Here is a 54695-nt window from a genome sequence, read left to right as displayed (position 1 = left end):
ATGCGTACATGTTATAATTTTTAAATCATAACTTATTGTAAAAATAACTTTTAAAATTATGAAAAATACTATATTATTTATAAGAAGTGTTGGAGCTATTTATAAAGGTTATATATTATAATTTTATATTATATTTTACTTAATTTACGTATTATAAAAATGAATATAACCTAGCATAAGTCTTTTTCAAAATTAAATTTATGTAAGTTTTTTTTATGATTAAAGTTATAGATTATTTGGACTATGAACCCAAATATTATAAGGTAAATATTTTCTTGCACCATGTCGTGGTGTATGATATCATTTGAGAGAATGGTGTTAGACACAAACACCATAAATATCTTGTGAACTCTTTAATTTGAGACATTTAAGGCTTCAAAATATGATTGAGAAAACATTTTCTGTTCTAAAAAAGTATTTCTCATATTAACAACATACAAAAACAAGTTTGGATCATAGAAGCATGTTGCATATTTCTCAGTTTCAATCATAAGTGGAATTGAGATAATCTATACTTTAAAGACTACATGGAACAAAGAAATCTAAATAATCATAATGATGTAAATTCAAATTTAGATGATGATGAACTCGACTAAGGATCGTCAAATGATGATGAGGAGCATATGTTAAATATTAAATAGGAAATAATCCAATAAATATGCACTCGAATAATTAGATAAAATTGTATATAATATTTATTTATTTTTGTTATTTATATTAGTAATCGAATTACCACTATTTTTAGACTAACATAATACATATGATCATTTAATTTTAATTTTAATTTTTGTTACTTGTTTAGAAATTATTTTATCAAACTAAAACTTTTTATAATAATTAATATTCCTAAAATATAAAATACATAACTGTTAGGGCATTTTACCAAAAAAAACCCTTTTTTTAAAAGAAATTACCGAAATGGGCCCATTATTTAATTATTTACCGGAATGTTCTATTTTTCTGCAAATCGCGTCCACGTCAACAGCGATGTCGAAACAGCCAGAATCGCGTCCCACGCGCCGCAATTGTCGACGTGGACGCGATTTGACCCGCGCGTGAACAATGCTCCAACGATAAAAAATTTGACCGTTGCCCCCCCAACGGTAAAAAAAAACTATAAATACCCCCACCCTTTTTTTTTCACAAACTAATCCTCTCTCAAATTTCCTCTTAATTTCCTCTCAATTTCCTTCAAAAATTCTCTTAAGTTACTCTTAAGTTCCTCTTAAGTTTCTCTTAACTCCCTTTTTTTAAATCATTTTAAAAATATTTTTTAATTTTTTTTAAACCGTAAAAATTTGTACGATTTTAGCAATGGCCGGAGAATTGACTCGTCTTGATAAGCATCACATATCGGTGGAACAAATGAAAATGGTAAGTATTAAATTAAATTTTTAAATATTATTTAAGAATTTTTTATTTATGCATTTTTAGATAATTATTAATTTTTTATTTGTTATAAAAGTCTGTAGATCGGGTATTAGAATGCAATATCCGGAATATGCATGCTCCTCCATCACTGTTGGTAGAGAACTACCTGAGGGAAGCGGGTTTTTGGCACGTGGCGACGGTAGGCCGGGGATGCAAGGTGGATTCGAAACTAATCAGTGCGTTGATCGAGAAGTGGAGATCTGAGACGCACACATTCCATCTTCCATGTGGAGAGTGCACTATCACTCTAGAAGATGTCAGTCTGCAATTGGGATTGCCGGTGGACAGGAGCCCAGTCACCGGGTCTGCCCAATCTAGCGATTGGGAGGCGGTGTGCTATGAACATTTGGGCGCTATTCTGGAGAAAATGGAGGGAGGTAAGATCGAGATAGGCTGGTTACGTGACACATTCCCTAATTCGGATGAAGATTCAACCGAAATTGAAAGAATCCGATATGCTCGGGCATATATTCTTCAATTAATTTGAGGTTATCTGATGCCCGACACGTCACGGAGCCGCATACATCTAAGATGGCTGCTGAAACTCGTTGATTTTAGAGTAGCCGGTGAATTGAGTTGGGGGTCTGCCGTCTTGGCAACGTTATATCGGGAGATGTGCGGGGAGACGCGACCGAGGAGAGCAAAAACCGAAGGTTGCCTGTCACTACTGCAGTCGTGGGCACGATTTCGCTTTCCATTTCTATGTCCTCGAGTGGACCACCCATATACATTCCCACTCATAACGAGTTAAATTTTATATTAGATTTTAAAATTATTATGTAGATTTTTAAAAATAAAAGTATGCTAAAAAATTATTTAATTAAGTGGAATCATCCGGCAAGTCATGCTCGATTATCGTCCTCTCTTGAAGATATACGGCTTCTATTGGACCAACGGTCGGAAGCACAAGTAAGTTTTGAATAAAATAGATATTTTCATACATTCGCTAGTCGATTGATATTTAGTATTTAGTATTTAGTATTATGTATATAACTAATATTTCTATCATGTTCATATAGTTTTAATGGACACCATACGAGGATCCGTCAATTCGGGCAGTAATCCCGGAAGAGTTCTTACAAAATCCACAAGCTTGGCACGTGAAAGTCATGTTGATCAACTACGCAACCGTGGAGTCGCACCAGACAGATAGAGTGCTACAACAGTTTGGATGTAGACAACCGATTCTCGTGGATCCTGAGGTGTTTGACGATCAACACAAAGTTGACCTTCGGCAATTGAATACGGATTGGACGAGATACTGGTCCGAGTACATGGAAATGTGGGAAGATCGATATGAATATATACCTACTCGGGAACCAATCAGCGTTCCGGAGTTAGCGTGCATTCCAGAATACATGCCATGGTTTAGGATCCATGGCAAGCCGTATTTACTGATGCCAGATGAGAGGCAGCGGCAAATACGTGTCGAAAGGGAAATGCGCGGGCCTCTAAATCCAACACGACAAGACGACAAAGGTAGCATCTCAACGAGGCCCAGACATTCATCCGGCTCATCATCAGCGGCCATGCAATCACCAGGCCCAACGAGAGCACCGACACTGTCACCCGACGCAACAGTTCAACCTATAATACCCACGCAACCGCCTGTTCAGATGATGTCAGGTGCGTTTCCTAGCCCTTATATGTATCCTAACCCTTATATGTACCATTTTTCGAGTCCTATGGCAGGTTGGAGCCAAATGCCCCGTTCAGCTCCATTTCCTGATATGCCGAGTGGACTGCCGATGTATAGGCCAGCGACGCACGAGGGATCGCAAGAGGGGCTGTCGGGGAGCTCTCCTTTTTACCAATCCCCACCAACGTATGGGTTTCAAACACCATCGCCGTTCGTGATGCAAACACCTCCATATACACTATTCTTTGAAAGTGGATCATTGTCCCAAGTCCGACAACTAGATGCCGTACCGGAAGAACTGTAATCCTCGCGAGAACAACAACCGCCGCCGGAAGCTAGAGAAAGGAGGAATCCAAATACAGAACCATCGACTACCGCCATATGGCAATCGAATCCCCGAGCATAGACATTGATTGCAGATTTAAATTTATTTGTACAAATATTTTGAATATTTTGATATTATTTGATGTAATAAAATAGAAGTTTATTTGATCTAATAAAATAGAAATTTTGATATTATTTGAGAATTCTACTAACTTTTAATACCCTTAAATTAAAAACCCTAACCTAATTTAATTAAAACCTTAAACCCTAAACTTAAAAACCCTAACCCCTTAACTTAAAAACCCTAATCTAATTAACTTAAAAACCCTAACCTAATTAAATTAAAAACCCTAACCTAACTTAATTAAAACCCTAAACCCTAAACTTAAAAACCCTAACTTAATTTAATTAAAACCCTAAACCCTAAACTTAAAAACCCTAACCTAATTAGATTAAAAACCCTAACCTAATTTAATTAAAACCCTAAACCCTAAACTTAAAAACCCTAACCTAATTAACTTAAAACCCCTAACCTAATTAAATTAAAAACCCTAACCTAATTTAATTAAAAACCTTAAACCCTAAACTTAAAAACCCTAACCCTCTTAACTTAAAAACCCTAACCTAATTAACTTAAAACCCTAACCTAATTAAATTAAAAATCCTAACCTAATTTAATTAAAAATCCTAAACCCTAAACTTAAAAATCCTAACCTAATTTAATTAAAACCCTAAACTAAATTAATAATTTTACTTTCACATAATGTTAGATTTGGAAAAATGTTTTTCCTGGTACTAACAATTAATAATTTATATAATTTGATAAATTTACTAATCATTAATACAATTTATCAATTAATAATTTTACATTCACATAATGTTAGATTTGGAAAAATGTTTTGACCGGTAGTAACAATTAATAATTTTATATAATTTGATAATTTTACTAACCATTAATACAATTTATCAATTAATAATTTTACATTCACATAATGTTAGATTTGGAAAAATGTTTTGACTGGTACTAACAATTAATAATTTTATATAATTTGATAATTTTTACTAACCATTAATACAATTTATCAATTAATAATATCACAAACTTAATTTTTTTTACAATTACATTTAACTATTGCGGTTAGGGCATGATCGACTTGTATGGCTTGGATTCCTACACCATCCGTACAACTTCGTTTGACTGGCTGTTTCTCAGATATCCATATTGTTACGTATTCTAGTCGACCAAGGTCGACCCATTGGTTTGAGACGTAATTCTCTATCCGATAACAGCTTAAAAGGAGCAAGAGATACGGGCGGCCACTTACGTTCATCTGGGACCGGTGGGAAAACGTGTCTCCAGACGTTGTACATGTTTTCTAATTTGTACATTTCGTCCACATAACTCATCGGATCCAGACGGAGATTCTAACAAGTTGCAATAACATGCGCGCATGGATAACGAAGTGCATCAAACATCCCACAGTCACAAGTCCTATTTCGCAAGGGTACACGATATTGCCCGCCAACAACACCTTGGTGCAGTCTGTTAAACTCTGTCACGCGAAACCATAAATTGTCTCGATCGTGACACACAATGTGCATTGTGTTTTCCCTCGCCTTGGCCTTGTTAATTTATTGAACTATTTTACTGCACCATACATGTCCTCCCTGCATCTGGCCTGCATAACTTGCTGCTCATTTTGGAAATAGCGCCGCCAAACGAAAATATGTCTCTCGCATAACCGATGTTATCGGTAGATGGCGCGTTCCTTTAAGAACAGAATTGATGCATTCAACCAAGTTCAACGTCATATGGCCATATCGTAGGCCGCCGTCGTATGATTGTGCCCACTGTTCGAAACGTATGTTACAAAGGTAGTCCGCCCCTTCTCCGTTAATTGAACGTAAAATTGCCAACATCTCGTGAAAACAATCTTTATTTATTTCATACCCTGCCAATATAAGATCATAGTGAATAATTTATACCACTTCTACCAATAAAACTAATTCAAATTGACAAATGAAATAACACAGATATAGATTAAATACCCATGTTGGTCACTTGTCGTCGTTCGCTCTTAGATGGATATTGCCTGTAGTAGTTCGAAGCAACGTGTCTTAGGTAATATCTATGGTGTGTGCGTTTCCATAAACTTCCCTATCGATCAAATGCAGCTAGTATACCGGCGCTCTGATCTGAAATAACATAGATATCAGGTTGGGGGCACACATGCTTCCTTAACCTAGAGAGAAAGAAATTCCAATCATCAGACGACTCCCCCGGTGTTATTGCAAATGTAATTGGAAGAATTCTCCCATCGCCATCCTGTGCCACTGCAAGCAATAGCCGATGAGTATACCTACCGAACATAAATGTACCGTCAATTTGTACCAACGGCTTGCAGTATAGAAATGCATCTCAGCATTACTTAAAAGTCCAAAACAGGCGTTTGAACACTTGGCATCCACGTAGCAATCGGCCGTTGTAGTACGCATGTTCCGTTCCAAGGTCTGTGATGGCACCTGGGACGTATCTTTCTAGCACCTAACACCACTGCCATATTTCATTATATGAGGCGTCCCACCCACTATGCATCTTCTCCAACGCCTTTGGCTTAGCTATCCAAGCCTTGCGGTAAGAGGGCATGTACCCCATTTGGCTACGGATATTGGCAATTAACACCCAAGATCAAGTCCCGGATCTGCTTTCTGTGGGCGATTCAAGCTAGCTAACATAGCTGAATCCATCTTGGGATGATCTTGTGAAACACCTATAAACCGAGTACATTAAATAATGCAATATTGTATAATAAAAGTATTATTCAGAAACTGTCAATACTATACCTGCAGCACATGTATGTGGACCTTTATACTTTTTAATCTTCCACAACCCTGTCATTTTCTTTAAAGAGGCGTAGATTTTCCATGAACATGTGCCGTCTTGGACCGCACACTTCGCCTCAAACTTATCAGATTTGGATTTAACGACGTGGTAATTAACGCCGTTTTTGATGCTATGTTGTTTCAAAGCACCAATAAAACTATCCTTATTGGTAAACTGATTACCAACTTCAAATTCACCGAAATCTACCCCCGAACTTGTACTATCATGCAACCGGTGTGGTAGATCTGGAAACTCTAACGCATCATTTGCGGACAGATCGACATTATGCATGTGGGCTGGAGGTGAGTATGCTCTGAATCGTAGATTTTCTTCTTCATCTGAACTCCTTTCAGCATCTTCAGGTTCTGTTGGAATAGGCTCCAGTTCAGAAAATAAGCCAACTTCTGCACCATCCGGCCCGGGCTCTCTAGGTGGATCCACATCAGAGTCATTTTCTAACCCACAATCATTTGCAGCGTACGAGGTCCCCTCACCGGTTCACGTCGTAGGGAGTACGTCATCCCTTCTTCTGGGCATTTGATAACGTCCCCAATTGGATGTAGATTGCCACCTACTAGAACTTGATGCCGTTCCCCAGTACGTATTTCCAGCATCAAATGTCGAGCCATTGACGTACATGTCCCATCCACCGACAGAGTGTCTTGTAGGGGATGTGCATTCGACACCACTACCGAACATGGGTTGTTCCGTATTTTGTAACCCGTTAACCGAGTGTCGGCCAGGGGTCATGTATACATCTCGAACACCGGTCGCAAGTACATCAGTTGGCGATGTAAATTGTACATATAACTCAATATAATGTGCTCCACTAGCAAGATGAGTCTGCACCATTGCCTCCAAGCTACGAGCACCTTTTATGTCGAACGAGTCATATGTCACCGGATCCACAGAAGAACAAAATCGATGCGTGATAGACAAAACTTTCATTGGCGTCGTTCCGAAAATTTTACGCCTAATTCTTTTACGAAGTTCATCAAATCTATGTTCGTTAAAACCAACGACCGTATTCTCCGACAAAAAACAACACCATTCTCGGTGTGGCAAACCTCACCATCGTAGTAAATAACAACACTAATACGTTCACTCATATTTGAAACTCTAACCTTCTTAGCCTCTCTAAATTGTTTCTACTGTAACTTATGCATTCTGAGAACATTTTCTGCTTAATTTATAGCCTCAGCCCAAACATGCTACTGTAGCAAAAGCGCGTCCACGAGGGTGCGATTTTACAAATTTTTCTCAAATAGCATCCTGCTAGAAGCGATTTTATACTATTTGCTCAGAAACGTCAAAAAAAATTATTTCTTCCATGACCTACTGTAGCAAAAGCGCGTCCACGAGGCGCGATTTCACAAATTCTTCTCAAATAGCATCCTGTTAGAAGCGATTTTATACTATTTGATCAGAAACGTCAACTCGAAATTATTTATTCCAAGACCTAAAAACCCTAAAAAGCCTGAACCCTAAGCCCTAAAAGCCGAAAAAACCTAACGTGGAAAAAGCGAAAAAATCGCATCCCACGAAGCGCGTTATGTGGCTCAGGAAATCGCGTCCACGTCAGCGCGAGTTGTTGACGTGGACGCGATTTCCTGGTGCGTCCCCTGACATCGCGCTGATGTGGACGCGATTTGCCGGAAAATGGACCATTCCGATAAATAATTAAATAATGAGACCATTTTGATAATTTTTTAAAAAAAAGGCTTTTTTTGGTAACTGTTATACTACTAAATATAAAATTAGGCTCTATCAGCAAAACCAATGGAATCTGGCAAACGCACCATTCATAAACAAGAAATGGGCTGCTTTAAACACTTGTGCTATTGCTGCGTGGTGGGCTCCTTCATTTCCTTCAGGGAAGCATATCCAAATCAAATTGAAGACTTCTTTTTGGGCCATTAGCCACATTCAATTGCACCCCACAAGCTACAAACTTGCCAGACAAGCCTCCAATGTGATCTTTTGGCGCTCCTTCCATCTCCTTTCAAAATATTTCCTTTCCCTCCCTCACTTCTCTCTCCCTTCTATTTCCTTTCTCCTGTTCAGTGTTGAACCCTCTCCTTTTATCTGGGCTTTGGTACTTGGTATACTCGGCGACAAAATGGAGCAGCAGAGAAACCCAAAGATGGCTCAACAACAGCAGCAACAAGAGGAGCTTGACGAAATGCAGCACGGTCCCTTCCCTGTTGAGCAGCTTCAGGTCAAATAAGAATAATCTACTATATTTCGCTTTTTGTTCCATTGTATTCGAAAGTAAGACGCTTTTCTATGTGGGTTTTTTTCTAAGTTCCCGAAATGATGTTCCTTTTCCTGATTGGTCCTTTTTGAGAAGAAATCATAGTGAATTCTTTTTCTAGGATTCCAAAAACGAAAATGGGTTATATTTCCACCATGGGTTCTTTCCAATTTCGTTTTTTTTTTCTTTCCCTTTTACCTAATTAGATGAGATCGTAGTAGATGGGTTATATTTTCTCGATTGCTGATTAGGTGGGGAAGTTTTCTGTTAGGGTTTCTTGTCAACTTTGAACCATAGTAGATGGAGATTGTATTAACTGCTTTTTTGTTATACTGTAAGCCATTGAAAATATAAATTCTCTAGTATATCGGGCTTAAGTTATACTTTTGGATTTTGTTCTTATATATATTTTTATATTCAATTGAAGGCATCGGGCATTGCAGCCCTGGACGTAAAGAAGCTCAAGGATGCTGGTCTTTGTACGGTTGAATCTGTTGCTTATACCCCAAGGAAAGATCTTCTTCAGATCAAAGGAATCAGTGAAGCTAAAGTTGACAAGATTATGGAAGCCGGTATGCTGCTGTTTCCATAATTATGTTGTTCACTATAATCTTGTAAATTGATTTGAAATTAAAAGAAGTTTTTAAGTCTTCTCTGGTGCTTGACAGCTTCCAAATTGGTTCCCTTGGGCTTCACCAGTGCTAGCCAGCTCCATGCTCAAAGGTTGGAGATAATTCAGATAACATCTGGGTCAAGTGAACTTGATAAAATTTTGGAAGGTACATACGCTCTTATGTATCTTGACTTCGACTCTTTAACACTCAGTTAAAATTCACTATATGAACTGTAAATTAATTGTATGTATCATTACACGCTCACTTGGTTTTCTATATAACAGGTGGAATCGAGACTGGGTCCATTACCGAGATATATGGTGAGTTCCGTTCGGGAAAGACACAGCTTTGTCACACATTATGTGTGACATGCCAAGTAAGACCTCTTCTCTTCATTCACAGAGTTTTCTTGCAACTCATGTATATGTTGCACATACTTTTTCTGCCTAACATAATGGTAAGTGCATTTGGCCTGCTTCTAAATTTCTATGATATTTCAGCTTCCATTAGATCAAGGAGGTGGTGAGGGAAAAGCAATGTACATTGATGCTGAAGGGACATTCAGACCACAAAGACTATTACAGATAGCGGAGAGGTGATTCGTGGCTACTATGATAAGGACTGTACTGCCATGCTATGTGATAGCATTGATAGTTAACTCTGTTGTTGAATGTTGCAGGTTTGGACTGAATGGTGCTGATGTATTGGAGAACGTGGCCTATGCTAGAGCATATAACACTGACCATCAGTCTAGGCTTTTACTTGAAGCAGCTTCAATGATGGTGGAAACAAGGTATTGATAAAAAAAAGTTCCTTTGCTTGACCCTATCAAGAGGAATTATCTCTAATATAGTTGGGTAACATGGTTGATCATTTGATGGACTTCTTTTATAGGTTTGCGCTTATGATAGTTGATAGTGCTACTGCCCTCTATAGAACAGATTTTACTGGGAGGGGTGAACTCTCTGCCCGACAAATGCATCTTGCGAAGTTCCTCAGGAGCCTTCAGAAATTGGCAGATGAGGTTGGAGGCTTTTTTACATCTTTAGTTGCATTAAGCAATGAATTGCTTTCTTGCTTATGAGACTCTTACAGTTGTATTTTCACTTGTATTTATCATGTTTTTATGTGCATTTTGTGTGACTGTAGTTTGGCGTGGCTGTTGTAATTACGAACCAAGTAGTTGCTCAAGTGGATGGTTCAGCAATCTTCGCCGGTCCTCAAATTAAGCCTATTGGTGGTAACATCATGGCTCATGCTTCCACAACAAGGTTTGTTATTGAAACTGGAAGGCCTAGTTTTTCCCTTTTCTCCCAACTACTCTTCTTCGAAAGCTTCTACTAACTATAAGCTTGTCATTGACAATAGACTGGCTGTTCGGAAGGGAAGAGGGGAGGAACGTATTTGTAAAATAATAAGCTCACCTTGCTTGGCCGAGGCTGAAGCTCGATTTCAGATTTCTCCAGGAGGTGTAGCTGATGTTAAAGACTGAGCTGTTTCAGCTCAATGTTTTCCAAACAAGTAGCCGCAAAGCTTCCTTTAATTGATCAATCAATATGTTATTTTGTAGCCACCTGCTTCCGCTAATGAGCAAATCCCAAAACTCTGCTATTTTCTTTCTTTGCAATGAAGCTTGCCAAAAATTGGAAGCATCCGTTACAAAGTCTTGCCGCTCATTTCGTCTGTATATGGAACATGTTATTACTCCTATAAAAAATAAAACAGGAAACTGAACTGAAGTGTATATCAACCTTAAAAAACAAAATTTTCAAGTTTTAAGATTGAATTGGACATTTAGCCAACAACACAAAACTTGTAAAAAATTAGTTAAAAATCAATAAAACCATATTTTTGTAAATATACTTTTCTTAATTTTTATTTGACTTTTTAACAATAAATTGGGGGTATTTTCATCTTTGATTTTTGTAAATATAAACTTCTTGAAAATTTATTTTATTTATGAAATTTTCTTAGTTATTATTAATTAATGTTTTTAAAATGGTTAAATCAATTGAATTAACTAATTTGATTTTTAATTGCATACTATTTAGTTCCTTTTTTCCCTTATTGGTGTAAGAGATTAATTAAGACGTGAAAAAAAAAAAATAGAAAATGGAATACGACGTCGTTGAAGTGAAAACAGTACGTCTTGAAAGGTCATCAGCTTCACCACGTCAGACCACAACCGGGTTTAAAATGGCGTTAGATTCAATTAGTAGCGTCGTTTAATGAGCAAATAGCTAAAGGTCCGTCTGGTCCATCAGAACCAGACTCCCCAAAACAAAACAGAACACAAAAAAGAAAAAAAGAATGGCTACAAATCCAGCAGCAACACCTCCGAACCTCCCCAAATCTGGAGCCATTTCCAAAGGCTACAACTTCGCTTCTACTTGGGAACAGGTTCTCTTTCTTCTGTACTTACTCTTCCAACTCGTAATCGTTTGCCTTCAACTTTCCGATTTGAACCTCTCCTAATTTAGATCTGCTTTAATTGGATCTCAATGAACTTAAAAAACTTTCAACTCATTTCTCCTGAGTTTGATTTCTTTATCTTTAAATGTAGCAATCATAAGATCCGATCTCCTAACAGGAGCCGTAATTGTAACCGAAATGTTATCACATTATTTTTTTGGAGTAAAATGTCATTATATTATTAATAATTCGGAAGAGTTAAAAAATTTTTAGTTTGAAGATCGGATCTGTGTTGTGGAACTGAATGCGCTATTTTAGATTTTTTTTTTTTGCTTAATTTGATTTCTTTATTTTGGATTTGTGTGTAGAATGCGCCTCTGACGGAGCAGCAGCAAGGAGCAATACTGATGCTATCTCATGCAGTTGCGGAAAGGCCGTTTCCGGCAAATTTGGTGAGTAATTTTGTTGCTTGTTGCTTACTTTTTTTAATTGCATTTTGGATATTTTGGTGAAAGACGTTTGGAACGTGCTCTTGTAGGCTCAAGAGCGAACCTCTGGGCAAGATGCTGGCTTGTCTGTTTCTACAAAGGATAACAATTTTGGAGATTCTGGAGCTATTGAGGCAATTTTGGTTAATACAAATCAGGTAAATCAGATTTATTATGTGTCTTGTTTGAGTTGGAATCTAATCTTACGTGGATTGTTACATTAGTTTGTTGTTCTAATGTTCTAATTCTACTAGGGTTATGAAATTGATTAATTTTGATCCAAAGCATTTGCTTCTTTTTCCTATTCTGTACAGTTCTATAAATGGTTCACAGATCTTGAATCGGCCATGAGGTCCGAGGTTAGTAGTCATATCTTGTTGCAACATATACGTTCCTTGGACAATGTTGTTGAATATTTGTTTATTTTATCTAAATTGGTTCTCTTAGACTGAGGAGAAATATCAGCACTATGTTAATACTCTGACAGATCGCATACAGACTTGTGATGATATACTTCGACAAGTACGTTCATGATCTGTTTTATATCTCTGTGTATTCTATCATTTGCTTTGCTGGCTATTTATTAAGTTAGATCTATCTTTTCCTCATGATTTCTAAGCTAGAAGTATACTTCTGTGCAGGTGGATGAGACCTTAGATCTTTTTAATGAACTACAGATGCAACACCAAGCAGTAGCAACAAAAACTAAAACTCTTCATGATGCCTGTGATCGATTGGTATGATTTTTTTTGTATGGTTTGGAATTTGGTTCCATCTTTTTGTTTCTAGCTTTTCACTTTGGGCTTTATGTTTGTTGGCTGTAATCCACTTCTCTGTGGGATGGAAAATTTTGGTTTAAGTTAGTCGATTGATTGCATCACTAGCTTGTTCTTTATTGCAGGTAATGGAGAAGCAAAAGCTGATTGAGTTTGCTGAAGCACTTCGCAGTAAGCTCAAGTATTTTGATGAGTTGGAGAATGTAAGGTTTGAATGCTATCTTAACTAGAGATCGATTTACTTTGAATTTATATATTGCTTTTGTCTTGGTTTATGGCCTATTATCCTTTAGGATTTATGTTAATATATATAGGGTCATGTTGAATTGCTGTCAGTCCAATAAGTCCGAAATTCATGGTTTTTGTAATTTAACCTCTTGTGTACAGGTTACTTCTAACTTTTATTCTCCAAACATGAATGTTGGGAATGCAAACTTTCTCCCACTTCTTAAACGGCTTGATGAGTGCATATCGTAAGTTACATTTGAACTTAGTCCAACTTTGCAAACTAGTCAACAATTGTTTAATAATTGTCCCCTGATGAGCAAATTTAATAAAAGTTTCTTATCATATTGAATTTTTCGTCATTGTAGGTATGTTGAAAATAATCCACAATATGCAGAATCAAGTGTATATTTGCTAAAATTCCGTCAACTCCAGGTAAGGAGTTATGTTGACAATCTATGGATTGTTTTGCTAAGTGGATGAAATGCATGCGTATAAATAGACTTTTTTCTTTTACTAAAATATATAGAAACCTACTTTTACAGTCTCGAGCCCTGGGTCTGATCCGCTCCCATGTACTTTCTGTTCTCAAAAGGGCTTCTTCTCAGGTAAATTATCCACCTCTAGGTCAAATTTACGTGCATAAGTATGCTTTTATGGATGGATTAATGCCTCCCAAAATGGTTGTTCTTCTTTCATCAGGTTCAGACAGCAATTCAGAGCAGTGGTGGCAACAAAGCATCTCTTTCTGAGGGTGTTGAGGCATCTGTAATTTATATCCGATTCAAGGCAGCTGCTAGTGAGGTAATGATTTCCTTTTCTGGTCTGAAAGCTCTCACATGTGAAGAAATATGACTCTCTTTCAGCCGATATCATTAACAGTTTTAAGCATTTGCAGCTTAAGCCAGTATTAGAAGAAATTGAAAGCAGAGCATCAAGGAAAGAATATGTTCATATTCTTGCAGAATGCCATAAATTGTACTGTGAACAGCGCCTTTCTTTGGTGAGTGAATTTTATATTACTGCCACTTTTGTACACCACTTAATGTAGCATTCAAATAAATTCTTAATGTATCTGTGAATATATTCTTTTTCAGATAAAAGGCATAGCGCATCAGCGAATATCTGAATTTGCCAAGAAAGAGGGTTTGCCTTCGTTGACTAGATCAGGATGTGCTTACCTAATGCAGGTATCGTAAACTAACTGTCCTTAAGTTAGTACCTGAATACGATTATGGTTCTTGGAACTTCTGATCGACTGAAGCAAAACTTGCTACTTGAGTCATGCACTCTTTTCATGTTTTATATGTTTGGTGGCATTAGACACAGTAAAATCTAGCCTGAATCTTTAAGTTTTTACTTACGCTGGTGTTTGTAAATTGAAGAGACAAATACTTTCTTTATTAACTGGGGCCTACATGTTGCCATGACTGCAGGTCTGTCAACTTGAGCATCAACTCTTTGATCATTTTTTCCCTTCTTCTTCAGAGGACGTTTCAAGTTTGGCACCATTAATAGATCCTCTGTAAGTTCCTTGTTGCTAAATTGTAGAGCTTTCTTTCCTTGGTTCTATTTTCATTTTGTTTCCTTACTACACGGCTTTGTGATGCTTTATGGAAATCAATCCAAATAATATTACAGAGTTTGACTTAAGAATAAATCTTTTGCATGTGTTACTAAGTCGTATTTGATTGCAGGTCTACATACTTATATGATACATTGCGTCCAAGACTCATTCATGAAACAAATGTTGATTTTCTTTGTGAGCTGGTTGATATCCTCAAAGTTGAAGTCTTGGGAGAACAGCTTAGCCGAAGGAGTGAGTCATTGGCCGGATTACGCCCTACATTAGAAAGAATTTTGGCAGACATTCATGAACGCTTGACCTTTCGTGCTCGAACTCATATCCGTGATGAGGTCCGTTTATTGCTTACGTATCTATATGTCTCTTTGTGTGCATCTCATAAATCGATGGAAGCTACCAACTCTTTACCTTATTGAGCATAGTAGTCTTTCTGCTCCTTGATGTTTGTGGTAGTTGATTGGAAATGAAATCTTGGTTTGCCCATCTGGTAGATTCGTACTGAAAATCAAGTGATTGCCAGTGACTTCCCTCTGAGTTGTTGAAAGCACAAATTGCTTTAGTTGCCCATCATTTTAGATTGAAGGAGAAATTTGTTAAGAGTTGCATTCCATGCTTACAATGTTGGGAGTGATTATCTTGTGCTTTTCACTTGGAGTGTGCATGACTGGGAAAATGCCACACATCACAACACTGAACTTTCTCCCATATATGTTGATTTTAGTTGCATCATTGTCTTCTTTCTTACACAGATTGCAAATTATATACCATTTGATGAAGACCTGGATTACCCTGCAAAGCTGCAGCATACTGCAGATGTGAAGACAGAAACTGCTTCTGTAAGTTCACTATCACTCTTACCTTATCCCGGCTTAAAGATAATTGATTATGTGTCTTAAATATTCATATTTGTTTGAAAATTTTCAAATTGGCAAGCTAATTTCTCCTGCAAGTCAATGTTACTGATTCTAATTTAGACCCTTGTGTCTATGATCTTCGTAACTATAATCATAAAACCTAACTTGATTCCTTAAATTTGTGTTACTTCATTTGCTTCCTTTTCTGCTCAGACTTAAGTGTTTCGCTATATGTTTGTGTCTGTTTAATTTATGTTGTCACATTACCCAACACCCTAGCAATAATACATGGATTTGCAGCCCCATTGTTTCAATTCCTTGAATGAAAGAAGCATGTGTGATATGTACATGTGACATGTCTGGAGTGAGTGCTTTTCCTATAATATTGTAAGTTGTAACTTGAAATGGGAAAACTAGCATATTGGGTGTCTCATGCTGAATGGGAACAAATTCGTCATCCTGTTGCTGTTGTATTGGATCTGCATGTGTTGAGCAGGGATTTAAATTGCGGTCGCGGCCGCGTGTTTGGTCGCATTGCGTTTATCGCGGTTGTGGACATAACGGATGCTATTGCGGTCATTGCGGGTATCGTGGTCGTGAATTTTAAAAAAAATTCACACAACGTATTGTAAAATATAATAGCGGTTTCGGCAGTTGCGGTTTCGGACGGTGCCACTACCGCTATATAACGGCCTCTATTTCGGTAACAGACCGCTATTTAAATCCCTGGTGTTGAGTGTGGGTTGTTCTAGTTGGTTAGCAAACATGCATATCCAAAACCTACTTGCAGACTTGTAAGTGTAAGCATTTAGTGAAGTATGTAGTGTCTGCAGCTTTGACATATCTGGAGATTGATATTGGCCAGATTAGTATCACATTGATCATGTTTGCTTGAATTTAATTTTATGTTTTCCCCTTTGGGAAATGTAATTACATGAAATTAACACTTCTATCTGTGTTAATATTTTTTTCCTGCAGGCTGATGCAAATCCAGATGTGTTCAAAACTTGGTATCCACCATTAGAGAAAACTGTATCTATTCTTTCAAAATTGTATCGTTGTTTGGAATCAGAAGTCTTTACTGGCTTGGCGCAGGTGCCTTGAGTCTTTCAATAATCACCCTTGTTCAGTTTCTTATATCAATTAATACAGTTTTCCCTTTTGCATATTCTGTTAAAAACTTAATTTGTGCTGTTTTTCTCAGGAAGCTTTAGAAGTTTGTTCTGACTCTATCCAAGTAAGTGAGCTGGGTAACAGTTACTTTTCTAGGCCTTAAGTTCTTTGCTTTTATAAACATGTTCATGCTATAGAATGATGCATTCTATACGTGGATAAGCTTGGATTAAAAATTTTAACTCAATCACGTTATCCATTCTATGAAGAAGTTGACAGGCTTATTCATTCTTTACCATGTTGATGTGTTCTCAAATATGCGATGAGCTTGGTTGGATTTCTAACCGTTTTCATTTTTCCCTCTTTTAATCTTTCAATTTTACCTAGAAAGCAAGCAAACTAATTACAAAGAGATCAACACCAATGGAAGGACAGCTCTTCCTTATAAAGCATCTTCTGATATTAAGGGAACAGGTTATCTTTTTTGTTCCTCTCTTATTGTCTCTTCTTCTGGTCTTTCAATTGTTAGTTAATAGGATGAGTTTTTGGCCTTACAGATAGCACCATTTGACATAGAATTTTCCGTTACACACAAAGAACTTGATTTCTCTCATGTGCTGGTAAGTTTCTCCAAGTCTAAATTACTATTTAACTTAAATGCACTACTTGATGTTTACAATCTTCTCCAGCTCTTTAGCATTTTTAAGCTGAAGCTCCTTTTGAGTTTTAGAAGGTACTGGGAAGACAAATAAGAGCTATTATTCTACTTAAGATTTCTTTGATGTTTGGATGGTTAAATCTTCAGCTTTTATCCATCTTGAACAGGTCATTCATCTTTACCTTTCTTTGACATGCTTGTTTCAAAATTCCTTTGATAGGAGCATCTGCGACGGATACTTAGAGGTCAGGCTTCATTATTTGACTGGACTAGATCAACATCATTAGCAAGGACCTTATCTCCCCGTGTTTTGGAAAGTCAAGTAGATGCCAAGAAGGTTAGCATTTTACCTGTTGATAAATTTACTTACAGTCCTCAATGAGTTGAAGTGGAATGCACCAAAGTGCATGTTGTTGAAAATAATCTACAATCAAACACATCAATGTTCAGGGATTAGGAGGCAAGAAATTAAATACTTTGTGAAAGGTTTACTAAAATGAACAAATGAAATTATCTTTTGTCCCTGAACTATTAAGTATTGGCAAACTATTTATGTTTTGTCCTGCAAACTCCACTGCCCCTTCCCTCTTTTCTTTCCCTTTTAGTGATTGATACTGGGAAATCTACTTTGCCATCAATAGTATAACACATGTTATATGTTCATTAATGTTCAGGAGCTGGAGAAAAGTTTAAAAGCAACTTGCGAGGAGTTTATTATGGCAGTCACTAAGCAAATTGTGGATCCTATGCTGTCATTTGTTACCAAGGTCCATCTTTTCTCTTCTTGATTGATCTTTTAACAACTTAAAATATAAGATTCTTGTAAGTGTAGATATCACTAGCTGGTAAAATAAGACATCCCTTTGACTGGAGCAGTTTAAAAAGTACCTAATAACGGTTGAAATGATAGAAATTCGGGTTTGTATATGACTGTTTTCTTCAGCTCGCCATGTGATATTTAGCTGAACACCTTGTTTTATATTCTTCTTTGAATCAGATCATAGCTCTGATGGTAATGGAATTTATTCTGCTTTGATGTATGACTAATTGTCTAAGGCTTTATTTTGTTCCTATAGGTGACAGCCGTAAAAGTTGCATTATCTTCTAGTACTCAGAATAAAAAAGTAGACTCAGTTATGGCCAAGCCACTCAAAGAACAAGCCTTTGCTGCGCCAGAAAAGGTGGCTGAACTTGTGCAAAAGGTGCGTTGCATTTTTAATTCATGCTTTGCCAGCCTATTTTTAGGTTACAGTTTGCTTTGGTTTTTGAAAACTTGTCATTGTTTTTAGTTAGAAAAATGTATGCATGCACACGCACAAAGAAACATTATATAAATGTAATGCATGCGTTTTTCATAAAAAAAAGTAATGCATGAATCTGTATGAATTTATACATATTGGAAAGCCTTGATGTAAAAAACTCTAGCCACGGGAATCTGGATTATAACAATCATGAAGCAGCTCCTGGTGTGGAAGAATGGAGGCAGATTCATATAACTGTTGCATCTATGTAAAAATCTCTATAGTTAGAGTGTGTCAAGATATACCAAGCTCTTAGGTTTTGCTTGGTAGAGTGGAAAGAAAATTGGAAAGATGGAAAATTGAAGGGGTAGAAAACTAGAAGATGGAAAGCATAATTTTTCTTTCCATAGGTGTGCATGGTAGGAGAGATGGAAAAATGGAAAGAAAATGCAACCTTTTTTTTTTCATCTATTGCTTGGTAGAGTTGGATAATTTTGAACTAACATACACCTCTCTCATTTTCTCTCGACTTATCATTCCAGTTTGGAAGGATTGATTTTTATGCATTAGGATGGAAAATGATATCCCTCCTATTTTCTTTCCTCTCACTTTTCTTCCCAACGAAGTACACTCAAAATTGATTTTCTTTCCACTTTTCCACTCCCTCCTTTCATCCTTCCACTTTTCCACCCAAACGAAGCACACCCTTAGTGACAAATCTAGTTATGCTTTCAAAGTTTAGATTTACTAACTGATGATTTTTATATATATAATATAACAGGTAAATTCAGCTATTCAGCAAGAACTTCCACTGGTGATAGCAAAGATGAAGCTTTATTTACAGAACCCATCGACAAGAACAATTCTTTTCAAACCAATTAAGTAAGATACCGTCCCAAATTTAAAACCATAACTCTATATAATCTTTAAGCACATGGTAGACAATATTGAAGCAAGTTTCAAATAATTTGGATTATTTATTTATGCAGGACGAATATTGTGGAAGCCCATATTCAAGTTCAATCCCTTTTAAAAACCGAGTATTCTCCAGATGAAAAAAGCACCATCAACATGGTGAACATACAAGAACTGGAAGCACAACTCGACAATCTCCTCTAGGGAGCTAGTGAAGCTTATTCAAGTATTTTTCCTCAACCCAAACTCTTTTCAGTAATTTTTGGCGATATCGTGGTTCAGTCTGTTCATAAGGTTATATTGATAGATAAAAAAAAAGGTTACGTAAGATGGTTTAATTTTCCGAACATTCATTTTGGTAAGTCCATATCTTTTTTGCCTGCCCCAAGACCAAGAGCATAAAGTTCAGTTCTTATTATCTTGGCAGTGATTGTCGATCATATTTTTCATTCAAGTTAATATTTTCGGTTCATACATTTCTTTCTGGTTATTCACCCCTGGAAGTAATAAGAAAACAGGTAGCGTTATCTTTACAAATTTGAATGGTACAAAATTCTCTCCCCTCGGGTTCTCATGCCCCTTCCTTACATATAAGCTTTAACGTTGCTTATATTATAACCTTATGTAACTATTTGGTCCATTCCAATTATGGGATGCTTAAAAATATTACCTTATACAATGTCTAACTGAAAAGGAAATAAGATTGTATTTTACGTTATGTTTGTTGGGTACACATCTAAGAGGAAATGAGAATCTTCCAAGTAATTGGACTTCACTTGTATGTAAGTTTTATTAAGAATCATATACATAATTACTTATTTTGATAAATATGCACTTATAATTTTAAAAAGTACTCTCCAAAAGATTTTTCATTATATAATGATTGGAAATCAAGTGGGCATTGGGGAAGATTTAGCTAAACCACTTGTTTATTTGATAAGTTGCGGAAGGTTTTCCTTGGCCGAAATTTAAGACTATTGCCAATTTAAGAAATTGGCAGCAAATTTTCATTTTATTTCTGTTCATCAAATCAACTCTACTGTTTGCTTCCCCCCGCTTTCATAATTAATTTTATTGGTACTGCCCTTCTCTCTCTCTCTCTCAGAAAAAAAAGCAACCGGCCGCAAATTTTCATTTTATTTCTGTTCATGTAATCAGCCCTACTGGCAACTTCCATTTACAACTAAAAGGAAAATTTTGGACTTTTTCATTAGTACGGCCCTAATCTCGCTGTGTGTTATATGGTACGTAAAAAAACTTATGCTCATAAGTCTGATCAAGTAAAATTCATGATACCCTAAGCAAAACAATAAATTGTTGGGGATCCTTTTAAAAAAATATAAAATGCAATCTAATAAAATAAAAACATATATTAGTAATTTCATTAAAATAATACATTTTATTACATTAAGCAAATAATATATTTTCTAACAAAATTTTTAAAAAAATATTTTTCATTCAATCTGCTCCTATGTCATCAACTACAAAAACATAAAAAATCATAAAAATGGGTTTTACGAGCATTCCGAGATGCAAAATCATTAATGATAACATTAACATCAATGTTTTCCAAAAAGAATCTTTCTCAATTGATAAAATTGTCAGGACATTCAACCGTTCTTGTGACATTGACGACTTCAAGTAAGTTCTGATTAATTTTAGCTTTGAAAATTTTCTTTCATCATCATAGGGACCATTAAAAAAATTTATAAGCTATTGAAACATTCGGATAGCAATTTGTAGATTTGAAAACTCAAGAATTTCAATGGTTGACATTAATTCTTTCGGTAAAGTAAATTACAAGACTTTCAATTCAAAGAAAAGATCATTTAAATCAACATATGATGAATCACCATGAGAAAAGGTAAAGTGAAATGTAGCACAATATTCTCTCAATTCCTTTTTATCCAATGACTTTAACTTGTTTGAATCAAACAAAAACCCAAAAATACTTTCAAATATTTTTAGTTGCTCAAATATGCTCTTCAAAGAAGTAATTTCCATGTCTACAATAACTAAAAAATAATCAACTCTAAATAATTCATTAGCCGACTGAATTTCTTCATCCTCTTGGTTATTCTCATCAAATTATTTTTTTAATAACACAACGCTTTGTTGGAAGGGTAGACTCTACATTAGAGGTGCTCATGGGCTGGGTCGGACCGGGCTGGGCCCAGAAAAAATTTCGGCCCGAGTCCTAAGCCTGGGCCCGGCCCTAAATATGGGCCTGAAATTTTGTCCAGGCCCGGCCTGGGAAAAAATTCATAAGCTTGAGCCCGGCCCGACCCGGCCCATTTTTTTAATAAACACCAAAAATTTATTTTAAAAATAAAAAATAAAAAAAGTATTTTAAAAATAAAAAATAAAAAAAGTATTTTAAAATATTTTAAAATTAAAAAAATTAAAAAAATAAGTATATTTATTATATTGGTCAATGTGGTGGGCCGCTGTGGTGGTGCTCGAGGCCCGACTTGTTTTCTAAACGGGCCTCATTTTTTTACCCAAGCCCATATTTCGGGCCTATATTTTTACCTGAACCCTCCCATATTTTGGGCGGGCCATCGGGCCGGGCCGGGCTGCTCGGCCCATGAGCACCTCTACTCTACATCCATATCCATATCCAGTGCAATACTTTTAGTAATATTCATACTAAAAATAAAGCCTTCATCTCTATACTTTTCAAAATATGACAATACACTTTCTAATTGCTTTATGGTGATATCAATGCACATAGACTTAGGCTTGGATGGGCGGTACGTTTACCTGTGGTTAATGTAAAAACAGCGGTGGCGGTGAGATTAGACACTTTAGCGATACTGTAGCGTGAGACAAAAAGTAAACTAAACGCACCGCACCGCACCGCATCGTTAATCCAAACCCACCCAAAGTGTGTGTTTGGATTCAAACGTAGTTGTAGCGATGAGGTGAAAATAAAAAAGACATCAGATTAAAATTGATATATAATAGAAGTTTTTTAAATTATTTTACTTTTTAAAATTATTAAAATATGTGAATTTATAAATTCATTTAATAAATATTAAAATGTATCTTCCAATATTTTATTATAAATATTTTAGTAAATTATATAATCAATTTAAATTATTTATTAGATAAAATGATAATTATTTTTAATTTTTTATAGTTAAATATTCTTTTATAACAATGATAAATATTATTTTCACAAATAGTAACATTATACTTGGATCAAATTTTGAAGTATCTAAACGGATGATTTTTAATAAAAAAATATAGTAACATAAGACATAACAAGTTTCATTATTACTAGAAATTAGGTTATGATACAAAATGTTTTTACAAATATGGATTCATTAAACTAGTTGCAATGGTTTCCCTTAACATTGCGATTTCAAGGTCACTTTCACTGTTAGAAGAACTCGATTCACCTCTATAAAAATGGCCTGAAGAGACTGGCATGTCGGGTATATTCTCAAATTGTCGAAAATCCTCATCATTTGACCAAGCATGTCTTCGAATGTAATTATGCAAAACCCTTGTTGCAATAACTATTAAAACTTGCTTGTTGAATGAATAACTTGGAATATCTCTTAATATTGGCCATTTTTTTTTCCACACTCCAAATGTTCGTTCAATCACAGAGTGTAACGAAGAATGGGCATGATTAAAGATTTTTTTTTCCAGATACTTGATGATTACCTCGACGAAAATCAGGTAAATGATATCGTTCCCCCCTATATGGACCTAGAAAACTTGTCATTTGTGGATATCCTGAATCCACAAGATAATATTTTCCTACAAAAACGTAAAACATAATATCAAGTTTAAAAATAAATTAAAAATTTTAATATTTTTTATGTAAAGATTAATTTAAAAAATTAAAGTTCAACCTGGTGGAGGGTGTGGAAATTTTAACTCTTGTTTTCTAAGTGCTTGCAAAAAATTATACTATCATGTATTGTTCCTTCCCAACCAGGAAATGCAAAAATAAAGCACATATTGAAGTCACAAACTGCCATAATATTTTGAGTTGGTTCACCTTTCCGTCCAATATAAGGTATTTGACAAGAAGGCGAAATGCATGCTTTTATGTGTGTTCCATCTATGGCCTCAATACAATCCTTTAAAATAAATACAAGTAATGAGATAAAAGTTAGAAATAATTTATATTTTAAAAATATAAAGATTATGTAAATTTTACCTTAAAGTGAGGCCAATATCTTGTATCATGTCGAATATGGTTCGGTACTTCCTCGAATTGACCTTCAGTGGTTTTAATTGTGTCTATTCCCATTCAAGCAAATATATGCAACATATCAGTAAAAATTCGACTAACAATTTCCCCAGATCGTTGAAATCGCTCTGTTGCATTTGAATTTGGTTCTCTATTTCCAAGAATGTACAATGATAATGCTAACTTCTCCATCGCCGATAGTTTCCCATGCTTTAAGCCATAATTTGTTTGCAAATCATGCAACAAGCTGTGAAATATATTTTTTGGCATCCTAAAATTATTCATGCAATGATCATCATGCCCATTTAATACTTCGTTCACCCACATTTGACCTGTATAATTTGAATCCATACGCGGTTGCATAGTGAAATAAGTTTCATGGTGTACCAATACACTGCTTAACACATATTCTTCCTCTTCATGATAATTGTTGTGCTCAACTTGGGTAACAATTGTGGCTATTCTTTGTTGAGCTTCTTCACTTAATTCAGGGGTATCATAATTCATATCAAAACTATTATACATATTGTTAAATTCATCCATAACCTGAAAATGTAATCAAATGAAAATAAATTAATATTTTGTGACATTCTATACAACACAGAAACTTGAATAAAAGCATAGCATAAAAATACCAAACATAAAAAATATCATACATTAGTTTTACATATAAAAAAGTAGTATAGTTATATTACAATAATAATTCTAAGGAGCTTAGGGTGGAGGTGATTGATGGTATGGTTGGAAGGGAAATGAGGATGTTGCTACCAAGGATGAAAATGATGCAATTGGATTTTGTTCAGCATACTCACGTCGAAGCCACCAAACCCTAACATCTAGATCTAAGTTCAAAAACACTTCTCGTTTCACCAGTATTTGGAACATTTTGATGGCAAAATAGTACAATTCATCTTTTTTTGGAATTTCATCTCCCAAAGCACGCAAAGCATCCATTGCATTTGAAATAGTATACTGAGAGTGAGGAAAAATAATTTCATTCATTGACTTCCTTGGACTAGCCATACTCACACGCAATTTCTCAATCTAAGTAGTTAATATATTTCTTGATGATTTTCTACTTGAACTTGATTTTTTTCCTTTGCCGTGTACAACCCCAAGTATTTGCTTTCTTAGATTAGGAGTTTCATGAGAAGGGTTTGATGGTACCTCATTAGGAGGAATACCTTCATTCTCATTACTATGTTCATTTGAATCACCAAATCCCTCATTAGGTGTATCATCTCCCATAGGAACCTAACTTGGAAGAACACCAGATGAAGGTGCCCATGCATTCTCTCTAGTGGCTACAATGCCACCAAACATTTGCCACATTAACTCATTCAATCGTGGTTCAATTCCTTTCTTCTTAAATCCTTTAAAATCAGGATTTTCCTACATAACATGTTAAATGTTAAATGTTATACTAAGATTTTTATAATTGTAAATTATTAATTTCAATAAACTTTATGCATTAAATTGTATTTTTTCAGCCCACCATTCTTCTGAAGCATCGACCGTCTTTTTAGATGGACACCATCCAATACCTGTAGATTCCTTAAGAAACTCACTCCATAAGCTCCATCCTTTTTTTAATGTATCCCACTTATTTTTCAATTGAGGTTTTCCATAAATTTTTTTTTGTGTTTTTGCTTGAAAAAGAGCTATGACATTTTCCCATCTTTTTGGGTTTAGATGAATTGTCGGTCTATTACCAGCATTGACTTCATTCATGCAAAGTTCACAAAATATCAACGTCAGCTCATCATCCCAAACAACTTTTGTTGCTAAGGTACTATCTCCCTCCATAAAATTTCGTGTCTTTATCATCTATTATTATTATTTTGATTTTAAATGTCAACCGACATAAAACCATAAATATATAATTAGATATAATAATATAGTTTCATAAAAAATAAGAATAATACATCACGAATGGATGGAAGCCATAAGATGAACACTAAAGAAAAAAGCATGCACTAGTCATCAAATTTTTACTTTAGTCTCATAAAAAGCATGCATTTAATCACTCAAGGTTATGGCAAAGGCAGACACCTTATTCCATATAATTTCTTTTATTAAGTAGTTTGTTTCAACATTTTTTTAATGATAAGGACCATGTTTACAAATTTTAAAATTTTATGTTTCAATTTTTATATAAGTTTTTCAAGATTTGTTCTGATTTAAGTTTAGTACATTTTGATTCTAACTATTCTAATTCTAACTTCCTTTATTTTTAAATTTTAAAATTTTTTGGTATATAAGTTTTATTTTGATTTTGATTTTGGTAGAAATGGTAAAATCGTAACTCCCTTAAAATTAAAAGACAAGTAAAAGACTATCGAAATAATTAGTACATAATTAAAGCACCATTAATTTAATTAAATCATTTTTATAGTTTAAAGCATGATAGACATTTTTAAATTTATATGTAAGTTTGTATTCAATTATTTAAATTCAAATGTTAGTTTAGATACGTCAAATTTTCATAATCTTTTAAAAGTAATTCTATATAAAATAAATAAATTAAATGTGAAGATTCTCAAGTTAAAAAGATAATCAATTAAACTATTAAATATAATTTATAAGAAAATGATCATTAAATGTATAGTGGAACTGTAGAATTTGAATACTCAATCTTTCCGACTTTTAACAAAATGAAGCTCATCTTCACATTGCGCAACAATTTATACTAATCATGTTTGCCTTTTGAACATGTAGGATGATTAAACAATGTTGTTATGCTCTTAAATTAATTTTAAAGAAAAATCATGATGCATAGAGCCAATATCTAGGGAAAAGTGAAAATTTATCAAAATGTGAGAATATAAAAGACTAGAATATATATTCTTATCTAATTAACTCTTTTGGACACCCCATAATTGCAATTCTTATTTAGTTAAAAATATTATTGAATACTTTAACCATAGGTGGTGCTTTTTTTTTTCTAACTGCCACTGTGTTCATAACTACCATCAAGGAATACCACTTAGACTATAGAATCACCTCCAGACTTCAAATTTTTTATTTCTAATCATGCCAAAACATCCCTTATTAAAGTTTGGTTGAATAAAAAACGATTCATTGCCAATGTTCAAATGAAATTGCATTATTGTAACTATAGAAAATTTATTAAAAGATAAAGTGAAGTATTTATTGAGTAATTAAAATGTAACAATAAATTGTATATATTGTTATTAACATATTAGCCCATACTTTTGACACATTTCATAAATCTAGGTTTTAACAGTAAATTGAAATGTAGACAAAGCAAAAAAAATGCTATCAGATCAACAAAATCAGAACAAAGGATGAAAGCCATAAGATGAACACTAAAGAAAAAATTCTCAAAGATCCATGGTAAACAATAACGAGGATATAACAAGAAATTAATGAAAAATACCTTCAAAAAGCAGACTCTAACAAAAGCAAAGGATAAAATGTAGCAGCAACAACCAAGAACAAAGCAAAAAAGAGGGGAGAAACCAACAATAATCACTGTTTTAGTTCTCAAATATGAAAAACAAAATGGCTGTTTTGTTCCCAAATCTGAAAACAAATAAGGTTGGGAAAGAAATTAGTTTAACTTTCAAGGATAAAATGGTAAAATAATAAATAAAAGTATGGGTATTTTTGTCTGCTAAAAATACCTACTGCCCCAGTGAGTAGACTGGAGCTTTTAGCACCAGTCAAGATAAGACTATCCAGTGTAGCACGTTTGTGCCACTGTGTTGGAAACCAAGACATCCAAACAGCCATCCAAATCACTATGGTGCAGTGATATTGAAAACCAAGACAAAAAATTCCAACGCATTGTGTTGGAAAAGAATCCAAAGGAAGCCTTAGATTGCAATTTCTTGCACACCATATTTATAGCAAATAAAATTTCATACCAAATTACAATACTAAGTAAAAACTCAAAACTCACAAGTGCATTGACCAAACTCTCCGTTTCACTTTTTGACTTTGCATCATCACAAGATTCATATAATTTCGACGAAGCCAATCTTTTTTGGGGAGTTTGAAATCTAATAGCTTTAGCACTTTTAATTTGACTCTCCCAATGAGTATTAGATAAAAATTTCACAGTTAATTCAAGGACATTGTCAAGCAAAATTTTCCATCTTTTTGTAGAACCAAAAAATAATGAATATATGTGTTGAACAATTCCAAAAAATGAAATAGCTCTAATGCAAGAATGCGTCATATCACTAAGAGTAAGATTCAGACTATAACAAGCACAAGACATATATAATGCTCTCGGGTTTATTTCAAGAAATCGCTTTTGAACACCTTGGCGCTTCTCTTTCATATAGGAACCATTATCATAACCTTGACCCTTACATTATCAACATTAAGATCAAGAGACTTCAAAACATCTTGTAATTTATTAAAAAGTCCCAACCCAGATGTATCATCCACCTTCAAAAACTCTAAAAAGTACTCATCAAATTTTATTTTATTAGTTGAAATACACACATCGTACTATTAGAGTAATTTGTTCTTAATTGACCAATATCACGGGTACAATAAAGAATTATAGAAAAATATTTTACCTCTTTGATGGTCTTAATTATAGAAATTTTAACACTATAAACCAAAAGGAAAATCAACTCATTTTGAATTTTATGCCCAAGATAATGATAATGAATTTCATGATTTTGAATGCGTTTAACATGATCTTGCATTATCACATTGAATTCCACAATCATTTCAATCAGTCCTAGGAAATTACCATTGCTATTTTGGTAAAGTTTTTCATTGGATCCTCAAAAAGCCAAATTATGAGTAGCAAGACATTTCATAGCTGAAAATATTCCAAGTAAAACGTGCCTCCATCGCCTTTTCTCTTTCATAACCTGTTCTTGCAAGCTTTTATCAATTGTTTCATTTTTATCCAACCTTACTCTCATTTCATTCCAATTATTCATATTAGTCATATGTTCAGCACTGTTTTCATGTTGTTTGAGCCTCTCACTAATGTCTCCAATCACCTAAACCCTCATTTGTTAACAAACTTTTGTTAACAATAGATTTGAAAAAATTACAACAAAAACAAAACACTTTGTCAACATGTTTGGAATAAACTTTGGAATAAACTAACCATTTTATATTGCTAATCTCACAATTACTCAATTTCCTAGAAAAATAAGCATATGAAAATACCTAGTATTATTATATCGAAAGGAAAATCAAGAATTATTTCTCCTAATATAAACCCCTTTTAAACTAAAATGTACCTTATTTTATTATCAAGATTAACCCAATTTCTCGGAAAATAAATATCCAAAGAAGGAATTGTTTGTTTTTCATCAATGTCAATATCATGAGGAATTGTTTGTTCTTCATTAAGACTAATATTTTCAATCTGGATACATTTGGCACATCATTAGTCTCATTTGGATCATTAATTTCATCATTCTCATTGAGAACATTATGCAAACTTTCATTTGATTGATCCAAATTTTCATTAGAAACTACTTTAAAACAAATTTACCAATAGCACATTCTTGTGATTTTTAAACTCTTCAACACGTTTTCTCTTTTCCTTTTTCACTTCCAAATAAATGCTTTTAGGTAACATTGTATATAAAAGATAAATCGATACTCAAGTAACACAAGAAAATAAAACAATAGCACCTAATAGAAGAATTTCAAGTTGAATATTTGCTTTCACATTTGCTTATTCCAAAAGTCAAATCGAGTCACCGAAATTTTGTAAATATAATTATAATAATCAATGTCAAATAGACATGAGAATTAACAATATCCAATTATTCGTAAGGAAATGCAACTAAAAAAATTAAATGAGTCACAAAAACAATTAAAATTTTAATCGCATAAAGTAATAAAGAAAGAGTATGCAGTAGTATACTATACTATGGTTCATCAAAAAAGGAATTAGAGTGAGAAGCTAAATATAAGGCTGACTTAATTATTTTATTAGTTAAAACCCAAAGATGTCATCAAATTAAGAATGAAAAGATTATAAGAAAGAAGAGGAAGGAAGGAGAATTATAACTACAAAAATGGTAGATCTGGTAGACCGCAGATAGGAGGCACCATGGGCAGCAAGCAGGCGCAGCGGCCAGTTGAATATTGGCAATTCAACACAGCCACGTAGGACAACAAGAGAGAAAGAGAAGGATTATCGCGCCGAAGCCGACATCGACCGTCGAAAAAATTATTTTAGAATCTCAAACTCTCAAACTCTTAGATATAAAGTAAAAATTGATAACTTCAATTGATTGATGAATGATGTATTACTCAAATGAAATTTGACCCTATTTAACTTATAGAAAAATTTCTCTCGTTGCCATGGTTATGGGAAAATAGAGAAGGTTGGATGCTAGTAACCGTTGATTTTTTTGGGGAAAATTGAAATTATCCATTAGCTTTAATGGTAGGAGTTGGAATTTGGGAACTAGAGGAGGTTTGGAGAAGCTAAGGAGTTGGAGTGGAACGTTTATGATGAAGAATTGAAGGCCCATTTTATTTTATTTTTTTATTTTTTTCTACCTGCAATGAAGCGTTGATTAGAAGACTTAAAAGGCTGAAGATTCTTTTTCCCACTTTAAAAGTTGAAGAAAATATTTTTTGGGCTGGGCAACCGCACTTCTGGACTACCTCTAGGGCCAAGCCTAGTAATTGTTAAGCTGAACTTGATCTCAAGTAGCTAAAGTTATTTGTTGAAACAAATAATTGCTAATTGCTAAGAAAACATAGTGCCTTAATAGAAGAGATGACTGCAATGGCCATTGAACACTATGATAAGAAGAAACTGGGCATGTAAAATTGTTTACGCAGTTCAGTTTCTCCTCGTTTGTGGAGCCTAACTCAGTGAGTAAATCCACTATCTTTAATTCTAATACAATAAGTGATTCAAGTCCTATCACACCCTAATATAACAACTTCACTTTTGTACCTAAAGATCTAGATCATGGGGGATAACTTAGACCATAAACATAACTTGTTTACTCTTTCAAATACACTATCAAAAGACGTTCCACTATGAACAGATAAGTGCTCTCAATACTCAGTACACAGCTTATACAAGTCTATCAAATATATAAGATTTTGAAACTTGCTAATATATTAGAAATCAACTGCAATCAAGTCTCCTATTAAACAATAGCTAAAATAGCAAGATACAATATAATAATAAAGACCCATGTAAAATGGATTTTTGGAGATATGTCTTCAATGCTATCCCGATCCAATCTACACAATCTAAGGGATTCATTTTTTTAATCCGATCCAATTCAATCTTTAAGATAAGTTGCTACAAATGGATTGATCTTCAAAGATGGGCTTTGATACTTCCATAATATCAACATCATTTAAAGCTCAAAGATTTTGTTTCAAAAATTTCCAACTTTAAATATGACGAGTAACAAAGACTGTAACAGTGTTAGCCATAATGGTCGATGCCGTTGGCGCTTCGACAACCACTTCAAAACACTTGCTTGAACAATATTTCCCATTGCAATTTTTTGAACAATACCAATAAAATGAGGAAGCTTATCAAAAGAACATCAATAGCTCCCCTTAGCATAATCTCCTTGATCTATCAAACTTATTTTAAAACATAATCAAGCAAATTAACCATTAATGCCTTACGAGTAATTGCATCAAAAATCAAAATACAATAATTATAACTAAGTAAGATGATAAGTGAATGTGAAATAAAATAATACAAGCCAATCACCAATAAACTTCTCAAAGTTCAATAGTTGTAGAACATCTAAATAAAACAACTGAAAAAGGTCTATAATAACAAAGTAAAGACAAAATAACTTCCATCAGTAGGATTATCAAAAAGGCATCATCATCAACTTCAACACCCAAATTTCTTCTATTCTCCCCTTTTTGTACTAAAGAATTACCAAATGATTAGTTCTAGGGGTAAGCAAGCAAGTCATTGCGCAAGGTAATCTCTTGATCTTTAATTAGTTGGATAACTTGAATTTTAGCTCAAAGTTTGGTTATGACTCGATTGTGAATGTCAATTGAAGTAGTTAGATGATGAACCATTCTTTGATTGAAACATGTAATGTTACTCGGAAGGCCTATTGTAGTGGGCACTTTAGGAGCCATTAGGCAAACTTAACTAGATGTACTTCTTCTTCATTGTCACTTGGTTGGTTTGTAGGGTTTGTGGATGTGTTAAGCCATTTAAGCTTAGCAACGGTTCTTCGAGGTGCTTAAGTGCTCGGATAAGTCTAAATTTTGTTTTAAAAGGACTTGAAATATTAAGGAAGGAAATTGTAAAAGGTTCTTGGCATGTTCCTTTTTATAACGTTTGACAAACTCTTCATAGACAATCTGGCCAAGTTCAAATTTGACCATTTCAACAACTTTCCTGATTAGCAAAATTGCCTTTTTGCTAACAACATTTCTTTGACTGTTTGGCAATTAATTCCTTGTATAAATGACAAATAAGGCTGCATAAGTAGTAGTCAAAGGTGAGGCATGAATGTTACCCTTGAAAGGCCATGATAGATGGTTATTATTGATAATGATTAAAGTTTTGGTGTCTAAAGACTTATCAAGTTCCACCATATTCAAGCAGTAGTAGTTCATCACCTTCCTAATTAAATCAAGATTGAAATCATACTACCTCCCTCGTATGTGAACTTTATGAAAAAGTTTGCTTTGGTCATTGTTGATGTTGCGAAACAAGTTAGCATAAAACTCCAAAACTACATGTATTATATATGGTTTATCAAAGCCCATTGATCATTAGTCTATTATTTTTTAGTAAAGAATCGATCCCACGCTTAACGAAACTGTATTCATCAATAAAATTTTTCTTCATCAAAGAAAGACGTTTTTAGAGTATGTAAGAGTGAGAAAGGTCCAACCTTGTATCTTTAATAAACCTGCTTCATCTTCCCTTGCCTTATCAGCAACTTCGGTAAGAGATGTCACCCTCACTTGTTTCAATCTTTTATTTTTTTGATGAGCGGCCAGGGGAACATTCAATTACTTGGTTTGGGTTTACTTCAAAGGTGCATCTTTGTCAATATTAGGCTCAGTCAATGTTTCTAATTCAGTAGATGAATCAAATGAACTTTCTTCCTTTACTTTCAATCTTTTGGAAGCTCTTGGTTGGATGTAAGCCTTTTTTTTATTAATCTCTTTGTAGAAGAAAGACTCTTAAACTCCTTTGTGTTACAAGTTGGCCAACCATGTAGCAACTCGAACACATGATGAACTACGAGCTGGCTCTGTGAAGTGGTAAGGCGCGAGATGACTCCGCAAAGTGGCAAGGTATGAGTTGCAATTGAAGCTTTGGTGCATGCACATTCTATCTAGTTTGCATGCTAGTATTTTGTTTAGTTCTTTGTAGTTTTATTTAGTTAAAAATGAACTTGGTTTGCTTATGTTTGATGTGTTTAGGTGACGAATGACATGTTAAGTTGATTTATTTTGGTGTACAAGTAATGTTTTTCAAGTTCCAAGATAGCTTAGCAGGGTTAGTTGAGTATTTGGTGATGTATTTGACTTGAAATGTATTATTTTCTTGTTGAATGATAGAGCTAACATATACAAGCTCCTTTATTGCATGTTTTTTGCTCCTTTGTTCTTTGTTCTTCTTTGACAATATCGCCAATAATTGGTATCAATAGTTTGTCATCTTTGAGGGCCATTGTTCTCGTTTGTGTTTCTTTTCGAGAAAGAAAAAACCAACTTTGTTTCCTTGTTGTAGTTACTAACATGTCTTCAAGGAGTTTTTCACCACTACCACCTTCTGTTTTTGCTGGAGAGAACTACTATATTTGGGTAGTCAAGATGAAGACTTACCTCTAGGCTTTTGGCTTGTGGGGGGTAGTAGATGCTGTTAGGGAGCCGCTACCTTGAGAGAAAATCCAACTATTGCTCAAATGAAGCAACACAGTGAGAAATGTGCCAAGAAGCATAAAGCAATGTCATGCCTTCAGAATGGTGTATCAGATGTGATCTTTACTAGAATTGTATCCTGTCAGACTCTTAAACAAGGTTGGGATAAGCTGAAGGAAGAGTTCCAAGGCTTAAAAAAGACAAGGCAGTTGCAACTTATCAACTTGAGAAGAGATTTTGAGAACTTGAAGATGAAGGAGATTGAAACTGTCAAGCAGTATTCAAATGGAATTATGGCTGTTGTGAACAACATAAGGTTGCTTAGAGATTAGTTTAGTGATAGTAGGATTGTGGAGAATGTAATAACCACTCTCCTTGATAGATATGAGTCTAATATTTCCTCTTTGGAAAAATTTAGAGATCTGCCAACAATTTCTTTGTTTGAGTTGATAAATGCTCTCCATGCTCAAGAGTAAAGGAGAGCAAATAGACAGGAGGAACATTCTAAAGGGGCATTTCGGACAAAAATAAAGAAGGCTCGAGCTCCTCAAGTTATAAGGGAAAGAAGAGTTGGACTGATAAGAAAGAGAAGCCAAGAAGAGATGGTGGAAAGAAGAAATATCCACTATGCTCTCACTGTAAGAAAGCTACTCATTTGGAATTATATTGCTGGTTTAGGCCTGACATATAATGCAGAGCTTGTAATCAGTTGGGTCACATAGAAAGGGTGTGCAAAATAAGGGGTTGCAACAGAATGCATTAGCTTTGGTTGCTGAAGGAAATCAAACTCAGAAGGAGTTAATGTTCACTTCTTCTTGTTTTGCAACCAATAGCAACATCAGAAATCATTGGCTCATTGATAATGGTTGCAAAAACCACATGACCTTAGATGAAAGAATCTTCAAAGGAATTGATAGAAGCTGCACATCAAGGGTCAAGATTGGAAATGGCCAGTTTATTCAGGCTAAGGGCAAAGATGATGTGCTAACCAACACTCCATCAGGTACTAAAGCAATCTCAGATGTTCTTTTAGTGCTTGAGATAGATCAAAATCTCTTTAACATTGGTTAGTTACTTGAAAAAAATTATGCTGTTGTTTTTAAAGATAAGGGTTGCATAATATTTGACCTTATAGGAAAAGAAGTAGTATTTGCTAGAGGTGCTCATGGGCCGGGCCAGGCCCAGAAATTTTTTTGGCTCGTGTCCTAGGACCGGGCCCAGCCCGGGGAAAAAATCATAAGCCCGAGCCCGGCCTATCCCGGCCCATTTTTAAATAAACACCAAAAAAATTTTTAAAAAAATAAAAAAAGTATTTTAAAAATATTTTAAAAATAAAAAAATAAAAAAATAAAAAATATTTTAAAAATAAAAAAATAAAAATATTTATTATATTCAGTGGCAATGCCAAGCCAAAAAAATCTTGCCGAGGCCGACCCATTTTCTAAACGGGCTTCGTTTTTTTTTTCCAAACCCATATTTTGGGCCTATATTTTTACCCAAACCCTCCCATATTTCAGGCGCGCCATCGGGCTGGTGCTGATATGAATGACAGGAGCTTTGTCTTGGATTGGAACTTTGAGGCCTCAAGTGCCTACACCAGTTCATTGGATGAGTCTAATCTTTAATACAAAAGGTTGATACATGTGAACTATAGGTATTTCAGTCAACTGTGCAAGTCAGATTTGGTTGAAAATATGACCAAAATTGAAGACCAATGTGCATTTGTGAAGTGTGTCAGCCAGGGAAGCAGGCCAAGCTTTCAATTCCAACCAACAAAGCTTGGAGAGCCAATGACAAGTTGCACTTGGTCCATACAAATGTATGTGGACATATGAAGACACTTTTATTAAGCAGTAGCAGGTACTTTATTCTGTTTATTAATGATTGCACAAGACACTGTTGGGTCTATTTCTTGAAGCAAAAGTCTGAGGCAGCTAAAGTTTTTTGGAAGTTCAAAACATTGGTTGAAAATCAGGCTAGTTGTAAGCTAAAGATGCTCAGGTCTAATAATAGAACCGAGTACACTTCAGATAAGTTTGAAAAGTATTGTGAAGAAGTAGAAATACACTACCACCTCATTAACCTTTACACTCCACAGCAAAATAGAGTGTGTGAAGGAAAAAATAGGACTGTAATGGACATGACTAGGTGCTTGTTGTTTGAAGGCAAGCTTCCAAACAAATTTTGGGTAGAAACAGTAAATACCTCAGTGTATTTGTTGAATAGATTGCCAACAAAGGCTGTGAAAGGGGAAAACTCCATTTGAAGCTTGGTTTATACACAAACCTCTTGGAACTACCAGGTTAGAGATTTTGAGAAACAATATTGGTCTTTGCTGCATAAAGGCCAAGGATGAGTGTTATGCAAGCTGACTCTACGAAGTGGCAAGGTGCGAGCTACAACTGAGGCTTTGGTGCATGCACATTTTGTCTAATTTCTATGCTAGTTTTTTTTTTAGTTCTTTGTAGTTTCATTTAGTTAAGAATGAACTTGGTTTGCTTATGTTTTGATGTGTTTAGGTGATGAATGACATATTTAGTTGATTTATTTTGGTGTACAAGTAATGGTTTTCAAGTTTCAGGATAGCCTAGTGGGGTTAGTTGAGTATTTGGTGATGTATTTGAATTGAAATGTATTGTTTTCTTGTTGAATGATAGAGCTAACAGATACAAGTACCTTTACTGCATTTTTTTGCTCATTTGTTCTCTGTTCTTCTTTGACAATATCACCAACACTTTGCTACAACAAAGTGAGTCCTCCTTCGCTCTACTTTGGTGGTGCCTTGTAACACTCCTAACTGGTTTTCGTCGTCGAAATAGGGTTATAGAGCATTACTATACAAACAGAACATTAAAACATTTATTTCATACATCATTGCAAACATAATCTAATTACATCCAATTACATTCATAATGTCCCTTAATCGAGCCCTCGAGGCCCTAGAAATACCTTAGGAACAATTCGGGACCAAATAAAAAACAATCAGACAGTATAAGAAAAAGTTAGAAAAATTGGATTGCAGGGGTAACATGGCCGTGTGACCAAGCCGTGTGCCTCACACGGCTGAGACACATGCCCGTGTCTCAGGCCATGTAACAATCAAAATAGGGACACACGGCCGTGTCCCAGCCTGTGTCCTCACTCGTGTAACTCTCTGAGTTGGGTCACATGGCCAAGTCACACGCCCGTGTGCCAGGCCGTGTAACTCTCGAAATAGCCCCACACGCTCGTGTGTCAGGCCATGTGTTAGGTCGTGTAACAGCTTGACTTGTATGCATTAAAACCTATAGGGGACACACGGCCGTATCGCCAGGCCGTGTGTCACACACGGTTGAGTCACACGCCTATGTCTCAGGCCGTTTGGACATGAATTTGCCCAAAAATAAGCCATTTCAAACCTCAAATTATGCAACCTCCTAAAGGCCTTTGGTACACAATATCAAAGCATCAAAACATGGCCAAAACCTACATGAAATGACCAATTAAATAGTCTAAGATCATTCAACCAATATGCCATACAAAACATACCATAATCTTACCATATTCAAACTATCTCAAAACATACCATATAAGCCATTCCAAACATGCAACATGAAATAGCACAATGACACAAATCATCAAGGCATCAAAGTACCAAAACAAGATAACATTTACAACTTTCACAAGCCAATTCACCAACTAAACATTCATCACAACGACATTATAATTCATCCTATATATGCCATTATAACCTTGATTAAAATATCAAAAATTACCGATATTTACGCTAAATAGTATGATAGATCTCCGATGAGCTTCCAAATTGATCGAGCTTCCGATTATCTATAAAACATAGGAAAGAAAACTACGTAAGCACATAATGCTTAGTAAGTTCGTAAAACATGAAACATAACTTACCATTTCCTCTAAATAACATAAGTATAAGCATAATGTAATCCAACCACAAGCTTGGCACAAGCCTAAGCACCATCACCAACACAAGTTAGTGCATTCAAACATAATTCACTTGAATGTAAGCCATTTGTACATAAACATACTTCATTTGACTTCATAATTTCCTTTTCATGAATACATAATATAGTTCATCAGAACACTTACCATTCCTTTCCTTTTCATGCCCGTTGAACCACTTAGAATATCATCGGATACTCGGGAAAGCTCACACGAAGTGTGTTTAAACATATAATCGTAGCCTGTCCTTTACATCGTTGCTCACACGAGCTGTGTAATGGGCCTGCTCACACGAGCTGTGAAATAGGCCTACTCACATGAGCTATGGGTTGGAATGTAAGATACACGGTGCTGCTCACACGAGCTGTGGAGTATCCGTAAAAAATACAGGCCTCAACTATCGGTAGGACATTCAAGACCAGCACCTGGAACATGAAATCCTTACTGACATCTCATTTGCATCCTACGAATTCCTAAGGTTCAATCGAGACTCGATAACCGTCAGGGCATTGTTGGATATTCATCATTCAATTACATGACAATTTAACATATTAACATATAATTGAAAATAGTATTAAAATGATATTTATTCATACGAACTTACCTCGACGAGAAAGGCGTAAAAATGAGATCGACTAATTTGAGGCTTTAGCTTTTCCTCGATCTAGATCCGTACATGGTCCATCTTTATCTAAATAGACAAATTTACTCCATTTAATACTTATATTATTCAATTCAGTCCATATTTCATATTTTTCAAAATTACTATTTTGCCTTTAATATTTTAACTTTTCACAATTTAGTCCTTAAGCTCATAAATTGAAACCTAAACATTTTCATCCTTCTCTAAAGCTAGCCAATTTCTTTAGGGACATATATAAATCTATAAAATTCATCATTTCACAAATTTACCATGGAATTTTACTACTTTTTGCAAATAAGTCCCTAAATGATAATTTCATCCAAAATCACTTTACAAAACTAGTTTTTTATTAATAATGACTCATAATCTATCATTAAAAATCAAGAATTGTGCAAAAAAATTCATAGAAAAACCCTAAATCTTTAATAGTTTTACAAATTGATCCCCAAGCTAGCTAGGTTAAACTACAACGATCCCGAAAACATAAAAATAATTAAAAACGAGACAGAATTACACTTACGTGCAATAAGAGAGCTTGGAAGAATATCAACCCCTCTCTAATGGTGATTTTCGATTAGATTTTGAAAATGAAGAAGATGATACCATATTTTCCTTTACTTTTGTTTTATGTTTTAATTTTTATTTTACCATTTTACCCTTTAAAAACATTAATAAATTCAATAAAACCTTGCCGTAAACATCCACTAGCTACATAAATGGTATAATTACCATCTAAGTCATCTCACTTTAAAGTTTCATAGGTATTTGACACCTTTAACTAATAGAACTCTACTTTTGTACGTTTTATGATTTAGTCCTTTTCAATTAATTAAGCATGCAAAACGTCAAAATTTCTTAATGAAATTTTAATACGACCTTACTAACATCCCATAGACATTAAAATAATAAAATAATAATTTACTCGTCGAATTTGTGGTCTCTAAACCACTGTTCCGATTTCATTGAAAGTGGACTGTTACATGCCTGATGTGGTAGGTATTGCAAGCGTAACTACAATAACTTGAACATCCTTCTCTGAGGCAAGTTTAACTTCATTCTTTGAGGGATTGTTATTAGGGTTTCCAAGGGCATCAAATTCCTCGACTTTATCTTCTGCAACTTTCTTAGGAACAATTTTAGGCTCAACAACATTGTAGTAAAAACATATGTGGGAGAGTCGATATTGACAGCAACATTAACCAGGGTTTCATCAATGGTTGAAATAATATTACCTTGACAGGTGAAGGCATTAATCAGGACATCAATCTTTTCGTTTGGTATGGGAAAGTGCTTAGGCATAGCTGGATTGATCAACAATGTATTAATTTCAGCAATGTTGAATCTCTATAGAAGCGACATACATGGTGCTGAGATTGATGCATTGTTGAGAAATCACTTCTTTGTCATCTTAGTGGTTATCACCTTTGTAATGTCATCTACAATATCCACTGTTTGATGGATGATGTTGAGGACTTTTCTTCTTCTAAATCAAAGTCCATTGAGTTAAACATTTTTGGCTTAAGCTTTTGGTATTTTTTTTGTGTTGGCCTGAGCTAACAATGCAGTAGCATAATAGCATTAGACTTTGTTTAGAGAAATTTTGTGGTGCTTTGGTCTAGAGTAGTAGACTTGCATAATCTTGAATTCTTTTTGAAAATTTCATCTAGGTATTAAGAGTTATATTTCTCATCATTGAATTTGTCCTATCATTTTATTTTGAAATTTTAGACTCATATGGCTCCCAAGTATTGGTTGTGCTCATAACCTTAACTCTAGAATACAATTCATGAAATACATAATTTGGAGAAGAAATGAATTGTTTTGTACATGTACTTCTTAATTTGGTTCTAGTTGAAATTTGTCAAAAACTTAGGTCATAGTTTTCGAATCTGTAGGATGCCAAATATGAAGTTGTTCTAGTATTTACTTGCTTCGCCTGCATATTTTAAAATTACTATATTTTGGTAAACCAAGGCAAGATCAAGAAAGAGTGACAAGAAAGGAGATGCCGGTGGTGAAATCGGTTGGAGAAGGTACAGAGGTTGATGAGGCAATAAGTGGCAGCTGTAATGGGTCTTGAAATATGAAAAGAGAAAATAAAATAAAATCACTATATTACATATTTAACTTCTTCTTTTTTTCTTATTTTGATACCATAATGAAAAACAAATATATTATACAATAAACGTTAAAAAATTTAAGTGAGATATCTACATATTATTATTTCATATCTATATGTAAAATATCCATTGAAATTATTAAAATAAAAACTAAATATCAAATAAGATGGAGTAAGGCCGCAATGAAAGTATTAGTAATTTTCAAATGAAATAGGACTAATATACCAACAATACAATAGAACGATAATAAATCACCATATTTAATTACTACCCAAGTTGCTATCACGTGAATCGCGATAATTTGTCCCTGATTCCGTTCTCTTAATGCCAAAACCTTCGAAAACCATTATTTCAACATTTATTGGGCAGGGGGCAGAGAGCCTAATGAAGAAAGCCAGTAAGAACAGATTGCTGGCCCTGTAATATCAGCCTTGGCGGGCTTTGTAGTCAATAAAAGGTTGTGGGGACTTACGAAGCATGGAAAGTGAGGGTTATGTTGCCCGTTGGTTTAGAAATACGATGGGTGGCGACAGATCATGTTGCGTTGCGTACATTTGGGTGTAGAAGGACAGCCCCCTAGACTTCAAAACTCTGATATTGTTACACCAAAACAAAAACTATGAACAGAGGAAAAGATCTCCACTTCAGACCTTGCCTCCAAAAATCAGCTACTTTACCCGCCTTTTATATTTCCTTGTCTGCAATTCTCATTTCACCTTAGTCAAACAAATCATCCCACCGACACCCATACTTCTGTTGATATTTTAAAAGACTGAAAAGAGTGTTACCCTCTTCTCAAATTTTAAATTAATCCTAAATTTTCAAATTAAAATAATATTTCATCAACTCTTTTCATTAATCTATCTAATTTGGTTCTTAGGTTTGAGACCTATTATGCGTAATTATATGTGTAGTTCTTTTAAGTCCCATCATGGATGAGAATTTTAGTCTAAATAATCCTAGTTTGTTAGCTCTAGTCTGGATTGTATTAGTTCTTAGTCCGTTCATGCTGTAATAGTTTGATTCTACTTGGTGATTATTTAAATTTGTATTTGTAATTGTACGGCACTTGTTACACTTAAAAAAATGGTCTATTTTGATTCTTTTTTAAATACACGTGTTATTAAATATTTTGAAACATGTCAACTTCAAAAATAATGGTTGGACCAATGAAAGAATCTAATTGGAATGATATTTTAATTTGAGTTGTTAGTGTGAATTACATAGGCCAAATGCAACTCTAGTTGCAAACTGGTTTGCATCTGATTGGACAATTTTTTAAGACAAGATTGAGAAAGCAGTTATTTTAGTGTAAAATTGTTGTAAGCTGTTATTATTATTCGATTTGTAATTAAGCTTGTCAAATGGGGGTGGGATAGGTTTAAATTGTATATAGAAATGATAAGATAATATGAGTTTTTAAAAGATTATGAAATTGATGTATAATATAACCAAATCGCCATTAACAGTTATGCTTCAAAGTTTGCACTTTGTTTTTGTTACAGTTAGGAAGTAAAATAGAAATTGAAGTTTGGAAAGAGTGGAGATCCATGTGGGGTCTGACCTGTAAAGTAAAAGTTATAATTATTTTTGTCAAATCCCATCATCATATGGGAAAGCAGTAGAATCCAGCCAAGCTTCACCGGTAATTAACTCCGAAACACTGAAGTTATAAGCAACATCATATTCCATTACGTGATATCCAGGCCAAGTGACTCGACTATCCGTCCCTGAACCTGGCCCATAATTATCGTACTCTCCATAATAAAGTGTGTCTAAGCCTTCATCGTTGGACCACTTAGTCCATCCACTAGGATTTATAAAATCATCAATATATGATTCAATATAAACTGTTGTGGAATACATCCTCCATGGCCTCCCTAGGTAGCTTTTGAAGCGGCTTGAATTCCCATACAGTTCAACCGTGGCGAGAATCGAACAGTTTTGGATCGAAATCCCGGTGGTCTCGTCCGGGGAGTCTCGAGATTGTGCTGTAATTACTGTGAACTGACCGGGCATTGGCATTCGAGTGATTATGTTACATGCTTGGAAAACAACAGCTGCGTTCCCGAAGATGTAATCTATGGTGCCTGATATGTCGCATTCACGGTAAAATTGTCGAAAAGAGTGGACGTATAATGTGTCCTGGAAACCATTGATGGAAGACCTATATAATGCGGTGAAATCTGCGTTTACTCTTAATGCAACTGCTTGGTGCTTCTCAGGGCCTGCACTGTTGTCGATTGTTATATCCCGAGCCAAAAAGCCTTCGCCAGATACCGCTGCAATGATAACACAGTAAGTTTAATCTTAATGTTGAACATAATTTCAGACAGATATACCTCTCAATTCTATTTCAATTTTAATTCAATCCAACTTGATTATATAAAATTATCGATCCAAATCAAACGCGAAATTTAAGGGGAGAACAATTGATTAAACCCAAAAAATTGACTTAACCAGCTAATCTCATATTCTAACTAATCAACCGACTTAGATTTTAATTGATCAAATCGAACCGATTTAACATTAGTCGGGTTAGGTTGAGGTTTTGGTTAAAAGTTTATTTATTTGTTTATTACATTTTATAAATGTATTTAAAAATAAAAATTGTATATTAGAAATTGGTCTAGTTACCAAAATTTATAATCTACAACTGATGGAGTGCTTATAAAACAAGCTTAACCATTATAGCTGATTTTACTGAACAGAACCGACTTGATCAAAAACTATGTATTAAGTGGGTTTCCTCGTAAAAATGTCTTGAACTAGAACTAGAAAATTTTAAGAACCAAGTTATTGAGATTACCAACAGTTGCAGATCTGAAAGTGGTCCAGCCATCACGTACGCTTCGGCTTCCAGTAATGAAGGTGACATCATTTCCATCTCCGAGAAGAACAATGTTGGTTTTATAGCTTGGGATTTCAACATTTTCTTCATAAACCCCTTCCCTAACATAGATTATGATTCTGTCATAACTATTGTTGGGAGCAAAGTTTATAGCATCATTTATGGTACTGAAATTCCCTGTTCCATCGGCAGCTACAGTGAGCACGTCACTCGGATCGTATTCATCGTCGCTGCTCTGCAAAATCCGGCGAGCTCTCCGTCCCAACCAGCTCGGAAACCCCAACAGGCGACGATTTCTATGGCCTTTTTTGCCACCACCCGATTTGGGAATCATTGAAAGGGAGTTACTCACGTGCTTGTAAGTACTCGTCAATGATTTCACCAAAACAGGTTTCAAAGTCCCAGAAGCCGAATCCAATCCTTCTAGACAAGTGTTCTTGTTTGTGAGAGCTGCACTTAGATAAGATCTTGCGTCGCCTAGCTTCTTCGAATCACCTGATTGGATTCTTGATACTGATTTTTTCAAGGAAGATAGTGTGATTTCATGTAGTTCCTTGCAATCTTGCATTGTCCCTCTCTGTGTTTCAACAATTTTTGCATTTCCGCCATTGGAGAATAGGTTTGTGAGCTTTCCAGCTTCAGATAATGCAGAGTTGAGTGATTGAATGAGGTAGTTTATTATGCTGGGACTGATATTGATTGAAACGGAAAGTTTCAGTGAATCGAAACAAGCATCTGGATATGGAGTTGATTGGCAAAAATTTCGTATGGAAGAGAGATTAGAGCTTAGGGGAGTAGTTGAAATAGAGTTGAGAGCTAAAGCAGAAGATAAAAAGAGGGTGAAATGGAGGATGATAGAGAGTTTGGAAATGGTGGAAGCCATTGAAAGGTGATGCCGCAGAAGGTGAAAAGATATTTGTTTATTTTATAGGCGCCCCGAGAGATCAGACAGGTCTAATGGCTTTCCCCATAACTATTAAGTGAAATTGTTGAGACTTGAGACCGAGAGACAATTATATTAAATTCTAATGTTTGTTCGGTGAAGCGCAAATAGAGTAAACAGAGGCTTCTTCATCTTACTAGATTTTGAGTTTTGTATAGGAGAGCTTGAATATTGGTAAGTTAGAGTTGATTTGAGCGAGATTGACTACTCAGTGTTTAAGTTCAAACTCAAGTGATGGATAAATTTATGGTTAATAATATATATTAATTAAGGACAACAATTTAATTTAATAAGAATATTTAAAATATATTTTAAAAATAAAAAAGATTATAAAACTTACGAGGCATTAAAGTCGAATATTAGTAAATTTAAATTCAACTCAATCGATAGTTTGAGCTCAAATTTAGATTGATAAACAAAAGTAAATTTAAACCTTTTCGAATAGGCAAGGATGATCATTAAATTCTGTATAACTATCAAATGCCAAAAAGTAGAATTAATATTAAAAAGTGTGACTGGGAACGTGAGTTGCATTTTTAGTTTAGTCTAAACATTTTCATGGGACTCTGTATCTGTAATAAGATTACAAACTTAAATACGGCGGCATAAATAATGTACCAAAGAATACGCGGAACTCAGATTGATTGCTACTTGTCTTGCAACCCTAACTCTTTTTTTCCAAATAATAAATAAATCATATTTTTTTTACTGTAAATTAATATAACTTCTAGTTACACACTTCTTAATATTTAATAATTAAAATTAACAAGTGAAGGACACTATCATGATGATCGTTCACACGGAAAGGAATATAGAGAACCGCTAGAATTGGGTGGTTTATACTGTAGATAATACAAAAAGTCAAGAAAAATGATTATTTTAAGGAAGTTGGGGTTGACTTTGAGTAGAGTGTAGACAATGAGAGCCCTTGCCTGGTGCTGAGAGGGGTATTTATAGAGGGAAGTTGGCTTGGCGTGGGTCTCAACCATTGAGTACCCTAATCCATAGGTGCTGATGTCAGTCAATGATATTGTTGGAGTCTACTTGAAGGGACTAGATGATTGTAATGAGGTGTTTAGGCAAGATGTAGTTTTAAGAAGGCCATATTGTTGGGCTTCGTTGTGTTCCTATAGTCATTGGGTAGTTGTTAAACTAAGCCTTATTGGGTAATATGTTTTGATATAAGAAATTAAAGTGTTTTTGAATAAAATTAAAGTTGAGCAATTTCATAAAAATCAAGTTTAAATTGTTTCAATTAAGTTAAATATTTTCAACCTCCCTATCGACGATTTTGAGTTGATCCTTCCGAACTAACAATTGGTATCAAAGCTAGCCTCTAAAGACGATTTAACAGCCAAGAGAAGATCCTCGGAGAAGCTTAAAACGAACATCAACTCATTCTACAACGATGAGATCTACTTCTGGGTCAATATTCCTTGGTGAGTTTCAATCCATCAATAGACCTCCTTATTTCAATGGTGCAAATTATTCTCATTAGAAGAATAGAATGACCTTATTTATAAAAGCCAATGGTTATGCTGTGTGGGACATCATCATGGATGGTCCAACCATACCTCAAAAGAAAGAAGGAGAGATATTTGTTCCAAAGAGCAAGGATGAATGGAATGAGTAAGATAGGAAGAACATGCAACAAAATGCAAAGGCAATGCATACTCTATTTTGTGCACTTGGTCCAGATGAGTATAGTAGAGTTTCGTCTTGTTCAAACACCAAAGAGATACGAGACAAGCTTGAAGTCACCCATGAAGGCACTAGCCAAGTGAAGAAGTCTAAACTTGGAATCCTTACTCTCGACTACGAATCTTTCAAGATGAAGCCCAAAGAAGATATCAAGGAAATGTTCGATCGGTTTACAATTATCATAAATGGATTGAAGTCTTATGGGAAGACTTATCCAAATGAAGAGGTGGTAAGGAATGTGCTTCATAGCTTACCTACATCATGGGAAGCCAAAGTGACTGCAATTGAAAAAGCAAATAATTTAGAAACTTTGTCATTGGATAAGCTTATCGATTCTTAGCTTACACATGAGATGAGGCTTAACCAAGGGAGTGAATAAGAAAGAGTTATGAAGAAGAATGTTGGTAAAGCTCTAAAATCCACCACTAATAACGATAGTGAATCAAGAGAAGAGGTGGATGAAGATAAAGAGATGGAGATGTTTGCTAGAAGATTTAAGAGATTCATGAGGTCCAACAAAGGAAGAGAATTTCAAAAGAAGGAAGGACTCAAGCTTGAAACTACCAAGGAGAAAGATCTCATTATTTGCTATGAATGCAAGAAATTGAGACACGTCAAGTATGATTGTCCTCAACTTAAAAGGAAGGGGTCTAGCAAACTAAAGGCCTATGTTGCTGCTTGGAGTGATGAAGATTCATCCGATGATGAAGTAGCCAACTTATGCCTTATGGCCATCAATGATCCTAAGGTAACTTCTAATTCATCTACTTTAAATGATTATTCTTTTAATGAGTTGCAAGATGCCTATGATGAATTGGGTTTGAAATTTGAAATAATGATGTCAACAAGAAAAATGTTTTAAAATTGAGAAATGAAAATGACTTACTTTCCAAAACCAATCATGAACTTGAAGAGAAAGTAAACAAAATGTAAGAAATTATTAATGACCTTGAAATGAAAAGTTTAGACTTGCATAATTTACTTTCAAAAGTTCATGAGGATCATCAAAAATAACTTGAGTTGCTTAAGAGTGAAAAAGCTCACTCTAACAAAGTTTATGAAAAAGGAGAAAATTCAAAATAAAACTTTGTTAAAAATAGCTTTACTTTCTATAAACATACAAGTTCCTTAAGATTTTACAAGGAAAAACTTATTAAGAGTGTATGGGTCCTTAAAGGACTTAGTGCTACTCAAGGCAATGAAGCTCTTTCAAAATGGATACCTAAAGGGACTAGGATTTTGAAGACTAATGATTATGGACCAAAAAGAAATTGGGTACCAAAAACTTAATTCTATGTTTGCAGGTAAGATGCATTGCTTCAAGGTGACCAAGTGCAAATTCTATGTGATTGCACCTTAATGTTATTTGGTATGGTAGTTCATTTGTTCTTTATTTTTAATATATCTATCTTTGGACTAACCACATTCTTTTCCTCTTAAGTTTTACTTGATTTTTTTTATATAACAAAAAGGGGGAGAAGAGAAAGGTAAATTTTATGGTTGATTGATTGCTTATATGTCAATTTTAGTGAATATGTTTTCAAAGCAAAATGAATGTCAAATTTGAGCTTATTTCAAATTTTTATGCTCCAAATCTTTATGCCTTAAATTCAAAATGATTTTTATATAGGGGGAGCTTAAATTGGAAATGACTTTTATTAAGGGGGAGCAATCTATTCAAAAATAAAGTTACAAAATGTTTTGTTTTATCAAAAAAAGGGAGATTGTTAAACTAAGCCTTATTGGATAATATGTTTTGATATAAGAAATTAAAGTGTTTTTATACATGCCATAAGTGTTTTATCAAAAAAAGGCAATTAATATGATGGCACAACAAACCTAGAGCTCAAGTGTTCTTCTTTGTATTTGTGCTTAATTGGAAAACATCCTAATCTTATAAGGATTGTGTCTTTGTTTGCTTATTTGTTTCTCTTTGAGAGAGGGTTAATTCTTAAGGTTTGAGTATAAACCTTAAGGGAGTGGTATCTTAAGATTTTAGAGCATAAATCTTAAGAGAGATTGTAAGGTTAAACTTGTCTTTAAAGGTTGTCAAATTAGTGAGTTTGGGAAAATCCTTAGTTGTTGTAAGCTAAGGTAGTGGAATAGGCAATTGAGGCTGAACCACTATAAATCTTTGTGTTCTGTGTTGCATATTTTTCATTGCTTCCACCGCAATTTCTCAAAGGCCAATTTAACCTCCCTATCGGCAATTTTGAATTGATTCTTCTGAGATAACAGTAGTTTAGCAAGGGGTGCAAGGGTGTTATAGGGTATAACAATTGCCCCTAGATGAAAGGTTGGTTATAAAGTGACTTATTTTGGGCCAATTTGCTGGTGAAGCTCACTAGGAATCCTTAGCAAGGCTTGTGAAGGGTTTTAAAGTGTCATTATTGTCACTCCGATGATTGTGCCATCATATTAATTGCCTTTATACATGCCATTGACCTTCGATTGGAGGTTTGTTGGAGTGTGTTGTTTCTTCGTTGTTGTCATTTTTTTTGAAGTGTCACTTCATTTTCCCACCTAGACACCTATAAGTAGGCATATTTAGGACTTTAGGATCAATGTTCTTTTGTGCTAGTTCGTCTTCTTTTGCTTTCAACTCAATTTTATTGTTCTTTGTTGAAAAGTTAAAATTTTTTCTTATCTCTCGCTTTTGTTGTTTTTCATTTCAAAATGACTGCCAATCCTATAAGGTCCCTAATGGATGATTCTCTAGTGGAAGGTGATGAATTGTTATGTACCACAATCATGGAGGAGATGATTGGCATGTTGTTGTTATGGTATTTAAAATCATATCACTATAGATATGGCCTTTTTGTTCCATCAAAGTTTCATTAAATAAGCAAAGTTACGACCAATAGGAGAGGCTTTTTATCTCTTTTTGCAACTATTTGAAGCAAGGTTCCATTTGCCCCTCAATCCTTGATTTGTAGAAATAATTTAATTATACTACTTTGTCATTAGACAATTATCAATGACTTCTTGGCTCCTATTAATGTTGTATTTTTTAGATTACAAGAAATGTTGAGAGGAACCTTCTTCAAATAGCTTTGGGAATTTGCTTGCCTTCACTTTTGAGGATTTTTTTTTGGCATAGGTCAATTTTAGGCACATGATAGCGATAATGATGAAACCAAAGTGTATCAATTCTACAAAAAAATGTTGTATTTTATTCCCACAAATACATCCTAATAAAAAATAAGGTGGGGGATTTCTCTTTTCCTCTAATATATTCTTATGCGTGCGAGGCTTTCTACTCTTCCCTTCACATATGATCAATACCATTGCTTAAGAACCATTAATGTTAAGTTTAGGGATGTATGGTCTTTTAAGTAAATTTTAGAGGTTTTGTTTCAAAAAGCGTAACCATAATGGCACAACTCTAGAGGAGAATGTGGAATTCCTTAACATTCCAAATATTGTTGTTCCACCCTTATCTCATATGGCGTGGCCCTGGCATGGTCAGGGCCTTTTGGTGAAGCTAATGCTTGGTGAGCAGGAAGAATCTATTGATTCCATTCACCAGTATGTGCATAAACACTCGAATGTCGATCCTCCCTTCATCGAATATCCCGTGAGAAATCTTGTAAATAGTCCCGTGGCAAATTCTATAAAGGCTTCTGACGTAGGTTTATGGAATCTTTTTTTTGTAGAATCTTATGCTTTTTATTGTGTTTATCACATTGTTTGCTTTTGACAGAAAGCATGACTTCTATTCACTAAGCCCTTGTTTTAATCTTGGTGGAGCTTCTTCTTAGAGTTGTTTATATGGGTAACGCTCAAGGCAATGCCCTTCCTCTACTTCCTAGTAGTAGAAGAAGATATTTGGTTGCCTTTTGATCAGAGGGTTACTTCTTTAGAGTTGTCTTTGAGGCTTGATCATCTATCGGTGGAGAATGATTGGCTAAAACGATCCAACTGACAATTCTCTTTGGACTTAGAGAAGGGCAATGCAATGGTGGCGATTGACATCGTAAGGGCTGCTAATTCTTATATAATTAAGTTATACAAGGTGTAGAACAATACAATGGCAGCGGTTTGCACCATAGGTGGTGTAAATAGTCACTAGAATTGAGGTGGTTCACACTGTAGATGGTCCAAAGAGCCACAAGGAATAGTGACTTAAAAAGTTGGGGTTGAGTTTGAGTAGAGTGTAGACAATGTGAATTGCATATCTCTCTCCCCTTGCCTTAGTGTCGAGGAGGGGTATTTATAAGATTCTAGCATGGTCGGGGTCCCAACCATTTAGTACCTTACTCCTTAAGTACGGGTGGTAGAGTGGTGGATACTAATCAAGGGTACTGTTGAGTCGAATTGAAGGGACTAAAAGAGGTTTTTGTCAAGTTGAAGATGTGATAAATTGACAGGTGCTATTAAAAAATCTTCCCCATAGTTAAAAAAAGGTTTTGCAAAACGATTTAGAAAACAACTGACGCGGTCTTTTGAAGATTGTGCGGGTTTGTCTGTTGTGACAGAATGTTTAGACGAAACACTCTCCTATAATCATTGGATATTTTATTGAAAGGTGCATGAGTGAAAGTATAATTATGTATGAATTTAAAGGCATGTTTATTCTTAAAAAATTAATTCAATATTCAATAAAATTGAAATAATTTAATGATTGAGTTTAAACTGGGGTTTCTTTTCCTTACTTTAAATGTATGCTATAGGAATCAAACTTTAATTTTTTAGGAATGCTAGGGTATTTCATATCTGCCAAATTGGATTCAAGACGCAAAGGAAATTGTTAGTTAATTTCTTCCCTTATTTGTAATTTGATTGGTTAATGAATGAGAAAAGTTTATTGGGGGTATGAATAAATACAAACAAATAATTTAGGTGAGGGCTTTTGAATGGGTAGCCATTTTTCTTCGCCTGGATCTCAATAATTCAGTACTGGCACTGCTCCTTCTGTTTCCCCTTTTTTGCCACCCTAATGTAACAAGCCATGTTCAAGAATTCATAGTTTTTGTTTTCTTCTTTCTTGGGGCTAAAACTCTACAATGAAACTATAAACCCCATTTTCCAAAATTCAGGTTAACTAGAATGGCTCAATTTGGGCACTCTAATCGATGGCAAGAATTCGGAGTTGTTGGCAAACAAATGGGTTAATTGCAAAATGTACCCCCAAATTATGATTCAAGTTCTAAATTGGTTCTCAAATTTTAAAATGTTCTAATTGAGTCTTAAAAATTTTCAGTATCTTATCAATCAAATCCTTCTACCACCCTACAAGTGAGTTTGGAAGTTAAATGTTAGCTTGGATTTAACACGCGGCATATTAAAATAGGTGGATCAAATTTTAAATATGTATACCGATTGAATGAATTACTTAAATATGACATCTTAAAAATTAAAAGGGCAATTTCTTTTAACACTTCATTTATAAGTTGTCTATACAAAGGTGCATAAGTGTTTAAAATTTAATCTATGTTTTGTAATAGACTATATGTCATATTCGATTAGCATTTAATGGCTAAGTTGAGAGAAGAAAGTTATTGTTATTGTATTGATACTTTGAGGATTTAATTAAAATGTTTAAAGCAAGGTTCTCAAAATTGTACCGTTGATCAAATAGATAAGCCATGGATTCGTTGATCTAATCGATCCAACCAATTCAACCCGTTTGATTAAATAAATTGTTAAAAATTCATAAAAAATAAAAAAATTAAAAATATGGTTCAATCGGCTTGTATCAGTTTTTGAGTCAACCAGTTCAATACCTTTCTCCGAACTGGTACCTCAACTAGTTCTCAATCCAACCTGTTTGACCGGCCGGTCTAGTCCGATTGAACAACCTTATTTTATAGTTTTAAGTCATACTTTAAAGATGTTTGATACAATTAGAGGTGTTCATGGGTCAAGTTGGGTTCAAGTAGACCGATATATGGTAACAATATCATACATGGTTGTCTAAGCCTACTTGACCTAAGATATGGATCACAAACTTTACTTAAGTTCGCGTATATTTGCAAATTGCTAACCCAAACAAGTTTAGGTCACCCATATTATTATTTTTAAAATATAATTATTTTTATTTAATATTTAGTAATATTATATATATCATCTGAGAAGGAATCTACTTACATCGATGCACGACTAAAGTGATTTTACACTCTTTCATAACTTTTTATACGATTGATATTTTAACAATCCAACCATTGAATTTATTAAGATATTTGTACTTGTCATGCATGTAAAATTCTAAATTGATTCGATATCTCTATCATGTCGGTCTAAAATGTTGTATATATTAATATATATTTAATGATTAAGAGTTTTTAACCCAAAACAAATAGTAATAAAATTTTAATTTATACCAAAATTTATGCATGATCTATGTGAATGGAACATTAAATATGACAGTTGGATTGTTAAAATATCAATTGTATGAAAAAGTTACGAAGAGTGTAAAACCACTTTAATTTTACATCGATGTAAGTGGGTTTCTTCCGTATCATATATACCATTATATATGTTTCTTTTGTTAAATGTTTAAATATAAACCAACTTAACATTTTTAAATATTTATAGTGTAGTATATTTAATTTTTTATGATATAGATTACATAATATATATATATATATATATATAAAAGAAAATAAAATTATTATAAACTTGAAAACAGGTTAGGTTGAGTGAGGCTTGAGCTTTGAATATTAAAGCTCAAGTTTAATTTATATTTTAAATAGATCTAGTTTTTTTATTCGAGTTCATTTTGAAGCTTAATATTTTAACCAAACCATTTTAAATTTCATACAAAATCTTCAAATTTAATGTAGCTTAATCTTTGATAAGTCTAGATGTAATCAACCTGCTGGCAAATTACATACACAACTTTGAGTTTGCTATTTTTTTTTTATCCAAGTCTAGATGTAATCAACCCGCTGGCAAATTACATACACAACTTTGAGTTTGCTATTTTTTTGGCATGAGGATAGATTTAACTTTTAAGGTTTACCCCTTTTTCCATTTGGCCCTAATTTTTTTAATCACTTTTGCATTTAACCTTTTAAATTTAGTTAAATTATTACTTTTTTGGACAAATAAGCTTATTCAAATATTAAAATCTTAAGGACGTAATTTATAAAATTTTAAAATATATATAAAATTATTTTTAAAAATTATAATTTTGAAAAAAATCTATATCATCAATAAAATACATGTATGCTACCACCGAGCTACTAAGTTAGCACTACGAAATTTTTAATAGTTCAAATAGTTTTGTCATCCAAAAAACAAAATTGATTGAATTTTAAAGATTATGTGAAAGTGAAAAAAAGTTTAAAGTAATAAAACGAATAAACATCAAGGATTAAATTTAACATTAATTTTTAAAGGTTAAAATATGCTTCTAGTTCTTTTGAAAAATAAGGAATTTAGTCTCTTTACTTGTATTTCTAAGAATTTCGCCCTTTTCTTTTCAAATTTCAAAATTTAGATCCTAATATTAATATTGTTAATTTTTTTGTTAAATTCAAGTTAATTACAATATCTTTTTTTAATCACATGGCTTTCAAATGAGTAAATTTTTTATTTCAAAATATCATATCAACAAATTTAAAAAACTAATATTAACAATTAAACTAAAATTTTAAAATATAAAAGATAAAGCAATTAAAAATTTAAAAATATTAATATATAAATTAAATTCCTAATTTTGTTTAATAATGAAGACACAATAAAGGTTGCAAGTTGAGGCTTGGCATATGGGTAGTCACGGGACAAGGTGAATTGCATTTCATATTTAAAAATAATATTAATCACATGCGTTGATTCTTTTTTGACATTTTGTGCTTAGATATGTTTAAACATCAGGTTATCCACTTAATTGGATTGCTGGTTTGCACCTTGCATACAACTATTATACTCTCTTATTACACCAATCTATGTTTATTTTTTAAAACATAATATATCTTTTATTAGCGATATGAACTCATAAACCGGCCGGAATAAAATGTCGGTAAAAGAAAAACTAGTGCGAACAATGGCACCAAAAATAATATTGTTTCTGTAAAGTGGAGATCTAGAAACAGGTTCACGAATATCATCAATATCTACTGGAGGAGTAGCAATGAAGGCGATAATAAATACAAAAGTTGCGGTCAATAAGGTAGGTATCATCAAAACACCAAACCATCCGATGTAAAGACGGTTTTCGATCTTTGGTTATCCGATTCTGAAGCGACCCCATAGGCTTTCGCTTTCGTGTCTTTCTAAAATTGCAGTCATGGTAAAATCTAGGTTTATTTAATCATCAGGGACTCCCAAGCACGCAAATTATCTAGAACTAGATAATTGAAAGCTTGTTATTCAACAGTATAACATGACTTACATACCCGTGTCAACCAATATCAAATAGAAAATATACAATGTCAACTTTTTAAGTTAAATTAATTATTTGATTTTTTTTATAAAAATTCATTTTTAAAAGGATTAAATAAAAAATTGGTACCCGAACTTATCCACTTCTCCCAAATCGATTATGATTTTTTTGTCCTAGATTGGTACCTAAATTTTTTCCAGTCAACTAAATCAGTACCTGAGTCTAACGCCGTTAAGCTTAAGACATGTGGCATAATAAGATTGTGACACGTGACATAAATGATGTCATGCTGATATCAAAATCTAGAAAAAAATAAAAAAATATTTTTTTTCTTTTGACTTTTCTCCCTCAACTTTTTGCCCAGTAATTAATTTCTTTTCTCTTCTTCTTTCTTCTTCCTCCGATTGGCCTCCTTTTTGGCTTGGAAATGACACCGGAGTGTAGCTCTCAAAAGTAAATCCCGATTTTGACAACAATATCATCCTCACTAACCCCAGTTTTCAATGGAGAAACTTCATGACTAACATTCTCTTATTCCTATTCATCGATTTTGGGTATGCTCGATGACCCAAAACTCAAAAGGGTGCCAAGCAATAACCTCGCCATATGATTAATAACTGTTCAATTTCAATCTCTTCGGATTACCATCATAACCATAAAATATCTCTTCTTCCCACAATCATCGTAGCCCTCT

The 54695-nt window shown here is 34.2% G+C and overlaps 3 protein-coding genes across 4 annotated transcripts; 2 read left to right on the top strand and 1 right to left on the bottom strand.

The window, feature by feature from the left end:
* Nucleotides 1-8252: 8252 nt before the first annotated feature.
* Nucleotides 8253-10798, top strand: LOC105774595 (DNA repair protein RAD51 homolog). Its single transcript, XM_012597136.2, has 9 exons — nucleotides 8253-8496; nucleotides 8960-9104; nucleotides 9201-9311; nucleotides 9431-9522; nucleotides 9647-9741; nucleotides 9826-9939; nucleotides 10041-10170; nucleotides 10296-10417; nucleotides 10515-10798. The coding sequence occupies exons 1-9, from the start codon at nucleotides 8398-8400 to the stop codon at nucleotides 10636-10638; spliced, it is 1032 nt and encodes a 343-aa protein (XP_012452590.1). The 5' UTR covers nucleotides 8253-8397; the 3' UTR covers nucleotides 10639-10798.
* A 561-nt stretch (nucleotides 10799-11359) lies between these two features.
* LOC105773668 (conserved oligomeric Golgi complex subunit 3) lies at nucleotides 11360-19950 on the top strand. 2 transcript variants are annotated; one of them, XM_012595744.2, is made up of 25 exons: nucleotides 11362-11546; nucleotides 11927-12010; nucleotides 12097-12204; nucleotides 12361-12405; nucleotides 12494-12568; nucleotides 12688-12783; nucleotides 12948-13025; nucleotides 13210-13295; nucleotides 13416-13482; nucleotides 13593-13655; nucleotides 13750-13851; nucleotides 13946-14050; nucleotides 14145-14237; nucleotides 14484-14572; nucleotides 14745-14964; nucleotides 15382-15468; nucleotides 16465-16581; nucleotides 16691-16723; nucleotides 16987-17073; nucleotides 17157-17219; nucleotides 17478-17594; nucleotides 17932-18024; nucleotides 18334-18459; nucleotides 19280-19380; nucleotides 19488-19950. In XM_012595744.2, the coding sequence occupies exons 1-25, from the start codon at nucleotides 11457-11459 to the stop codon at nucleotides 19615-19617; spliced, it is 2355 nt and encodes a 784-aa protein (XP_012451198.1). In that variant the 5' UTR covers nucleotides 11362-11456; the 3' UTR covers nucleotides 19618-19950. The 2 variants fall into 2 exon arrangements, 1 of the variants encoding a protein (XP_012451198.1); XR_008196961.1 differs by lacking the exons at nucleotides 18334-18459; nucleotides 19280-19380; nucleotides 19488-19950 and adding an exon at nucleotides 17289-17332 and having other exon boundaries at nucleotides 11360-11546.
* Nucleotides 19951-41707: 21757 nt separating this feature from the next.
* On the bottom strand, nucleotides 41708-44185 carry LOC105774429 (probable pectinesterase/pectinesterase inhibitor 12). The gene is made up of 2 exons (XM_012596916.2): nucleotides 42987-44185; nucleotides 41708-42459 (listed from the first exon to the last, which is right to left on the bottom strand). The coding sequence occupies exons 1-2, from the start codon at nucleotides 43909-43911 to the stop codon at nucleotides 41771-41773; spliced, it is 1614 nt and encodes a 537-aa protein (XP_012452370.1). The 5' UTR covers nucleotides 43912-44185; the 3' UTR covers nucleotides 41708-41770.
* Between the last annotated feature and the right edge of the window lie 10510 nt (nucleotides 44186-54695).

This window comes from Gossypium raimondii, chromosome 6, assembly GCF_025698545.1.
Source record: "Gossypium raimondii isolate GPD5lz chromosome 6, ASM2569854v1, whole genome shotgun sequence".
Lineage (NCBI taxonomy): Eukaryota > Viridiplantae > Streptophyta > Magnoliopsida > Malvales > Malvaceae > Gossypium > Gossypium raimondii.
The sequence above is the reverse complement of the archived record's forward strand: the minus strand, read 5'-3'. Positions and strand labels throughout refer to the sequence as shown.

What these genes read in the sequence shown, in the direction of transcription:
- LOC105773668 (XM_012595744.2), top strand. Translation starts at nt 11,457, where the DNA reads ATGGCTACAAATCCAGCAGCAACACCTCCGAACCTCCCCAAATCTGGA. An exon ending in TTTTGGTTAATACAAATCAG is followed by an intron (nt 12,205 to 12,360) that starts GTAAATCAGATT and finishes TATTCTGTACAG; the next exon opens with TTCTATAAATGGTTCACAGA. An exon ending in TGGCTGAACTTGTGCAAAAG is followed by an intron (nt 18,460 to 19,279) that starts GTGCGTTGCATT and finishes ATAATATAACAG; the next exon opens with GTAAATTCAGCTATTCAGCA.
- LOC105774429 (XM_012596916.2), bottom strand. Translation starts at nt 43,911, where the DNA reads ATGGCTTCCACCATTTCCAAACTCTCTATCATCCTCCATTTCACCCTC. An exon ending in TTTCAGATCTGCAACTGTTG is followed by an intron (nt 42,460 to 42,986) that starts GTAATCTCAATA and finishes TTATCATTGCAG; the next exon opens with CGGTATCTGGCGAAGGCTTT.
- LOC105774595 (XM_012597136.2), top strand. Translation starts at nt 8,398, where the DNA reads ATGGAGCAGCAGAGAAACCCAAAGATGGCTCAACAACAGCAGCAACAA. An exon ending in ACTTGATAAAATTTTGGAAG is followed by an intron (nt 9,312 to 9,430) that starts GTACATACGCTC and finishes TCTATATAACAG; the next exon opens with GTGGAATCGAGACTGGGTCC. An exon ending in TCAATGATGGTGGAAACAAG is followed by an intron (nt 9,940 to 10,040) that starts GTATTGATAAAA and finishes CTTCTTTTATAG; the next exon opens with GTTTGCGCTTATGATAGTTG.